The sequence below is a fragment of the Coffea arabica genome, chromosome 11e, assembly GCF_036785885.1.
Source record: "Coffea arabica cultivar ET-39 chromosome 11e, Coffea Arabica ET-39 HiFi, whole genome shotgun sequence".
Classification (NCBI taxonomy): Eukaryota; Viridiplantae; Streptophyta; class Magnoliopsida; order Gentianales; family Rubiaceae; genus Coffea; species Coffea arabica.
In genome coordinates, this window is record NC_092331.1 from 61,995,890 (window position 1) to 62,048,467 (window position 52,578).

Below are 52,578 nucleotides of genomic sequence, written 5' to 3' on the forward strand. Positions count from 1 at the left end.
TGCATCATAAACACATTTTCAACTCACTTTTTTTATATTTTCAATCACCTTTTTATCTTACATACATCACATCACATCACAAAAAGTACTACAGTAATTATTTCAAATAATACCCTATCCAAACAAACAATTGACCACTGCATCAAAGCTGCACCAGCTTATCAAAAAAATAATAACAATAATAAAATTAAATCAAATTAACTATGGAATTGAAGTGGGCGCCCCACGTGCATGAAAGAAGTGTAAGCGATGGAGAATGGGACGGCTGGAGAGCATCCAAGTAACTTGAGCCACTCCCTTTTGTTTCCTCTCCCATCCAGCCTTATTGCAGCTTTGCTTTGTTTGTTTGCTCTATTTTCTTTTTCTTTTTTTTTTTTCCCCGTTCCATCCAAACTCCAAAGTGCGCCGTCCTCCCTTCCCTTCTGAGCTCTTTAACACTACCTAAATTGCGGCACCACTGACTGCAACTCATCATCTGATCTAATATAACTATTTCACTTCTCCATTTTCAGCGGCCACTCGATCCTTCCTTCACGAACTCGCAAGTTTCCTAGTACGTCCATCTCCCTCCTGCCTGGCAAAGTGAACAAGAGATGTCAGACTGGGGTCCAATATTTGTGGCAGTGGTACTGTTCGTTCTGTTATCACCGGGGCTGCTATTTCAAATTCCCGGCCACCACAGGTGCGTGGAATTCGGCAATCTTCAGACCAGTGGCGCTGCCATAATGGTGCATTCCCTGCTCTACTTTGCTCTCATTTCTGTCTTCTTACTGGCCATCAAGCTCCATTTGTACCTGGGGTAGAGTCTCAGAGACGACTGTGAAGGCACGAATTTCTTTTCTTTTCTTCCTATTTTTTTGTTTAATTTAACCAAAAAAAAAATTTGCGCCTCCACGGTGCGCAAACATAAAACACAAATGTCAATAGTAATAATGTTATAGTAGTAGTATTTGTATCTGCTGTTTTAAATACTTGGGCTGGGACTTTTCGGTTTTCCCGGCCGGAATCTACTGCAATATGTCTAAGTCGAGGGTTGCGCCTTATCCATTCAACTGCTTGAATCTACTTCAATTGAGTTGCACTGTTCATTTTTTGTTGCTATTTGCACGAACGATCGTGCTCTAGGCGATTGCTTCATCAATTACGAAGATTAGGTGAAATTACACAGTGTATTCGTGGTGAATTGGTGGAGTGGATTTCGCTTATAGAGTGGATCGATTGTGATGTTGAACTCATTGGTTACCAATCAAATTCTAGCTTCTTCATAGATATAGATATATACCTGTGTGTGTGTGTGTGAGAGAGAGAGAGAGAGAGAGAGAGAGAATGAGATTGTTGAGAAATTGTCTGCACTTTGTACGAGTTTTAGTACTAATAATGGTACAATTCCTTGGTGCATTAGGATGTCAATTTACGATGCTAGAGTGTAGAATTAGCTTATCTCAAAATTAAAAGGGTACAAGTAAAAGACCAGAAGAAAGAAACAAAATCCGAAACGCCTTGTTCTTTGGAGTAATTTCAAACAACGAGAGGAGGAAGGTCCATGCAAAGGCATTCAATGACTTGCAAGCATTTATTCGGCCAACAATTTGCGACAATAGTCAACAAATTCATTCCAGGCAGCTATGCCAATAAATTGTGGAGTTACTGCTTAAAAAGAAATCTCTGTACCAACGCCGAATAATTCTAGGCTCGTCTCATGAATGTGGTTGTGAGGTCAAATCATGGCTTGTTTTTTCCTTTTTTCTTTTTTTTTTTTCAACCAGCCTAGGATGAAATGCTAGCTGCAATGATGGTTACAGTACAGTTTCGAGAAGGAAGTCTTTCTTTCTATCCAGACCACTCATTTAAAAGAGATGATTATAATAATAATTAGGGTTAATAACAGTACTTTGTTCCCCTGAACTTAGTGGGTATTCACACTTTGTCCCCTTCAACCTTAAAATATGTACATTTTTACCCCATGAACATTAGTCAAAGTTAGAAATACCAACAAAAGTGAGTGAAATGATATTATTGTCCTTTTATTTATGAAATTATCTATAACTTAATATTATTATTTCCTTTCATTATTAAAAAATGTACATCTTCCCTATCATATCAATAATACAACAATCTCTGGAAAAAAAAAGTTTACATTTATTTTATGTCCTTAAAATTTTTCCTATTGGGTTAATATTCACTTTTTTTAATATGTTTCTTTCAATTTATTATACTTTAAGTCAAACAAAAAAGGATAAATAATATATTGCCAAAATAAGGATAATTACCATATATCTTATTGAAAAAGAGGTAATATTAAACTTGTTTTTTGTTTTTAAAAAAAAGTAGTTTTTATTATTTCAGGTTACGCAAACTTTTAACTTAATGCCATTTTCATTTTTTGTTGGTATGCTCATAGTTTAGTATTATTGCTTTTTCTTCTTTAAAAAAAATGAAATTTGATTTTATCTCCATTTTTCTTCTTTAATTTTAAAACTAAGGCATATCAGCCATTTTTAGCGAATTTGATTAAGAATTTAATATTGGAATAATTTGATAAATGAAAATGACAATGATATTAGTATAAGAGTTTAAAATATTTAAAATAATAAGAAATACTTTAAAAATTAGTTTAGTATTATAACCTTTTTGAAATTTTGGCAATTGTATTCATTTTAGGCATTGTGTTATTGATCCATTTTGTTTGACTTAAAATCTAATAAATTGAATAAAACATATATAAATGTGAACATTAATCCAACAGAAAAATCAAAGACATAAACTAAATATTAACCATCTTTAACTTTTTTTAGTTTGATATTTCTATGCAGTTGATATGATTGAGATTATGCAAATCTTTTAGCAATGGAAGAAAATGATACTAAAACCCTGATAATGATCTACACGTACAAAGTTTCGGGTCGGGTGTTATCCAAATGCAGCATGCTACTGGTACTGGTAATATTTATCACGTCACTCGCTTTCAGGTCTACTATTTATCACGTCACTCGCTTTCAGGTCTACTATTTATCACGTCACTCGCTTTCAGGTCTACTAACCCGAAGGTAGCTTTTTTCACCTTTTAAATGGTAATAAAAGATGAGAACTTGTTTTAGTAGAGCTTCAGTTGTTCACACGTTCCGCCATTGCTAAAAGGATCGTGAATTGGTGGTTCGTCTCTTCTCAAGTGTAGGGCCCCATGCGTTTTTCATGAATCATCTACGTCTACTCACTCTCTTTCCCATCAAGAAATTGCATACAAAATATAGTAGATCAGCATTTTTATTTTACTTGCATCATACATATAAGTTTTAATTAATTTTTATCTCACATTCATTATATCTACAAAAATATTACATTAATTATTTTAAATAATAAAACCCCAAGCATCCTCTTCTGTATTTTGGTTCTTTACAGAAAATGGTATAGAAATAAAATTGCATTCTATTACGAGAAAGTGTTGGTACTTTTTTTTCGAATACGATAAATTTTATTCTATACATATACCTATTATGTACTAAGGAGAAGGGGTGGATTCAAGCGGATCAATGGAAAAGTCGGAAAGAACTGAAGCGCATTGTTACTTTAAAATTACATAAGATTTTACTAATTCTGTTTTTAATTTGCAAGAAGAACCACATACTGTCTGGAATCATTGGGTTTGTTTGGATAGAGTATTATTTGGAATAATTACTGTAGCATTTTTTTATGATGTGATGTATGTGAAATAAAAAAAATAATTAAAAATATAAAAAAATAAGTTGAAAAATATATTTATGATGTAAATCAAATATTAAACAAATCCATTATTACTTTCCCATGCAGGGGCGGGGCTGCTCTTTCAAGTAAACTTTCGGCAGCAATTTTTTTGTTTTTTATTAACTCCCCGGTAGCTTAGCTTCCCGACTGAAGCAAACTTGCCTTCGCTTTTAAAAGACCATTAACTTATTACTATTAGTAGTACTCGGTGCTTTTAAGCATGCAGCTCAAGACGAAAAATCAACCCAGTTGCTTCCCTTAGCTATGCTACTTCCGCGCGAAATTCCAGACAAACACGAAAAAAAACCAATAATAATAATAATAACACGTACTACTAACCGTCGCCTAGCAAATCGAATGCTGTGTATCTCATCACCCAAAGCTATGAAAGCCACTTAAAAAAAAATTCAGAAAAGCTATGTTTATGATATATTTTTTTTTAAGGACAAAGCTATGAAACTTGGGTAAAACAAAATACTAGTAGTACTTACTATACGGTGCAGCAACTCAAATGACTAATTAATTAATTAATTAAATAAAATGGCGTGGTGCAGCAGCAAGATCCAGATGGATAGCAGGGACAACCCGCCCAATCTTTAAGATACTGCCAGTCTGCCACGTACTAGTAAATGCTTTTGGGTCACAAGGACCGTAACCCCATCCCCATTGCCCGTTTCACTTTGTAACTTTTTTAGTATGCCCCAAATCCACACAGCTTTTCTACTACTACTACTAACTTTATGACAACGATTTTAGCTGTATCCTATTCCTCCCATTCTTGTTATTCCTTTCTTTGCTCACTCCTTCAAGAATCCGCTGCCTTTAATTTTTTCAAGCCTATAAGTAGTACGGTGTAATCAATCTTTCTTAGCTTAGCAAAACTGGTGTGTAGTGATAGTAAAAGAAAGAGGGAGATAGGGAAGGCAGGACTCAGGAGAGAAGAGATCCAGCAGCAGTAGCAAGTTGTGAGAGTAAGATGGCAGATTGGGGGCCGGTGGTAATAGCGGTGGTGCTGTTCGTGCTGTTGAGTCCAGGGCTGTTGATTCAGTTACCGGGGAGATCAAGAGTGGTGGAGTTCGGAAACATGCAGACAAGTGGGCTGTCGATACTGGTTCACACCATCATCTTCTTTGGCCTCATCACCATTTTTCTCATTGCCATTGGGGTTCATATCTACACCGGCTAGACCAAACCACACCAATCCCCCCCCCCCCAGCTAGCTTCTTCTTCTTCTATAAACGTTTTTTCCTATTGCTGTCTCTGTCTGTCCACAGATATCTTGATTTCTTAATTTCTTCTTGTTTGCTGGTGTAGTTTGACTGGGTTGAGCCCCTGAAGCTGCACGGGATTTTATCGTGTTCTCATTGGGGAGGGGGCCACTGTGTGGTTGGTCTGCTTTAATTTGCTTTCGTTCAGTAATCGGTGTTGTTTTGGGCTTTTCAAGTGCATTTCAATAGATAGTTTTTGCAATCTATATACTGCTGCCGTGCTACGTTACTAGTATCAAAAAAGCAGCTGCTACTTCAAAGTTCTTGCATCTTTTAATTGTACTTACAAATTTGTGCACGCATTCTTGCATCTTAATTGATTAATTTCTGTCTTGAAACTCGTTTCCGCAATTGGATGAGCGATTTGAGATTTGCCGTTCCCGTGACCCGACCCATCTTCAATCAATAATTTTTGGTGTTATCTGAGCCCTTTCACTAAAGTGATAGTCTAGTTGCTTAATTGCTAGAGGATTAGCCCGCACCAAAACGTAAACAATTCGTATTCATTACTACCGTTGCCTCGAGAAGACTTTAGGATGCGATTCTTCCACAAAATTCAACAAATGCATAGACGAATCCAGCGCACCAGGCTGCTTTGAATCCATGCCAACACAAGTCATCAATCCTCCTTAAGTAGGACTCGGATTTTTTTCACTTCTTGCATCTGGTGTTTTCTTTTGTCACAAGGCAAGACATCTGGGGTTTTCTTGCATCTGGTGTTGAAACCCAGACATGTCTATCCTGGTCCTTGTTTAGATTGCGATTTTTCGTCGAAAAATTACATCATTTTTCGTGATCTCGAAAAATTACATCGTTTTTCGTGATCACATTTTTTAATTATCTTTTTTCCTCATATACATCAAATCGCTGTAGTACTTTTTTCATAAAAAATCATGAAAAATGCAATCCAAACACAACCCTAATTATCGACTTGTACTTCTGATACCCAAAAAGAAATGGTACACATTCAACAGCTAACAATTCATGCCTATTACTTGCTCTCTGTTTCCAAATGAAAGGATGCGCGACAGAGAGTATATATTCAAAGGCACAAAAAGCCATATCATCGTAACATAACGTGGTGCAGAGATGTGTTAAAACTGTAGAAAGAAATTGGTTTCTCCTATTTCTTTGTTTTGACTTTTGAGTAGTAATAATAAGGCTCCCCCTGCCCTATATATGCTTCTTCGATTACTTGTACAGCGCGCCCTTTCCGGTCTTTAATGCAGAGGCCATATAAAAAATAATAGACCCAAGAGAGAGAGGTACCCAAAAGACTGGGCACTGTTCCTAAAAGTTTAAATCAAAGCCAGCTCCAAGCTTCCATATGCTAATACTACAGAGACCAGCAGCCAGCCATAAGAAAAATCACGCCGCTTAATCTTGCCGAGCATCTCCCAACTAATCTAAACTGCTTCACAAGAGCATCCAGGCTGCAGCAGAGATAGAACAGGGGAATTTTATTCAACAAGTCTTCGATGCAGTGATTTCAGACCATTTTACCATTTATTTACCAGAGAGAAAACAGAGGACAACTATCATCTCATATGACAAAGGAGAACCATAACCATATAAGAAAATGAAAAACCATCACTTCAGACGCTCGGCTTTAACTGCAGTTGTTACCCCATACTCGGCTTTAACTTTTCATGAATTAACCAATTTTTATGCCTAGACTAAATCTAACAAAAAGCCAGATCAGATCAGGAAAGCATGTGCTATGGCACAGAGTACCAGGTAAAATATGGTTTTACTCAATGGAAAAAGCCACTATTACTATTACTTCATCAAAAAAAAAAAAAAGCAATGAAAAAGGAGCAGCTTTCATGACACACTACTATCTTTCAAGTCCTAGAAAACAAATCGATATAACTCAAACAGTACTGGACTATTAGAGAATTTCCATTGCGAGTTATCTTTAACACCTCTAGAATGGCCAAGAAATGTTGGTAGAATGAAGTCAACTTGAAATTATACCACATATGGGGTCCCGACTCCCGAGTAAAATTTAGACTGCGGTTCTCCTCAAATTCACGACACAACTTAAACGTGGAACAAATGATGTCAGGGCCACTTCCACAGTGTAAATCACTCTCAAGAAAAAAAAAGTTCAAATCAGTTAAAGGAAGTAGTTATATATCGTTTTGAAAAAAAAAAAAAAGTCAAAGGAAGTAGTTATCCGGTGAATGCAAGGACCATAAAAGATCTCAAACATTTCTTTAGTAATCACATCAGTGACGTGTGGGAGAGACACAAAAGGACAGGTCTACTGCATGCACAATACTACACTTTGTAAAGCCTTCGCTAAAGTGTGACTGAAAATGAGACTGAAAGGCCACAAGATTAGAGTAATCATACATGTTAAGTAAAACACACCGAACGTCTGGGCACAAATAATTCACTGCTGTTGTTCGGTAAATACACACACACAAGCACAGAACAACAGTAAGATCTGTCCTTAATACACCCTCACCGTCCATGCAACTGCATACACCCAAAAATGTTGGCACGCATTGCATCAGTTGTAAACCAAAATTCGCTTTTGCAAGTTTTACCAGAAAGTGCCATTCCAAAGGAGGAGGAGCTTGAGAAATAATCACAATTGAGTGTGGTGGTAATTTGCATTTTACCATACAATACAACAATCTAAGATACACAGCGGCATCTTGAAGTTGGCAGGAAGAGCACATCCATTAAGATGGACAACGAATGCGAAGTCCTTACTTCACTCCAGAGATTGTGAATGGACTAACAAAATTCATAACAGGTAAAAACAAGCCGTCGCACCTATAATTAAACAACCCCAAACTCTTGTTTCTGGCAACTAATACATCACAAGGATACTTTGTTAAGAAAGTGCTAATTAGCCAATTATAACCAGAAAAAGACAATAATCTTGATAAATTAAAGACAAGAACGACATATCTGGCTAAGCAAGTTTCATTTCACAATCTACAGTGTCATTAAAATTCCACCCCCCACAACTAGCACAATCATAAGATCAGGCTTCCAGTAAGTCAGAACCACGCATCAATTTACCCAGTTAAGAAGCAGAATCGTTTACGTTTATCGTTAAAGAAAAAGAATATAATACTCTCTCCGTCCTATTGAAATGGGACGGCGCCATATTTTTCTTTAGAAAGTTTTAAAATGTTTGTTATCCTACTAAAGTTTAGAGCCAAAGTTACTTTAATCTCTTTTTCTAATATTATCCCACTTTAATATGCATTGCATACCTACTAAATTCAGATTTGGAGGACGATTTTGAAAACAAATCCACTAACCTCGCCATCAAGGTGCATGCGACAAACAATTTAATTTGGGTGGAGGGAGAACTAGTTAAGCCAAAAAAAAAAAAAAAAGCTAAAAACGTGAAGTGAAACGAAGAATCTTACAATTACAATCCTTTCTGGGAGATGGCGGGCCGGAGCTGTGACAAAGAATCGCCCGTCCCAGCATAGACAAGCTTGAAACCAACCCAACTGCATAAAAGACCATCACCAATCCGATCACCCAAGGCATCAAAAGGAACCCAATAAAGAAAGTCACCGATCCACACAGCATCAGCGCCAGAGATATCCCCAAAAGCAAAGAAGCAAACCCGGCCGGTGTAATCTGTTGCATACCCGTCTGCCTTCTCCTCACCGCCAACCCAGTTGCAGACGAGGAAGATTCATCCGACGGGACACTGTCAGACTCGTCGGAAAACTCAATCGGAGTCGGTGGAGATCGTAAAATGTTCATAATCATAGCTGACAGCTCGTAAAACACCTTCGACTGCTGATCTTGTTGTCTCCCCATCGTGTTTCTTCAATTTCCTTTTACAAATATATTTTTGAAAAATTCGTAAAATGCCAATTCCAACCCGGAACTATAAGAAAAGGAAAAGCTTGATTCCTGGAGCGATCAAATGGAAAAGAAGCCTCAAAAATTCAATTTGTGGAAATCGAGGCGAATGGATAAAGTTTTGACTGGGGATTTTAGTTACGTTTATCCGTTTAATGGATTTTAAACGTTACCATGGTTTAAACCTTATCGGAGAATGGTGCTTCCGTAATGTTAAATACTACTACTGCTAAATTAGTAGTAATTACTAGTACTGAATTTTATATCATGTTAGACTTAAAAAAGAGCTTTCAGAGGGACAAAAACTGCAAATGGCACAAAGGAATTTTATCGTGTTAGACTTGAGACAACAAAGGGGTTTTTTTTTTTTTGGAAGGAATGTGTGCTGTTTCAATGCCGTATGGTAGTGGAATGGGCTGCTAGTCCAGTATATATCTACATACGGATAATTGAGGAAATTTTATGCATTTGTGTTTATTCTACTTTGCAACCCTAAAGTTCTTTTATTGTAAATTTGCATCAGAGTTTCATTTGGATGTCTCTTCTCCCGTAAAAATTTGTACTGCAATTTGCCCTCTTTTTTTTTTTTTTGGGTAAGAAAGACTACGTTCAAAATAACATTTAACACAGGTTTACAAACCAAATTTTGCCCTCATTGTTAGTGAGTCGAGAGTCGGGAGTTATCGTATGAGTAGGATGTCAAACTAGTATCTTCTATTTGAGAAACGCCAAATTATTGAAATGCGATAGTTAATCTATCATGTAAAGTTAATTCAAATACGGATACAATATGGAATGGTCATGTCTGTTGTTAGAATTAATCGCTCAAATTATGACATAAAACATCTTTAAATTTGAGAGGATTGATACATTTTGATAAAGAAAAGTTTTAAAGTATGGTTGTCAATAATCATATAATAATTTATCCATAAATCTTTATTCCACTAGTTTTATCCTTGTTACGTATATTTTAACGTTATACTAGTATTAGCCGAGCTCAAATTCACTTAGAAATGGCTTTTTGGTGTTTAAACTCTAATTGGGATGCACATCATTTAACCTAGATTGTCAAGTCTTAGGTACAAAGTAAAATATGTCAAGCTTGAAGGGTGCAAATGAAAAGAATCCCTTTTTTGAACGATTGCATTAAAACGATGTCGCGTGTCCGAGAAAATAGCTAGAGGTGCTTTATCAGGAAGGGATGTAGTTGAGTGTGGGAGAAGATAAAAGGATCCTGTTGGATCGGTGCAACGAGGTAAGGGTGACACGTCACGTTCTATGAGCGCTTAATGTACACGCGCAATTATTGGAGTTGTTGATCTATTCTGATTGATGCGGAGTATCTGATTCGAGGTTGCATGACGTGGGGGCTCTATCTTCTTAAGACTGCGAAGGCCAGTCCACACGTTGTTTGAGTGCAGAGGTGGAGGCGCGTGCAGGGGATTGTTGACGGTGGACTAACGTGGCACGGCGGGCGTTGGTTGGAATGGAATGGTTTAGCAGTGGAGTTGACAACCACGTGCCCCTGAGTTTGGCTTTTTATTAAAATTTTTGCTGACTGAATTGGTATATCACCTTCATGTTATCCAGAATGAACGTCAAAAAGAACCATCAGTCAAAAAGCCCTTAAGGTTTGGTTGTCACATAAAAATATTGATTTGCTTTAAAAAATTCAGACAAATACGTAGTGTACTCGTTTGATTCGATAGTGATTCAGTCCCCTTCGAATTATCCCTGAATCTCTTAGATCCTCCCCTCCCCTAATATAAGATAGACTAAGATATATTACAGTTATCGTCTCAGAAAAAAAAAAAGAATAAAGGTCAAAAAGAAGAGAAGGAACAGATAGCTTTTTAATTTTCTTTCCCAATTTTTTTAAAAATTTTTTTTACCGCTGCTGCTGCTGCTATCATAACCATATAAGAGTTGAGCAAGTCTTCACATAGGATAAGCCAACAGCATCTTGGACTGGCTGGCTGGTCATCACTAACACTTTCAAATGTTTGTGGGGGTAAAAAAATAAGGGCACAATTCTTATCTTTCATTGTATACTTATCACTTAATTATGATTGTTATATTTAAATGAATTTTTTAGATAAAATTTCGTCAACGCTCTAAATTAGACTAGAATAAATTATAAAAATATTAACATTACGATTAAAAAAAAAAAGGCAGAGAAAAACTTCACATGGGATAGGGTGTAACATACTCTATGTGGCTAGACGTAGTAGCTTAGGGACTCCCATCACAATCCCGTCGACTGACCCCAAGGGTAGCATCACCAAAGCCAGAGGAGGATGGCTTGATATTTCCAGAGGAGGATGGTTTGATATTTTCTGGCCTGATTGCATGCTCTTTTTTTATTTTTATTTTTTTGAAGGAAATGATTGCACACTCTTACAAAAGCCTCAGCAACAAATAGCTCATCAGTAATCCGCACATTTATCATCATCTCATATCCAAGTCTTTATCGCATACGTATGCATGCATGAATTATGGAGGTGGGGCTTTTGTTCCCTCGGCCCCTTCTTAATCACCTGCCATGACCTAGACTTGTTTGCAGTCCATAGAAAATAGATTAGCGCCCATGGCTCTGCTGCAACCACTCTTGCTGGCTATCACCAATAGGGATGTAATCGAGCCAAGTCAAGCTCGAGTATTGCTATACTCGAGCTCGACTCGACTCATATATACCTAAGCTCGAGCTCGACTCGAGCTCGATCGAGTACAAAAAATCGATACTTGAATATTGACTCGAGGAACTCGCTTTAAACTCGAGACTTGATTCGATAAGACTCGACCTTTAGTCAAGTCTTATCAAGTCGAGCCTAATAAAGCTTTTTGACTCGACTCGACTCGACCAATCTTCCCTTTTTTAGACATTTTTTCTTTTTAGGTCTTTTTACAATTATGTTATTACTTTTTTGCCATTATGAAATTTTATTATAAAGAAAAGTTTATTGTAAATTCTGTAAAACTTATACCCATAATGGTCAATTTATAATTATAATACATATATATTATTTAAATTATAAATATATTATTTAAATACCTCTGGCTCGACGAGTAGCTTGACAAGTCTCGAGCCTCAAACTATTGGCTCGAAACTCGACTCGAATGACAATCGAGTAGCTCGAGACTCGGTTGACCGAGCTACTCGCGAGCTACTCGATTATGACTCGGCTCGCTTACATCCCTAATCACCAAGTACTAATTACCAACACTTTAGATAGAAAGCCACCGAACCAGCAAACCCCAGTGACCACTTAGAATTAGTACCGACTGTAAAATGTTTACCGAGCTGGACAATTACGGCTGAGGTTTAGTGTAATTGTGTTCAAATGTTTGGTGATCTTTTAGACAGGAAAGACGGATGCAGGAAAGGAAGCATAAATTAAAACGAATTTTATACGATCGAGTAACAAATTAATAGTTGCATAATCAACCAACACGAGCATAGGTATCAGCAGTAATCTGGTGGTTTCAGCTTTCTCTCCCATTTTAAGGCGCATACCATATTATTTTGTTCCATCTTAAATTCATTTTCGGTTTTAGTTTAGCTGTAACATCTTATTTTTCGGCTAATCCCAAGTTAACCACAAACCAAAGTCGAATAAAAAAACTTTTGAAACCATGCATGAACCCTTTACTTTGTGGTGTTCTCACTTTATTTGATCGCGACACATGATGTCGGCAGTTTCAGCCAAAATGATCATAGTTGGTTGCTAAGTCGCTCTCCGTAGAATCTTCAACGGGGAATTGAATGGACGGTTTTGGATACAAAATTATTTCAAATTCTTGGTGTGCTTAAATTGACTTTATTCGTAAAAAATTATTTTCTTGCACTACAAATAAGTTATTTAATTACCTTTTTAATTTTTTAACTATTTTTTATCACACATGCGTTATATCATAAAAAAAAAAGTATTATCATAATTATTTTAAATAATATTTTAAATAAAATTCCAGAATTTCCTGTCCTGTTTGTGTATTTTACCCACAGTCAAGCCTTTTATGCTGTTCCAAGTTACTTCCACGGTTTTCAAAGTCAAGAACTGAAGTGGGCATGTCTCGGGATGTTTTCTAAGTTGTTCTTGTCGTGACAAAGACCTCCTTAAAAATTGAGTCGGTTTATTTATCATTTTATCTCATACTTCCTTACTGCTTACGCCAATTTTCATCTTACTCAGACTTGTTGCTTGATGACTTTTCTCACCAAAAAGAAGAGGGAAAAAAAAAAAAAAACTTGTTAATGGAGCGAGACAAGATTAACAGGGTGGGAATAAAGTACACGTGAAGAAGAAGAAGAAGAAGAAATTAAGAAGAGTTGTTACCTACTACGACGAAATCAATATACACTGAAATGCTCTCTAATTTTTATTTTTTGTTTTTCGAGCAGAATGCTCTTAAAGTTTAGTCATCCCTTTTTATGTATTGCCTTTTCTCATCCGTGAATTTGAAAGTTAGCAAGCACTTGAGTAGATCCGATATATGTAAATTATGTGGTCACACCATTTCATCAACTCACGAACTCAAGGTGTAACAAAATTTAGATCACATGATATAATATCCGGTTCACCTAAATTTTTGAAGGTTAACTTGTTATTGACTAGAGATTCAAGGGATAGCTTTAGGGGGCTTTCTTGAGGTTTCTGACACCTCAGCCCCGATGAAATGATCGAATTAGCCTTAAAGCTTACAAGATATCTTATGTGGGCTTAATGAATTAGACCACTAGTTAATCGAATTAATGGAAATAAACACAATTTAGAACTGCAAAAAAAAAAAATCTAACTTGCCATGAGATTTGTGATAATGTCACTTAGCACTTTTTAATTTTGAAAAATATCACTTGATTTCCCTATTTTTAACATTTTATAATATTACCAACCAATTTCAAAATATATTGTTAACAAAATTATTGGTGGTTAGAGAATATATTTTCATTCCAATATTGTTAGTTTCTTGTAAAGCATTTTAGATTCATAACAAATCTAGTTTATCTATTATTTTTTGAAAATTTAGCCTATATGAATTTTTAATTAGGAATTACAAGGTGTTAAAAAGATTGATATACCAATTGATAATTTTCCCACCAATTTAATTAGCCTATACAAGAAATATAATAAAAATTTGATATTCTAAATAATTAGAAAACCATAAAAATTATCCGAGAATTTTACAATGAAGAAAATAAAATTTTGTGTGCTAAAAACACCTCAAATAAGTTTCTAAATATATAGTTAAGAGAGTACATATGTTTCAAGTTTTCAAGCCATAGATTTAGACAACACCTAAATCCCTAAATTCATCCACAAGCAATTTTTGAATAAAAAAAATAATTTTTGTCTTTAACAAAATCTCAAATGAGTTTGTAAACATAAACCTTTTGCCTTTTGTCCTTTTTTCTCCTAGTTTTCAAGCCATCAATTTAAACACAAAATTTTGCAATTTTTAAAAAATTCTACAAATTTTAAAAAACTCATGAAATTGATCGAAAACATTTCACAATAAAGAAATGATCTTTTCTTTTGGGCTGAAAAGACTTTGAATACATTCTTAAAACTTTTTTTTTAATGCTAAAATACCTATTGTTATATTGTGTCCACTAAAATTACACATTTGTATAGTTTGTCTTTATTTTCAATATCTTATTACATGCTTTTAATTTTGATAAAAAAAAAAAAGAAGATTAAAACAGCAAAGGGCACTTGTGAAATGAAAACATCTTGGCTATCTAAAAATGAGTTTTTAAATTATTTTAAAATAGGTTGACAATGTGATAAAAAGTTAAAAGTAGGGGAGGCAAACACATTTCTCAACCTACCTTTTTATATTCCCAATTACCTTTTTATCTCACATACATCACATCACAAAAAGTGCTACAGTAATTATTCCAAATAATATTTCAAATAATACACTATCCAAACAAACCTATAGTTTGTTTTCTGAGTTGGAGACGTTTGGAACCCAAAATGGAGACCCGAAAATGGAACATTTTATTACGTACCATAGCGCTTCGCTCATCGGGATACATAAACAGTACTAGGTTTGTTTGGATGGTGAATTATTAGAGATATTTTTATTGTGGTATTTTTTATGATGTGATGTATGTGAGATAAAAAGGTAATTGAAAGGATAAAAATATGTGTTGGATTGCGCTTCACTCAAATACTGCTAGTGTCATGATTTGTAACAAGTCATCCACGATTGCACACAGGTGGAAGTAGAGTTGTGGAGTAGCATATGGGAAAGCTGCGTTATAGCTTATAGGTTGTGGAATTTGATAGGACATCACTCCTGCAAGCAAAAGCGCTGTCTAAGTATGAACCACAAATTTAGCGGTGCAGCAGCTGCGTTTACTGAGCCAATCACAAGCACAAACAAAAGCAGGGGGGTTGATTACTCTCGTGCAGGGTACCGGATACAGATGCCACCTGTCCCTCTCTCTTTGCTTGTTTGTGGACAGTCAGTCGGGTAAGAATTATCGTTTGGAATGCTATTTTTAAGAATTTCTGTAGAAAAATATATTATATTAATTTGGCATATATAAAATAAAAATAATTAAAAGCGTAAAAGTTTTCCATCAGAAAAATAATCTCTAAGTATGTGTCTGTGTAAGTTGGGGACATGACTTGACTTGACCCGCAATTATTACCGAACTCCAAATGATTTAGGATTCATTTGAATTAACTATTTTTTTTTGATATTTTTGAACTATTTTACTGTAATAATACATATAAAAAACTTTTTAACATAAATATTTTTATGATATTTTTTGATGTGCTTTTGAAATATTTTTAAAACTTACAAATTTTGTGATTTTTTTTAAAAATTACCACTACTATCCCCTCATTTCTTCCTCCTCATCCCATTTTTTCTTCCCTTTCCCCGCCATTCCTCACAGCTCCTTTCTCCTCCAGAATCTGGTTGAGATCAGATCGAGATCTCTGATCACGACATCTAGGCCAAATCATAGTCTATGGTCGAGGCTAGATTTGGGAAGGAAGTAGAGGGGTGGGACGTGGTGAGAAAGAGGAGGGGAAGGTAGGAGGGGAGGAGGAAGAGTGAGGGAAAGGAAATAGGAGAAAAGAGGGGATGGTGGCGATGGTTAGGGATGCAAACGAGCCGAACTCGAGTCGAGCTTTGGCTAATCGAGTCGAGCTCGAGTTAATTTTGTGAAATTCGAACTCGAGCTCGAGGTCGACGAGTTCAAAATATCAAGCTTGAGCTCGAGCTTAAAAAATAAAAAAAAAAATTTATTATTTTATTTTTAAAAAATAAAAAATATTTTTTTTAAAAAAAATGAATAAAACAATAATTTTTTTAACAAATAATAAAATATTAGGGATATATATGTAATTTTACTATTAAAATAAAAAATAAAAAATAAATATATAATTGAGCTCGCGAGCCAACGAGTTTAATGTTTTTGAACTCGAGCTCGAGCTCGAGATCGACTTAATTAGCTCGAACTCGATTCGAGCTCGATATTGACGGATTCGAGTCGAGCTCGTATTCGAGCCGCTCGCGAGTCGATCGCGAGCGGCTCGATTCGCGAAACACCCCTAGCGATGGTGAATAGGGATGGCGGTGGTGAGTGACAGTGATAGACGGAAGAAGAAAATAGTGTAAATTTTATTTTTTATATATTTAGAGTTGTTTTTTATATATATTGTATAGACATATTATTAAAGTTATTTTTGATTGCATATTGGTATAACATTATATATGAGAAACATGTTTTTTAAAAAATGAAAATGGAGCCTTAAACTTTTGATAACACCCAAAAAAAAAAAGAAAAAGAAAAAGAAAAAGGAAAACGAGCCGGCTGGTGCGCCTTCTGATCTATACGTCACTTCTTTCATTTCCCAACACCTAAAACCTAAAAAAAATTGCAGTAAAGGGTACGGGTAAACACACTCACGAGAAAAAGCTGAGGGTTAAACACTCACTAACTCTTTTTGGCCTCCAAAAAAGTTTGAAAGGTGACTCTGTGCTACGTTGTCCAATGTCCACTGCCCAGCAAGCACATTACACCTATATCCGTCCTCTCTTTCTTGATTATAGTCCCTTGTACACTGCTACTATGAATATTATTTATTTTTAAAGTTAGTTTTTCTAATGCTCGAGGTCAAACTCAATCCACGGCTTTAGGCAGGCTCCTCGTATTATAAACTAGCAGCGCTGCTATAAACTACTAGTCCAAAGAAAAGCGTAAATGTGGCGCGCCACCACCAAGTCTATGGAACAATAAAGCATCAATGATCAATGGAGTCGAGAGGCAAAGGCAACCGGTTTTACCGGCCAATGGCTGCTTCCTATCTTTCTGCAGTCAAATGGCAATGGGCGGCCGGAGCGCTGTGGAACATCCAACCTCTCTCTATCCGTATATTTATTATAATTTAAAAGCTGTAAGTTTGTTCCACTGCCGCCATTTGTAACCGACTCTATCCTTTATTTGGACGCTGCCGATCGGCTTCATGTATGCGTCTAACGTAGTATTTTCCATTCCTACTCCTTTTCCTTTTTTTGCCTTTTTTTTCTGCGTGAATTTTCATCCATTTCTGTATTTTCGCTAATGTTGTAGCATTATAATCCCATCCAAAAAAAAAAAACGCAAGTATATACACTGCATAGACTTCTTCTTTTTTTTTTTTTTTTAACTTTTCTACCAACCTTGGATGATACACTTATGATTTCAATTCTTTTAAGATACTTGCAAGGTTATATATTTGCCGGGTGGTCGCCGCTTCCTCTTGTTGCCTCTGTGGCCATCCCCAGCGGTGAGGCGGAGTAAGGAACGATGCTCGACAATGCAAGATATAGGGAGAAGCAAGATAATGATCGTTATTATTTTTTTCCTTTTGTTGGCTAAGAATAAATATGATTTTACGACTTTGTCAGCATTCTTGCTCATACAAATTTTCTTTCAAGCATGCCAAACCCCCCCCCCCTCCCCCCAAAAACACCAACCAAAAAAACAAAGCCCTCATTTTGTTAGTGTCCGTGGCATTAAGTTGCAAATCCTCTGTTGCCATAGAATGGCTACGCTGCCTATTCTCAAGTCTTCCGTTTCCGGATTCGACTTGAAGAGGCTCAAGTACCTGGCTCGGCCGAAGTGGCCCTAGTCACGGTCATCAACCAAATTCACCATGCACCATATTTTAGTCTTTCCTTTTCTTCCTGTCTTTTCGCCAAATCAGAGTGTCTCCTTTGTGTCAATGATTTGCTAAATCTCAAGATATATGTTCTTCGTTGTTCCACAGCTCATATAACCTGCATATGATTCAGATTCTTTCCTTTCTGGGACGTTTACCTCTGATTCCTGTTGTACCACATAACTGAATATGTTTTCTGAGGTTCGAATTGCATAGCTGGCATTACATGGTCCACCGAAATTATGAAGATCGGTCCCTCCAATGATTTAGTTTCCTGTCTAGCATCCCATGTTCCTCCATCCTAAACCATTATGAATTCCATTCTTTTTCTGATATGATCACTCTCCCATTCCCATAACTCCTGATGCATGAAATATATATATATGTATATATATATTTTTTGGGTTTTTTTTCCTTGTGTTGGGGGGGGGGGGGGTTGTGGTTCGGTTAAAGCCGGTTTCCAGCTTGCTTGGTCCTTTCAACAGAACCCAATACTTCTATCTTCTTCAGTCCTTCCTCGACTGAACTCAGTTCAAAAGACCGCAAGAGTACTTATGTGTATATTATTTATTAGGCTGCACTTGAGTAGCAGGGCAAGCACATTACAATTGTCTCGTATGGACAATGCTGCCATAACAAATTAGAAAAACGATTAGAAAAAGAAATGGTCACCCCATTTCCTTTTACCTTCTGCTAGAACTGGTTTCTCAATAACCAGCTTCGTTCCTTGTATTGGGAGTCGTCACTTGTTAGTGATAGTCTGATACTGAGCATAGTGTTGTGCAAGAACGTACTGGCAATGTAATTACATTACCAAATTTGTCTGTATGCCATTGAGGTGGTACAAGCAGTTTTAAGTATTTTTTAGTTAGAATACTCACCAATGACCAACTTGCAGGCAACCTGCTTTGCTTTAAGATTCATTCTCTTTTGCTTAATCAGAAACCTGGGTTAGCATGTGACAGAACAATGCAAGTGGAGAACGTACCCCACTTCAATCTCATGTTATGAAGCGGAGTGATGTCAGACGCAAAACCAAGTTATAAAAAGTTGCTTATGAAGAGTTGTATAGTAGGATCACATTGCCTTAACGGGTATATTTTCCCTTGGAGCACTCAGAAAGGCACAAACTGGCTTGTCTCACTATCTTCTACTCTTAAAGTAGTTCAAGCATAGCCTGTCGCTGCCCAGAAATCATTCCAACGTGTGTAAGGTCCCCAAATTCAAGGATCAAGTCATTCCTCTTCTCATTGGATGTACCTGCAGCTACCTGTAAGTTGTTTGCAATTTGCAAATAAAGTCATGAGTAAATGTCTATAAGAGCCATTTCTTTATAGTTTTAACAAGAAAATCTGTTACCTTATTTTGCAGAAGCTTGTTTTCTTCCCTCAGCATCTTTTCCTGCAGGTAGAGATGTGGAGGTAAGTAGGTTGACTGATTTTTAATATGCTATTATAATTGCAGTCAACTGTCTGTGTCCTTGAGTCCTCCACAAATTCCGTTGTGATGAAACTAGGCTATAATGGATAAATTGATTCAAGCTACTTATATAGTTATTGTTGCAAGTCCACAGAACATTCAAATGCTAGTACTATATATAGTTGTAGAGAAGAATTTCAGTGTTGCAAGAACTTTATTTCTAAGTCTAATCATACATCAGAAGATGCGTAGCAGATATATCTGTTAGGAACCTCTATATCTAAATACACTATAAATATAATATCAACCGCAGATCCAGCCCAGTGGAAAATTTTCCTTGACATGATGTTGATTGACATATAACTGTATCGGAGAAAGATAATCTTTCTCGTTTCATAGAATTTGATGAGGATTGAGAATATGCTATCTACTTTTGAGGGCATATATTCTTCATACACAAATTTCAGTAGTAAAAATGGAAATAGGAAAAATGTTTCTAAAAAAGTGTAAGGCTGCAGATTGCTTTGACATACCACTTCACTTAGACTGGTTATTGATTCCATCAGTAATCGTGTCTGCACGAAAATATCACATGAGGTAAAGTAATAAGAAACCCGAAATCATGAAAACCAGAAGTTGTTAAGAAACAAAAGATGAGAGTTACGGAATCAACAGAAGTGTGCTTGAATAGGGGAGGAACATTGAAAATTTGTCAGTCTCCTCCCAAATGATACATGGCTTATTCATCCTCTTGCAGAACTTTCACCATCTTACTTTTCTGGGCCTCTTTCTTTTTCCCGCTCTCTGTTAGTTGTTTGTCTGCTTCTCATGTATGTTATAGTTACACCATTATATTCAAAAGTCTGATCTCATTTTAGATAACTAGTTTGTTAATTGTACAGTAAAGATAGAGGCAAGCTGATTAACAATTCATGCACTCGAAGATTCCAATCTACTGATCTCAGGAAAGATGCAAGACATGGTACTGTACCCAGATAGAGAAAATTGCTTTGTGGGCCTAATTTTTGGAAACAACAATAACCTTATAACTCTCATCAACCCACACTTGTCCAACCATCTACACATTAGCATGTCTAGTAAACCAGTTTAGGAATATTAACCTTGATGTAGCTGTCATTCTAGCTCTTTTCGCGCCATAACTATCATTAGTGTCACAACAAATATGGAACAAAGTACATTATTTTACTATGATGCGAAGAACCTTTTATTTCTTATTTGGTCATTTACCTTTTTAAGGATAAGGATGTCCCAAGACACCTTTATTCTACTAAAAGTCAAAGAAGAAATCTTTCTGCTATTAAAGTCAAAGATAGTAATTACCACATCTCATAGTGACTTTTTCTAGTTATGCAGGCTTAATCTCGAAATACTTCAATGTGCTAAATACAATTATACAAAGTAGCCATGTTAACTAATCATAAAAATTAGAGACACGGATCTATGAAATCCTTTTACTGAAACTATGTAACAGTGGAAGTGGAAACACAGATATGAAATCCTTTTACTGAAAATATCTGACAGTCGAAGTGGCAACACCAATACAAAGAATTATTCTCTCTACTGTCAGATTGCAGATTTGCACGAGTTCTTTCAACACATAGCTTACACAGTTACACCTATTTTGAGAAAACTGGAGAAAAACATACCTTCCTAGATCTTGTTTGAATGAGTGCATCTTCAAGTTGTTCTTCCAATTGCACTAGTTCACTCAGGTTAAGGTGGTCAACATCTGGCTCCTCTAGATCCCTGTTGGAAAACAGAGACAACATTAGATTCTATAGTTGTCGAAGGAGATGAGGTATTATGTCAGTGCCTTTCAACTTTTTCCAGCAGCTTTCTGATTGTCACGACATTTCTGCCTTCAGGGTTACGTTTCTGAAACAGAAATGGAAATACTAGTAAATCAACTAGCATAAAAATATGTCCACCCAAGCAGAAACTAGACTATTTGGTAACACAAAGATGGAATTATATAAAGCAATCAGCATATGATCCGGAGGCTTCTACATTCCAAAACATTATGCTAAAAACCACACTTAAGCTTGGCAAATACTTAGACTCCTGATTGACATTAGTGATTTAGTGGGCGGTTGAGTGAAACAAATCCTTACAGCTTATCTGTCCTACAATTGTAGGTAATAACTGAGATAACTGCAATGTATGTTTAGTGCTTGTAATTTCTTCTCCAATGTTATTAGGAGATTTAGATAGTGAAACATGCTCTATAAGCAGTTCAATGCTGTTTTAGATAGTGACATATGAGCCATAAGCGGTTCAATGCTAAATCCAAGTAGTCGAATGCTAAGATGTCATCATTTCATCACTTCCAATAACTCCTTTTACTTGCTCTAACCTCAATAAGCTACAAACTTACTGTTACCCTGCACCAGTGGTTGACAGGTCCAAAACAAGCCAACATTATGCTGCAAGTATTTTAAGCTCCATAAAGCACATCACAAACTTACCTCTACGCCGCTAATTCTTGCAGACCCGTCTTCTGCTTCTGCGTAGTTGCGATATCGTTGTAGGATCTTGGCCAAACTGAAAATAACAGCAACTTAGATATAGTAATTGAAGTGTTAAGAGTGTATATGAGTTTATATGAGTAGCTGTTTCTGCTCCAAAGACAACGAAGATACATGACCGAGGTACAATAGCAAGTGACTGAAGCCTAGTCCCTCATTTATAGAGAAATGCTGTTTAGTAATGCTCTATGTTGGGAAAAATAACTGTGCTTCTCCAAGTGACCTATTCCAATATGCAAATTATATCTTTTGTAGAAGGCAACAAGTACTCCATCGGCACAATCTTTAGTAAACAGATATCCACGGCTTAACATGGAGTTGTTTATTGTACCTAATCTTAAAACGTCAATGTGTTATTTATTTATATTGGAATCATGTAGGTCATCCAAACTAACATTTTAGTATTCACTACTTATTTTTTAAGAATATGTACTCAATATAGCATTTGTCTTGAGTTTGATGCAGGAGAAAGGACAGTTATTTGTCTTACTACATTCGCAAGAAATAAGACATTGTTGTGCATATAGCTTTTCTACTAGAGTAGCTAACCCAAAGAGTTCCTACATTTGAAGATTTTGTCTTCCCTTGAGCTTCTATTTCAAAGACAATTAGATAGCCCTATTCAGGAGCGCTACAGACCAAGCAAGCTAAGGAAGTTTAGTCTTATTAGGTATATGCTAGCTCAAAAGAACCTTTGGAGAGGAATATTTAAGTATGCAAAAAAATACAGTATTTTGATGTTGGCAGAAGCTTATGAAGGATGATGATCTGGATTTCTGATAAAGATTGGTTAGTGAGGAATGACCAACAAAAACCTTGCATACAGTTATGTCTAACTCAGCTAAAAGAGGCAATTCCATTTAAACACATCAACTAAACATAAACCCAAAGTAGGAAGTTATTTTATTCTACAGTTATGCCTAACCAATACCCCAATGTCCTCAACATCTGTCTTGCTTATCCTACTCCTGACTTCTGGATTATCTTTTTGAAGTCAAAAGGCAAGCTGCCCAGCTTTCTTCTGCATATTCCCCTATTAGGCTACTGTCCCCATTAGGGATTTTCTCTTTGCTCTCTACAAACTAGGAACCCATAATATTACTATTTTGCCAATGCAATTTGTTAGAAGTTTGCAAAATGGATGAAATATGAGAAGATGTGTGTAACATTAAATGACAGATTCAAGATAAAACGGTATCAGCATATCCAAGATGGAAATAAGAAAACTCTACGGAATTTAGTCAAGCAAAAGAAGATCTTGTAGATAGATAAAAATGATGGGATAGGTTGGTGTTGATGAAATCTGATTTTGCAGGGTCAAAAAGCTCAAATTACACTATTAGAAAATCTTCAGACTCCCCAAAGGAGCTCAAGGCCTAATATTTTGTATTATCAAATTTTGATGTCATTTAGCTGATTATCATCAATACCCACAAGCGAAGCAACAAAAAGAGAATTTTGATTTTCACTCTGTATCATTTGCCTAAGCATACTCCTAATCTTGTGGATTTTTCTCCTTGTTCTTATCCTAGTACCCCATTAAATTGAGTTATCATTGTTTTTCACTTCATCCTTCTTACATCTCGTGATAACACATCCAATAGTTATTGTCCTAAACTAAGTTTCTTTACATACTACACTTCTCTTTCTTTCTCATAAGGACCAGGAAGAGAATACCAGTAGATTAGTATTTACCAATGTATCTATAATACCATAACAAGACACACATATTATGTTTAACCTTTGACCTCAAGTTTCATACACTAGCCTTATTACTTTACTTGAGGTTAATTAGACTCTGCGAAAAGTTGGTAATCTCTTTAAATTTTGATTTTTGTGATCTTCATTGATGTCTAGAGGATTTTTTTATAATTCGGTTTAGCCATTTTGTAAATGAATATCATGTATTTGGTTTGCTTTAGAAAGGTTTCAATCAAATTAAGGTTTTTGAAATAAAAAATAGGGTGTGTTATAATGAATTTTAACTTATTCATATGCAATCAAAACTTGAACTGACTACATTTCCTAACATAAAATGTGTGTGTGTGTGTGTGTGTTTTTTTTAATTTATTTATTTACGAAAGCTCAACTTCCATTTAGTCCATTTGAGAAGCTACACGCACAATTTCCAATCTTAGAGATTCAATAATTATTACAATGTTAGTCAACAATGATGTTACAACTTAGTTTTATACAAGTTAACGGATAATACTTTAGTCCCAGCAGAAGTTGTGTTCTATGGTTCATCTTAAGCTTCGTGCTGCTACTTGTGTGAACTTCAAATTTAATACTTTGGCTAAGAAGGGAAAAAGAAATACTAAATCTTCATTTAGAGATTATCAGATCCAAACTAAGTTGGCTCTCGGACATGAAAAAAATCTGAACATTCTAGGAAACAAACTAGAATTTCAACCAAAAATCCTTAAATATTTTAGGGGAAAACATTTAATTTAACTATCATAAGGGTATTTATCTTAAATATTCTAAGGAAAAACATTTAATTTAACCATCACAAGAGTATTGGTTAATGCATTTTTGTACCCCATACCAAGTGCATAAAATTAGCGTATTTGTGCTTTCCCCCTTCCTCTTTCCCCTTCTTTGTATCCCGATTTTGCTTGAAGAGTATGAAAGAAGTTAATCCAATAAGCTGATTTGGTTTCAGCGACTTGTAGACTGTTAACATCAAAAGATTTTTAATAATTGATGATACTAAAAGTATCTCATTAGTTAAGTCAAAACTAAAAAATTTGAATTTGACCATTATTATATCTTCAAATGCAAGGGAAAATCATCTAGGGATAACAGATCCTACAGATTATCCAAGCATAAATGTATATGAAGATGTTCACTACATGTTGGTGAAATCCTCGTAGATCTCTCCCATTACAATATTGTATCAAAATGATTGGACAGCTCAACTTCATCAAATAAAAACGTTAGTTGTAACTTATAGATAGTTTGAGAAAAGTTCTGATGACCTTTACGGTTTAATTAATGATGATACTGATATTTTGCATTCAAGAAGCTTTGAAGCAATAACAAATACCATATGAAGACCTTTCCAGCTAAGGTAGCTTCATAATTGGAAGTCTACAACTTAGTCATGGTTCAAGTATACTCCAAATGTCAAAAGATTAGCAAGTGCAACTGCACTACAACCTTCATCATGCTCATCACCGTGACATAATCCAATGCTGTCAAAGAAATCTGATATGCCAAGTTGTAAGAAAAGAATGAACAAGGACTAAGTCAAATGCATAGTCAACCACTCCATCAAAGGCTTCCTTGGGCAACAACATCATTAACAATACAAGATTAAATTTTAATAGGTAGGCTCAAATATAAACAATTGCAGGACATATATATCTTCAGGATTCATGAATAATGCATTTCAAGATAATTGTATACCATAAGTATTGCAAAAAAAAAAATAATGTGTAAATTTAATGCCTTGCAGATAATTTGGCAGTAAGCGTAGCTACTTAGTACATTTTGTGCTGGTTAGTTCATCTCATTCCAACTACCAAATGAATATTGTGCCAAGGCACAAAAAGAGGCAAGGTCATAATTTGAGGAGGAAAAAAACCAAAACTTAAGGTGTCAAAATTGTGTTGTCTCTCACTACGTGAGCATTGTTGAGAAAAGGATATTCTACAGCCATTTGAGACCTAAACGTGTCTCTAATAAGCAAACTCATAAAAAAGTTTGTATTTCTAGACATTTTGTCAATTTCAAACATCAAGGTTGATAATAAAAAATCACGGGTTTATTTTAGCATGTTAAAAAGGAAAAGCCCTAAGTTGGGGTTCTTGACTCAACATAAATTTTTAGTTAATCATGCACATGGAAGCCTTATGACATGAGGAGCTCATTAGTAGATATTGGAGAATTTGATGTCAATTGTGCCTTGAAATAGTGAGAAACAATTAAGGAAGTGCAAAAACTTGAAATAGTTAGAAGCAATAGAGGAAGTGCAAAAACTTTGGAGAATTTTGATACTATTGATATGAATTTTCCTTGTTTTGAAGAAAATTCTAGTCCAAGGATGCGTTTGATATAATTGAAATCTGAAATCTAAAATCTGAATATGTCAAGTTATTGAATTGTTAAATACTAAATCTGATATATTTGAGTGTATATCACATTAAGTGATAAGTGAATAGTTTATTACTTATGTTGGAACAAGATTTACATAGAAATTTCAGTGCCACTTAATTAAATCAAATGTTCTTTTTTTGTCATCAATATATGTCTGAACATGTTAAGATCTGAACCCATTAAATTTAAACACTGAATTGAATTATTAAACAGTGCTCAAGATTCACATGATTTGGTTGAAAAATTGTGAATGGTGGTAGATCTACTGTTTCTTTAGTTTAGAGCTAATTGTATCTAGTGAGATTCACTTTCGAATTGAGGTGGAAGAGGGAGTCACAAGTGCTACTGTATCAAAATTTGATAGTTGAATTGTGGTGCTCAAGCACTAGAATAGGAGTTCTTGCAACCGCTAGGCATGCTTATATGAAGAAAGTGATTGAAACTCCATAGCAAAGTCTATTAAGGTTGAGGGTGCAATTAACAAAATGGTTACAAGTATACACTTTTTTGTAAGTTCATGTAATACACTTAGTAGTTGAAGGCCCCTAGTATAGAACCTTAAGTGGTCTCCAATTTGCTCTAGTTTTGTTTTATTCGAAAAATGTGTTTATTAGGACTATCAAACATATAACAGATTTTTTTCCGTATATTAAAATTAGAACACATCACAATGAATTAACTAAGAACTTGTTTATTCTTTTTTTTTTTTTATTTAAATCTCTTCACACCAATCCTCTTTTTTTTTTTTTGAAAACTTTTCATGTGTTTGTTCCTCTTAAAATAATATTAATATTATGACTAGTCCTTGTGGAGAAAACCTTCCTTGAAAGGCCCCACTAGTTCTTATAGCATAAATGTTGCTTCTTGTCATGTTTGCATCGAATCAAATCAATGAGTTTGTTTGGACAAGCCAAATTTGGTTTGTTTAATTTGTTTTCACAAATCTCAATCACCTTTTTATCTTCCCAATCACCTTTTTATCTCACATACATCACATCACAAAAAGTGCTACAGTAAATATCTCAAATAAATCATCCAAATAAACTCTTATCCAAACAAACTCAATGTATAAGTTGAGAGATATCTGATGTAATTTTTCAAATGTCCTTGTAACCCAACCTTTAGTTATAACAAAGCATCATAGATTAACACATTTATAGGTTAGTTGAACTTAACCAATACTATCACAAAATTTGCCTAATTTTGAATGAAAATTCAAATCTCAAGATTTAAAGGGATATGCCACTTGAGCAATGATTTACCTACTTTAGTTCAAAGAAGCTTTTAGCACAAGTACTTAGAAAACATCACACTTGATTTAGATGGACTTGTTGGGCTCGAACTTTTTGTTGAACCAGAGTTCCTTTTCTAAAAAGTCTGTCTTACATCTACAGTATAGGATAAGATAGATTAGATTAGGCCTCTTTAGGCACCCCTCCCTCTAGAATATGATAGATTAGGTTATAAGAATGTTATCGTTGCAAAAAAAGAAAAAAAAATATATCTGCAAGTACCTTTAGTCAAGCTCGGTCAAAACTTGACTCGAGCTTGATCAACATTGAGTTCGAGTCAAGTTTGAACCAACCAAGTCGAGCTCCAGCACAGAGAAATTCAACTCGTTAGCTCACGAGCCGCTCAATTTTATATATATATATATATATAATTTTTCATTTTAATAGTAAAAATTATATATATATTCCTAATATTTTATTATTTGTTAAGAAAAATTTATTATTTTATTTATTTTTTATAAAATAAAATAATTATTTTTATTTTTTTAAGCTCTAGTAGGCTTGAACTCGAGTTCGACTCCACTCAAATTTGTTGTCCAACTCACGCTTTAGCTTTACAATTGAGAGTGTGTTGAGGTCGAATTCGAGCTCGAGATTGGTAAAATGGAATAGAGACTCGACTCGATTAAGCCAAAATCCGATTTGATTAGGATAAATCTCGACTCAATTTGACTCTACTTAACTCGTTTGCAGTCCTATTAAAAATAAAGCAAAAACTTAACATAGAAAAGAAATATTAGGCAAATAATCTAGACTTTCATGCATAAACAGCTTAGACGGCACAAACACATCTAGTTGCATTAAATTTGGATCTTTATTTTAACTTTAGATGTAGACAAATGGTTGTGTTAACTACTTTTTGATTGCAATACCTGAAATTAAAAAATGATGTTTATAGATAACTATTTGAATTGCTATATTTATATTCGCATCTTCAAGTTTAAGAACCAACCTAAATTGTTTTATGAGTTGATTTTCTTTCCCAAAAAAAATAATTTGACTATACAAATATTACAAGACTTGTGTGATTTTTTTTATTGTCTTTAAACCTATCCAAAAAAGTACGTTAATACTCTAATAAGGTATTTATACTTTTTTGCTTACCACTAAGGAAGTGGCCCTTATGTATGGCATGATTGTCCAAGATACTTATATGCGATCAAGGTGGTATTCGTTCCCTCTACCTATTATTTCTCAAATTTTTCCTTATTTCCGAGAACCATAATAGACATGTCAAGAAAAAACGTTATTCTCTATAATAGTAGTTTTCATTTGTTTGTAAGGGCACACAATCATGTTATTCTCTATCATTATTTTATGCATATTCTTTGCTACAAAATTAGATGGATATGACTATTTAACTCATCAAATAGCCAACGTAATTAGGCATCTTTTCTTCTACAAGTGAAATGTAGCATGTCAAATATTTTATTAATGAGCAAATTGCGCAAAATGTCACTAAACTATTAAGTTGCATCGATTTTGATCACTAAACTAATTTGTTAGCCAAAAATATCACTGAACTAATAAATTTATAACATTTAGGTGATTCTGTCTAATAATATTGTTAAAGAGAGACGAAAACACACTTTTCAGGGGCAATTTCATCTGTACAGCTTTTTGTGTGTTATAAAAGGAACAATCGTGTGGAACTTCCATAAAAATGTCACCACCACCCTTTTGTGGCAAGGCGGAGGAGGAAGAAGAGGAGAAAGCTATGACTGGTGGAATTGTCTCGACTACCTACGTCCAAAACCACCTCGAATGTATCCCCTATACTTAGAATTATACCCTCCATTACCCCTCATTGAACTCTTAGGTGAAATTGTGGAGGCAGTGGCCGCTCAACCTATCACCATTGCTACCCCACCTATCACCATTGCATAAGCCTTGTATCCGTTTGCCGACTACGATTCCTTGTATGCATATTTGAACACAATTATCCTCAAATATTTGTCTACTTGTCCAAAGTAAGACCAATTAATCAGTCCAGCAACTAACTTCAAATTCTTAAGTGAATAAATCAATATCAACTTCTAGTCACAAAAGTCCCCTGCCAGAAAGGTGGAAAGCTTTAATCTTTAACTATCCCTTGAAGTCAAACTTGAAGATCAAGTTTAGAGAGTCAAAGAATCAAGTTTGAGCTAAATAGATCCGGTAGACTGGGGAATCAACAAGAGTTTAATGCAGTAGTAGCAGCCACTACCCACTATTCCTATAATAAAAAACAACCTCAAATCAAAGCTATCGCCAATAAGGCTAACAAAATACATCCCAATAGAGTAGACCAACAAGAATGAAAGATCCAACTCCCCCAAATGGTGGGTTCCATGTCGGCCATTAAGCGGAGCCCAACCAGTGGCATTTCCACTTGGGTTTAGGCTAGATTGAAATGGGTAGGAGTTAAATTCCGCAGCCGCAGTGTGGATTGTGGTGTTTGCAGTTTGGACTTCAAGGCCAAGTATGCATTTGACAATACTTGGAGGTTTACAGGAGGTGTGGAAGGAAGACTAGGTGGTGAAGGTGAGAGAGGACTAGAAATTGGTGGAAAGTTAGGGTCCTATATGGGGTTTGAGGTTAGGGAAGAAGGTAAATCCCGATGACCATCGTGGTGGTGGATCTAAGGTTTTAAGTTGTATCATCATTTGAAATTGAGAAAATTTGGTCTAAGTTTGTCAATTAAAAGTTCCACCCACCATTGTTTCTTCTATAGCACACAAAAAGCTATGTAGAAGAAATTGCCCCTAAAAAGTTTGTTTCCGTCTTTCTTAATGGAATATTTAGACAGAATAACTTAAATGTCGCAAATTTACTAGTTCAATAACATTTTTTGCTAACAAATTAGTTTAGAGATCAAAAGCGGTACAACCTAATAGTTTGGTGACATTTCGCCAATGTGCTCTTTATTAATTGAAATATACATAGGATATGTATAATGTAAGATATAGGTATGAATAATTCAATCCTTATTAGCATATGAACATCTATCTCTTGAAATTGAAAAGCCAAATACAATAATTTGGTTCAATACAAGTGGGATTATAACGTGACTCCAACTATAAAAAACAATAGAATACTATATCCTAGTTCCTAGTTTGCAATAGCATTTTGATTATTTGATTGAAGATTTCAAACAAAAACAATAACAAAAGAAAAGCACTAGAGACATCGTCTTCAATTTCAATGACATTTTTGTGTTTTTGGTCTTTAAACCTTTGTTGTACAATCGATTGCATATGGTAAAAGTTTATAAGAACCCAATGGAAACATACCATTTCCTGATCTTTCAACAAATAAAATATCCTTTTGTGCATGGCAAATTCAACCACTTGTAATAAGATTTCAAGATTCCATTCATAAATTTAGGGTGATTGACTTTGATCTAAAGTTTTCATGATGATGATTTTGAACTTCCTCTTTTGCCTTCATAAAGACAACTAATCAAATTTAAGCGTTACTAAGGCAATGCAAAGAAGTATAAGATCTCTTTTAGGAAGTTTGGAAAGGCTAATCCAATGCAAAATAAGTGCATTTTTTGGTCTCCCTAAGACAAAGGGTAAAGAATTCTCAAGGGAAGTGTGCTATGAGAAAACAAAAGAATAAAAATGCGGGTTCCCATTTACCCTTCAATGGCTTTATCTCTAGAGAAGTGGAAGGTTCCTTTCCCAAGTTTTCTTGGTCATTGATATGACTTGTTCTTCATAAAGCTGATCTAGTTCTGTGAATGCTTGCCTCTACTAGATGTGTGGATTTAACTTTTTCCATAAGATAGTTCAAAAAGTCATTTCAAGCTAAGTTGGCTAGTGAAAAAATTCACCTGTTATTGAACCATCTTACTTTTGGAAAATGACAACTATTTGAGATTGAGGTTGCTAATTACTTTGTTCTATGATGTGAAAAGTTCTTCATGTTTGCTTCATGAACCAGTGTTGCCAAGGATATCAATCAACATGGATGTAAGAGCTTTGGAAATTTTTTTCTTTTGAGGAAGCAAAGGATATGCATATCGCTAATCTACCATAAATCTCGAGACTTCTAAATTTAGTTTGATTTAGAAAGAGTGACTTAAACCAGTTCATCAACCATTGATAGGTACTTTGATCCATGTTTGAAAATCAGAATTGGAATTGGAAAGATATACAATATTTCAATATGGCTTTAGACCAATTGTATATTATTTGGTAACATTTTCACTGGAATGGGATATAAAAGATATTTTTTCTATTTTTAACTATTGTTTAGTTTCTACATTTTCTTTCTCTATTTGCTTTCTATATCATGCAATGACTAAGTCTTGGCACTGCTAAATGTAGTTTGATCAAAAGGAGCCACTTTTAAAATCATTTCTTGAACTACAGAGGGACAGTTTGATTCATGTTCAAAACTTGGAATCGCAATTGGAATCATATACAAGGTTCCATTTCGAGTTTAAACACGAGTAAAATTCCTACAAGTACTGTTTCATAAAATTTTGGTTGGGATAGGAATTAAAAGATATTTTCCTTTCTGCATTAGTTAACATGCATTCGCAATTGCACCACCACCGGTGGCATCTCAACCTTACAACCGCCACTAATTCACCTCTAAATTGAAAAATCCATATGGGAAATAACACTCAGTAACCTTCTAAAGTTAATTTGAATTCCTGAAAATCACTAGAATAACCAAAAGGGGGGTCTTTAAGGGCAAACTATCGTTATTTCTCTTTTTACTAACTCTTGAGAGCCATTAAGAAGTAGCGAATCCTCAAATCATGAATGGGCAAGGAATTACCACATAAATTCTTTCCAATGACCATGAGTTTTTTTTTTTCAATAGGTGATTTAATTGTTCCAAAATAAGGCGATAGAGAAGATGTAGGGGCTATTGGCATGGGAAGAGAGACCTGAGAAGGATGAGCTAAAGAAAGAGAAGTTCAGGGACAAAAAGGAAAGAGATGAGTACTAGGGGAAAAATAGAGAGAGAGAGAGAGAGAGAGCAATTTTATTTTTTAGTATCACTCAAAATTAAATATGATAATTAGCCAAATCCTCCCAATTGGTCAGGATTGAGGATTTCTAAATTTTAAGATATGATTTCGACACATTGGAATCCACACCATTTGACACCCAAAAACCCTCTTACCAAATGCCTCCTAAATTGTCTCCCTCTCCACCTAGGCAAATTGAGTAACTTCATTTGCTCATGCAGACAATCCATATCAAACCACTTCACATGAATCGGGATATGAAAATCACTTATGATGTTGAATTCAAAAGTCCCATTCCCCAGCTTCGTAAACTATGGATTAAGAATATGGGGTTTATGAGAATTGCTAACTATATGATTACCAAGTGTCATATTCTCCACTTTCTAAAATACAAAATACTAGGATACTCCACAAGTTGGGATAAACTTTTGTACGTTATGTGTCAGTTGATGCTGCTAAATAAGGCATTGTAACAAACAAAAGAAATCAAATGATTCAAAAGAAACATGCTATATTGGCATGCTCTCACCATGATGGCGTTATTCATTGGTGCTCAATAGTGTTAATGTGGCTAAGAAGAATTCTTAGACTGTAAATGATAACTAAGGTTCACAAATGCCTTATCCCCAGTCAAACCATCCAACAAATCAATCCATCTCACACCAGCATGCACACGAGTAATTTAGGTTCGGGTCCATTTAGCACATTCAACTGAAAATGAATTCTGCCAAAGCTCAGCATGGCAAGGTGGTAAGCATTGCGTTTGAGGAAAACTCTTTGCCATTTGGTTGTCCTATGCGAGATAGGCGAGGCTGAATGGTTAAGATGGTACATCAGGCCAAGACACATCCAAATGAGCAGTACCCCTAACTTGAAATGGGAAACACGTGACAAGTGTCACATGCGAAATCAATCCTTTTATCTTACACCAAAGCCATCCATCCGGACCACTAATGCTGTAATGCAGGATGGAACACCACGTGGGACAAGTTTGACTTGGGTTGAACATCCTATTTAATTAATGCGTAATGACAGACTGTATCGCACGCAGTGAAGCTTTATCTTTTCCCAACATAATATGAGTAATCAGGCAAGTAGTGAAACAAGATAAAGGCAGCAGCTACTTTTTGCCAACAGCCTACGCGTAAGCAGTATTCACAAGAAAGACAGCAGGCAGTTCGTGCCCCTTTCCCATTTTGTTGCCCATACCAGGAAACCAGTAGTTAACCATAAATAGAAAGCATGATGTATGCGAAAAAGAAAAAAGAAAAGACGACACGTACTCTCTTTCTGCGGCATCTCTATACCATCCCTGCACAATGATCCCCTAACCAATAAAAGAGACGCCTTTTCATAGTTTCTGGAGTTCTAATAGTGGTTTTTGTTTTTTCTTTTGCGGCTTTTTCTCTCCCCCCCCCCCCCTCTCCAACAAACAGAAATTATATCGCACATGATTTTTTTATTTTTGGTTTTAAAAATAAAAATCGTAACTAGGACCAAGTCCTCAGGTGATAACCGTAGCAATAAAACATCACGCAATAGTGATTGATTGAACTTTGAAGGAAACAAACGTTGCAATAAAATTACATTTTCAAAACCCAGGCCGACTAACACAAATTTAAAGAAAAATAAACTGCGGGAGAGAAAGCACTGGAACGAATAATAAGAGACGAAACAAGATCTGGACACAAGACAAGGAAGGTCGGTTAGGAGAAAAACATGCATATTGTGTGAGGTGGAGGGTGGAGAAAAGGGAGAGAAAGGGAACCTGTTGGTGCTGCAGAAGTCGTAGAGCTTGCCGCGACCAGAGAAGATGAGGACAGCAACATCCACGTCGCAGAGAACGGAAAGTTCCTTGGCTTTCTTCATCAGTCCGCTTCTCCGCTTGGAAAACGTGACTTGCCTGCTGTTCTTGTCCTCGATTTTCTTAATCTCCACCTTCCTCCGCCCCATCCTTAATTCCTTCGTCGGTACCCCGCTCCCCCCAAAAAGAAAAAAAAAAAGGTACGAACTGGGAGATAAGAAAAAACAGATCGTTGGTTCTGGTTTTTGCCCTAATTCTCCGAGATTCGGAATTTGAACCTGTATTCGTTTCTACCTAGCTGTGAGTGAGTGGTATATGTACAGAGGAGAAGGAATGAGAATTTCATAAAGACGGCAGTCGAAGGATTCCTACGCCAGAATTATTATTTTACTGTAGGGCCTGGGGATCCAGTTATCGCTGAGAGCCACATATCACATATCATACTACCATATTACGGTATACGCAGTTACGCACATATATATGTATCTCCTCCCCGTCTCTCCATCATATTTATGCAAACGCCGTAGCTCGGACGGTCAAATTGGTGCCCGTTATTCAATTTTTTTTTAAGTAAATTACTTTTTACCCCTCCATATTTTGATGTTTCATCGCGTATCTCTTTCTAGTTTAAAAACTTATATATAACCCCTTCATGATTTGGATTGAAATGTCACCATTAGTTTTTTTTGTTAAAATTTAACGGCTAATAGTAAAAAAGTCAAAATTAAACTAATAATTTGATAAATTCATCCTTTTACTGCCTTTTCTCTTTTTTCATTTTTCCTTTTCTTTCTCTAAATGATTTTGAAAACCTATACTTTGGTCTAAAAAATCTGAATTTTGTTCAAATAAAAAGGAGATGGAAGGGGAATTAAAAAATAAATAACAAACCAAAAAAGAGATAGAAGGAGACTACAAAACAAATAAATAAGAAACAAAAAATTCCAAATCTTTCTTGACTATTATTATCATTACAGGTTCTTAAACAAAATTTTTAATGGTATTTTTTTAGTTCTTATTTATCTATTTTTATTTCAATTTCTTCTTGTGTATATTTGGAGGGAAAAAAAGATATAATGAATGACTAAATTTGTCAATTTATTAGTTGATTTTGACTTTTTACTACTGACTATTAGTTTCAACCAAAAAAAAAGCTAGCAGTGTTATTTTAATACAAAGCACGAGAGAGTTATATATATATATATATATATATATATTTAACTCATAAGAGCGTTATGTGATGAAGTAGTATAGAGTAAAAGTTAGTTTATCCCAAAAAATAGTTACTGCTATCCTGTTACTAGTTGCTAGAGTACTATTTCCCCTCTCCCATTTTGATAGTTCTAGTTCTTTTTTCATACAGTTTAAGAAAAAGTAATTAGTTATGTTGAAAAAATAAATTTAAATTGTTATATTTCTAAAATACCCTTACATTAAATAAAGTATTACTTTATATTAATTATTCATAGAAACTTGAATTGATGGTTTATGAGAATTTCAATTGATGGTAAAGAAAGAATAAATCCTTATTTTACATTAAATGGGATAGGTTATATTCAATAATAATTTATATTAAATAAGGTAATTTATACTAATAACAATCTAAATTGAATAAGAATATTTTAGAAAAATTTAAAAATAATTATATTTTTAATTAAAAAATAGACTATAATTTAGAAAGACGAAAAAAAAAAATAGGACTGCCAAAAGCGGACGGAGGGAGTAGAACAAATACCTGTGGACTTCCTCCGAATGGGTGTTTTGCCACGTGGAGTGTGATCTGTAAACAAAGGGATGGCGGCTGTTGGTAGTGGACGAGTGCTGACGCTGCCTGGAACCGGTGTCAATCCAGTCCAACGTAGGTCACCGGTCACCATATTCCTGGACTATAACCCGTCTGTGCCCGCTCAACGATGCTGATGCTTTGTGTTTATTAATAAATCACTTCCAAATCATGGATTACGGATCTATTGCCAATCATAAGAAAACTTCCTGCCGCTCTTGTCTTCTTTTTTTTTTCCCTTTTTTGCCCTTTTTGAGTATATGTGCCTTGGAATCTGTCAATGCCCTTCCCCACCAAAAAAGTTATTTTTACTTGCTTAATTCAAGCCTGATGATCTTAATCACCACAAATTACACCACCAAAAGAGTTTGTTTAAGCCTAATGATCATAATCCCTATGAAGTACACCCCCTCTAATTGTCGGAGACAACTATACCTCATACTGGATTTATTTATTTATTTATTTTTGGTCAAGGGGAAACTCCGAGCATTAGGCAAGAACTCAATGTGGTTGGGTTTCCGTCCGATTATTTTATATGTTTAAATTTTTGTGTAAAAATATATTACAATGTAGTATTGAAAATCTATGTCAGTTTTTTTATTCATGTACAACTTTTTACTCTAAAAATAAGAATGTAATGTAATTGTATCTCAAGTAATGTAAAAAGTACAACAACTGAATAGAATTGCACAAAACCCCAACTGTATTGAGGGTGTGTTTGATAAAATTGAAATGTGAAAATTGAAATCTGAATCTGTTAAATTGTTGAATTGTTAAATATTAAATTTAATACATTTGAATGTATATCACATTAAATTATAAATGAATAGTTTATGACTTTTTAGGATTAATTTTGTCTAAGAAATTTAGTGGCACTTAATTACTTAATTAAATCAAATGTTCTACTTTTGATTATCAAACGCATCTAAACATGTTAAAATTTGAATCGACTAAATTTAAGTGTTGAATTGAATTATCAAACGAGATCTGAATCCTCTTCCTCAAGCCTTAGGAAAGAGAATGAGAAGATGGGAAGGCTCCAATGTTGAATGAGGATCTCACGTTTAGGGTTGTCATTGGAATTGAGTTATAGCCCATGCTTGACCTATTTGGTCTTTAAAAAAAAAAAAAAAAAGAGCTATTGAGCCTTATATTTAATAGGGCCAAACAAAGTTTGGACTTGAATATGTGATTCGAATTAAATATAAGTTGAATTTAAAATTTGCTTGGCTCAAGTCCAATTAAGAATCAACCCATGTGTAAGTATAATTATATAAATATCCTTATACTATATAAGAATGAGTTTGGGTCAAAGAATGGCTTTGAATTTCAACCGCAAGAGTAGGGGTATTTTGGGATTGGGAGGTTGTTTTGAGTGTAGTTATAGTATTGGGTACTACTTTAGATAGCATGTGTATTATTGTGTTTACTGAAATGTCCTTGTATTCTAAAAGATGCAGTGATGATTTGTTCAAAGGTTTGGGTAGTTTGGGAATGTGAGATTATTTGATCATCTTTTCTACAATGGGTACAACCCATAATAGCTTCTTTATTGGTGTAATTACTTAAATGTCCTTGCAGAGACATTCATTTTGGTTTGTATCAATTATTACTGTTACTTTGCTATTATAACTTGAAAAACTTCAAACGTCATTTTCATCTCAATTAAAGCAAGGACAAGGTGGTTTATTAAGGAATTTATGATTGAGCTTTAGTTTCAACTTCAATTCTTCAAATGTCTGCCCCTTCACATTCTTCCGTTATGTTCCTTTCGTCTTCCGATAAATACTTATTTGTATTGCCATTGTACTCTGGATTTCAATATGGTTCTCTGGTGAAGTTATTCTTGGTGGTTCAACTTGAGGTGAGGTTTCATTCTTTTTTTTAATGGTATGATTTGCTTTGTAAAATCGTAATTTCTATTGTTAGCTAAATGCTTTCATTCCAAAATTGGATACTCTGTTAGCGCAATTTAATGTTGATATTATTGTTTCCCCACAAAGTTGGTTGTTCTATACAATGTAAATGATGTGATTTTGTTGGAATAGGTTTAGAAATACAAAACTTCCTCTTTTGGTCTACTTACACGGTGGAGGCTTTTTGATCAAATCTGCCTTCTCTCTTACATATCACGCGCACCTTAATGTAGTAGTTACAGAAGCTGGTGTTGTAGCAGTTTCAATTAACTATCGGCTCGCCCCTAAGCATCCTTTGCCTATTGCTTATGAAGATTCTTAGATTGCAGTCAAATGGGTTGCCCCTCGTTCAAATGGCGAGGGTCCTGAGGTATGGCGTATGGATTATGCTAGCTTTGATAGGGTGTTTTTTGGTGGGGATAGTGCTGGTGGCAATTTAGCACATAACATGGCATCCAGGGTTTGGCTGGAGATACTAGACGGCTTCGATCTTGATGTGATTTTTCTCAATTGTCCTTATTTTTGGGGGAAAGATCTAATTAGTATTGAGTTAATGAAATTACAGGTAAAGGCCTATGTTAAGGGCATTTGGCATTATGTTCACCCAAAATCTACGGGGGTTGATGATCCATTGCTGAATTCTCGGATGGAACCAAACCGTTTGAGGCTAGGCTTTGTCGTTGCTAAAAAAGTTGGCTACTTTCATCAACAAGAATGTTGTGTAGATGCATTTTTAAGTGGATAATCACTTTGTTGATTGCCATTAATCATTTGGGTATTTGTTTAAAGTTCATTTAGTCTTGTTAATGAAAAGCTCATATACAAGTGTTTGTTTCAAAATATATGAACTGAGCAAAATAGTATGCATAATTTTGAACTGAACTGATGTTGGAGAATTGATTTTGCATATATGAGTTCGCTTGAACTACCGTAAAATCTTCTTTAACCACAGGCACCAAACACCCGCGCGATGCGCGGGCATTTCCCTCCTAGTAATATATAATAAGAGTAAATCTTATATACACTGACAGGGTATACACTATCACCGTTTGATTCATGACATGTGTGCAAAAAATGAATTTCAAATTCAAATTTTGCATAGTTATCATTCATCTAATGTTGATAGTGTATACAATGTTAGTGTATGAAAGATTAATCCATATAATAATATATATAATCTATAATTATAAATTATAATATAAATATTAATAATCTATATACAATTTTTTAATCATTCATAAATATTATATATAATTATGTACTTGATTTAGATTTTGGGTTCAACTCAATTTGAATCCAAAGATCATGTTAAAATGTAAATTAAGTCTGAACCTTCTAATATAGGCCTGAACTAGAAAGCTCCATTTATTTTATGAGCCAAGTTTGGATTTTGTCAAAACCATGAACACCAATTGACAACCCTGCTCATGTTTACGTGATTAATGTTCATATTAGTTAAATTGGGACTTGAAAACTCTTTTAGGTTTATTGTTCATTTTAGTATGACTTTCAATAATTTTTAATCCTCATTCATGTGTCAATATGCAAGAAGCGAGAAGAAAAATCTTATTACGATATTATTAAAATAAACTTCTTAATTTTCATTATGTAATAATGCACACGTCGGATACACTACACACGAGTTTACACTAGCCACTAGCTTTAATAATCTAAACAAAAACACCACATTCACATTAAAAAAAACCCCAAATCTATGTAACCTTCCTTTGTTAACTGGTCCAAAATTTTTTTTTTTTTTATTAACTCTGAGATTCAATTAATTTTTGAGATTCAACAAATATTAGCTTAAGCTAATATTGAAATCGGCCTTAAAAGTGGCCCAAACATTTGCATTGGAAATAAATGCATAATGCTCAATGCAGATTGTAGCCAAAACTAACGTAGTGAAAAGTGGAATTAGGAGTTCCCGCTGGAGGTATGTCCCTTCACCCATCGGTAAGAAAAACGATCCTTAATCATCGGTAAGATCTAATATTTATCTGTGTCGCTGAGCGGGCGAGTTAGTTGCGAAGTACAAGTGGCCACGGTGCTTTGGACTATGGCCTTGAGGCCGGGTGCTGAGGCAGCGAGCTGAATTTTCACCTTGGTGACTCACTGTTGCTTTTTAACTTCTGACATCTACCGTGCACTTGTCGGTCAAAAGTGTTGAGCCCAAGACATCTGTCCATATTCATTTTATCCCTCTTCAACCACGTATGTGTTTCATAAGTCATCCACGGATCATTCATGCCAATGAGAAAGAAATTAGGTAGCTTTTGTTATTTAGTCTTGCATTGCTCAAATTGAGGCACACTACTATGATGTTAAAGCATAAATGCAATATAGATTAATTTTTCCTACATTGATAGAATATATATTATTATTTTGGGTAAAAAATCTAATATACAGAAAAAACTCCCGTAGTTTCAAAATATACAACATGACACTTCGTACTTTGAACTAAATTGTAAATGTGACAGAATCCGTTAAATTTAACGAAAATGTATGAAATGACCAGAATGCCCTGATATAATTAAGCAAAAGACAGGTCAAATAAATCATTTGTTTTATTCTCTATATAGAGAGTATTGAGAGTTAAGGGGTAGAATAGGTATATTTGTTAAAAATTAGGTATAAATTTTTTTTTTAGATTCCAATAAGTCATTTCCGTTAAGTTTAACGGATTCCGTCAACTTTACAATTTAGTTCAAAGTACGAAGTGTCGTATTGTATATTTTGAAACTATAGGGGGTTTTTCTGTATATTAGGTTTACCACAGGGGATTTTTTGTAGTTTACCCTATTAGTTTTAGATAACTAATAATTATGTAAAATTTGAATTTGAAATCAAACTTATTCACATATATCATAGATATATATAAGATTTAATGCAATATTTTGTTCCGTAGTGTGATTTATACTTGCTTGGACTCCAGGGAGACTACGAGTATAGTCGACAACTCTCTAATAGTACTACTCTAAAAGGAATCGACATGAGGGATTAAGGGTGTGATACATTGTTTTTATTGATAATGTTATGATTTTAAAAAAAGGAGAAATTAGAGTTTTGATCCCTAATATTTAGTTTGTGTCTCAAACTAACCTTCAATATTTCGACAAAACAAATCTAGTCCCAAAAGTAATGGAAAATATAGTCTCAAACTAACCTTCAATATTTAGTTTGTGATTTTAGGCTCTTTTTTAGACAACTAATGGAAAATAATCATAACCAATGATCAAGATCAAATTGGCAACAGTCAAATGTATTAAATTTGCATCTCTAATCCCTAATATTTCAAATTTCGATCATTATAGTCTTTTGGGTTTTAAATAGTTACAACTAGGGCTTTTAGAATGAAATAATACATGAATTGAATTAAATATACAATAAATACGATCCTAAGTTTTTTTAAAACTTCATAAAACACTTTATATTGGTACAATATGATTGCAACCTAAATAGCATATCTTTGTTAAATAAGTTATTATTGGATGATAATATACCTATAATAAATAAAACATAAAGTAGTAGAAGAACAAAAGAATTATAGTTTTAAAGTTTAAGTTTATTATAGTTACTATTACCAAAATTGTTCCATGTCTTATGCATATGGATTTCAAATTCTTATAGTTAGTCATTGTATTTATAAAAACTAGTGAAGGTAATTATCAATGTGAAGTATTTTTACAAATTCTTAAGAAAACTATCTTCTATTTTGTTTTTGTTGTCTTTCATTTGAATTAAAATCTACGTTCCAATTTGGTAGTTTTAAAACACTTATTTTTAATATCTACGTACATTAGTTATCATTTAGTGATTCATATAATGTGTACCAATGCCAATTTCATTTCAAACTTTATTGATAACATATTAAAATGCCAAAAAAAGGACTAACATAATTTACAAAAAGTATATAGTCCGCATATTTTAAAGGGATACTTATTAAGTTTTTAAATTATTATTAGAAATAAAATAATAAAACTCATTATCAATTAATTGTTAATAGAGAGAAATAATAATATGTCGTATATACTTTTTTGGGTTTTAAATAGTTACAACTAGGGATTTTAGGATGAAATAATATATGAATTGAATTAAATATATGACAAATATAATCCTAAGTCTTTATAAAACTTCATAAAACACTTTATATTGGCACGGTATGATTGCCACATAAATAGAATATCTTTGTTAAATAAGTTATTATTTGATGATAATATATAAATAATAAATAAAACATAAAGTAGTCGAGGAACGGAAGAATTCTAGTTTTAAAGTTTAAGTTTATTATAGTTACAATTACAAAAATTGTTGCATATCTTATGCACATAGGTTTCAAATTCTTATAGTTAGTTGTTGTATTTATAAAAACTAATGAAGGTAAGTATCAATGTGAAGTAGTTTTACAAATTCTTAAGAAAACTATCTTTTATTTTCTGTTGTCTTTCCTTTGAATTAAAATCTAATGTTCCAATTTGGCAGTTTTAAAGCATTTATTTTAATATCTACGTACATTGATTATCATTTAGTGATTCATGCATATAATGTGTACCAATGCCAATTTCATTTCAAACTCAATTGATAACATATTAAAATGCCGAAAAAAAGGACCAACATAATTTTCAAAAAGTATGTAGTCTATATATTTTAAAGGGATTCTTAATTAAGTTTTTAAATTATTATTAGAAATAAAAATAATAAAACTCATTATTAATTAATTGTTAATAGAGAGAAATAATAATATGCATGTATTCTACCAAATTTGAGACTAATTGTGTTAAAGAAAAGAAACACATGATATATTATTAGCATGAAAAAATGAAAAAAATAAAAAAAGATAGAGAAATTTGATTAGAATAATTATTACCCATTTAATACTGTTTCATTCTAACTTGCATCTCAACTTAAGCTAAAATCCTTAATGTCACTATTTAAAAATTAGTGTGATATAATTATTCAAAATCAAAATATTAGGGACCAAAAGTACAAAGTCAAAATTGTTGACTAATAGCAATTTGATTTTGACAGCTAGTCATTGTTTTATTTTTGTTGATTGTCCTAAATCTCTCTAAAATTACAAAATTTGAAGACTAGATTTGTTTTGATTGAATTATTGAGTACCAATTTAGCTCAGAAGCCAAATATCGGAGGATCAAAACTACATCTCTCCTTTTAAAAAATTAAAAGAAGATGAATTTCTTATTCACTTTGATTGTTTTGATAATATATTTGACTTAATTTATCCATGATTAAGTTACAAGAATTATCATGTAGTCGTTGGTCAAAGTAAACATGTCATTCTGTTATTTTGAACGATGCAATAAGTGCATTGACATAGATACACGGGATCTATCTAACGATTAAGATAGGTGAAAAAAAATTCAGTAGTATTAAAAGGAAAAAAAGAAGTTCACAAGATCCGACAGGACGATGACCATGGAGCTTATAAAATCGTGAAGCCTCATTTTTTTTTTTGAAAATTACTAGGCAATTGAGAGGTTCTTTGATTTGATTCTTAAACTCCCCCGCTTCCCCTCTCCTCTATGAGATTTAGAATTTCCTTTAAAACAATAATCAAATAGGTATTAATCTTTTATACACCAACAATATATACACGTCATTATCATTGGATGCATGATAACAAATTGAATTTCAAAATTTGTTTATGTGTTATATATTCAATCGTGATAGTGTATATATTATCAGATATACGTAAAATTTATTCATAAAACAAAATCCAAAAAACATGACGTCGTGGAAGAAGTATATATGTTCAATTATAATTCTTTTGTACTATCACATTAGATGTATAAAATTATTTTTTTCATTGCAAACGGAAAAAAGAAAAAAAAAGAAAGAGAGATAGTACTATTATGTTTTAGTTCTGTAAATTAAAACGTACTTAATGTCTTTCTATTTACGCCTTACGCCTTACCATCATGCTCCGCTTTCCCGTAACCGAGGAACACCGGAATCCAATTCGCTGCGGACGGACAAAAGAGACGGTACGTTGGAATAAATCGAGTTACCAAATTGACAGGTTTTCGTTGGCTTATTCGAAAAGGCACTTTATTAAAATTTTGATTCCCTTTTCTCTCGTCTTACAGATACAATACAAAAAGGATAACTGCGTCGAAAGTGTAAAGTCTGCAGTACCAAAACAAATGAAAGAGCCGAAAATTCACCCCTTCGACTGATTAAAATGGCACGGAGAAAGTTAGATATTTGCTCAACAATAGATAATTGTTGCCCCATTACTCAATGTTCTTTCCCTTTCTGACCCATTTTGCCCTTGGAGTCGTTGTCACTTTTGTTTCTGGGATAAGATCGACCTATATATCTGAACTTGAATTAAACACATGATAGAACGGTAGATTAGAAAAATTGTTTTTTTTTTGGTCAATAAAAGAAGAAAAAGAAAAGTGTGAGGCAACTACGGAAAATGTTAATGAGACCCCTATTATCCTATTTTTCGTTGCAAACTTAGGGCATGTTTGGAACCCAAGTTTTTTTGCTAGTTTGTTTGCTATTAGTTTTTTAACAACTTTAGCTACAGGAATTCAAAAAAACTTATCAAATTTTTTAATCTACACACTTCAAAAATATCTAATACACAAAAAACTCTCTCTTTTCTTCTTCTTTGTCCCCTACCCCAATCCACCATACCTTCATCGCTGGCCACTACCTCCGCCGCCGCTTCCGGCGTTGGCGTTCCCTTTTTTTTTTTCCTTCCTTTCTCCCTCTCTCTCTCCTTCCCTTCCCTCTCCCCCTCTTCTCCCCCTCTCCTACCTGGACACCCTCCCCCTCCCCTCCCACGAGCAGATTGCCACCCTCCCCCTTCCCACGACCAGATCGCATCCCCTCTCCCCTCCCTAGCCACCCTCTGGTCATGCGACCAGATTGGGCAAAGGGGGAGAGGGAGATGGAGAAGAGGGGGAGAGAAAAAGCAAAAAAAAAAAAAAAAATTGAAAAGGGCTTGGGTGCTGGTTCTTTGGCTTCGGGAGGGTGAAGGGAAGTAGAGAGGGAGAGGGGAGCAGAGAGGGAGAAGAGGGGAAGAGAAAAAGGAAAAAAAAAATTGGGCGTGCAGGCTGTTGCTTCTTGTGGGAGACAGAGGTGGGCGGGGGTAGGAAGAGGGAGGGGGAAGAAAGAAGAAGAAGAAGAGAGGAAAGAAAAAGAAAAAGGAAAGAAAGAGAAAAAGAAAGAAAAGAAAAAAAATGGGTAGGGCCATGGCTGCTGGGAAAGCAAAGGTAATGGGGGAAGGAAGGGGAAGGGGAATGGGGAAGGAAGAAGAAGAAGAAGATAGGAAAGAAAAGAAAAAGGAAAGAAAGAGAAAGAGAAAAAAAAAGGAAAAAAAAGTTTTTCATTTTAAAAAATTTTTCCAAAAATTTTTTAACACTCTAGTGGTTGGACTTTTACGGCTCCAATTAAAGACCTATGTTGGACTACACTATGTTGGACTTTTACGGCTCCAATTAAAGACCTATGTTGGACTATGTTGGAATTTTACGGCTTTAATTAAAGTCTTACGTGATTAATCAAATGTTAATCAGATGTTCTACAAACTTTATTACAAAAATTCCTTTTATTTTTATATTTTTCTTGTTCTTCTAATTTTTGTTTTTCTATTGATTTTAATTCAGAGTATTTATGCCAAAGTAAATCTACTTTTGCTTGTCTTAAATTTTTTAGAAATGATGCGGGATGGTGGTGTGCTACTTTAGATAATCTAGCTTCTTCTATTTGTATATGTGCTAAACACTGGTCTGTTGTTTCAATTTCCTCTAAAATTTTGTCAAAATAATAATAGGTATCTGGTTGTCTGAGGCTTTGTAATGCTAATCTGTATGCGTTTTCTGGAGTGGATGTAAATTGGAAAGGCGGTTCAAAATTCATATAAAATATCAGGATGATTAACTGGAATTTAAGAAATTGATGACTACTAGATACTTTAAGAAAGATAACTGAGATTTTACCTTCCTTGCTTTAAATCCAAATTTTCCTTCTGATGCTGTGAAAATGGGAATTTTGTGCTTAGGAGTTGTGCCTCACCGGATCTTCCCCTTATGCCTGCTTTGCAACTGAAAGGCTTTAATGGGTACTACACCGTCTTTTGGTCTTTTAGGCTCCTAAAAACAAGGTATCTTTTTCAGAGTTTCCGGTGGTTTGGATCTAATCTAGGGTTGGCTGCCTAAATCTCTACTTTCTTATTTCTCTTTCGTCTTATGCTAGCAATATGAGAGAGCTAAAGACTTGTAAAAAACTGCTAAAGAATGTATGAAATTGGAGTTTTTATTGGATACTTTAATTTACGGGATGTAAGTGCATCGTACCCAACATTGGTTTGGGACGTATGCCTTTATAGACTTCTTGTGCAAACTGTGCGAACTTAAAATTTTTTGACTCAAAGTCCGTGGACATGACATGTTAACTTTACGGACTTAAGACCTTCTGAAATCCGTAAAAACATCAAATCAATTTTGCCTAACTATACAATGTGGCCGACAACTAATAAAAGCATTATGACCGACCTATACATAGATTCTAAATAAATTTGGCCAAACTATACAATGTGGCCTAAAAGCTTTATGACCGATCTATACATTATAGCTTTTGACAAGATGGCCGAAGAATTATCCTTCCATCATATTTTCGATGTTGCTCATTTCTTCTGGTCCCATTGTTTCCCAATAATGATCATCATTATATTCTTCATCTGCTTCGATATCCAAATGCCTTGCTCCTGTGCTCATATAATATCCTTCCAAATATTTTTCAAAGACTTCTGGATAATTGGTACTTATAGTGAAATCTTTTTCTAACTTAAACCTGTATGGGACATATATCTTTTGTATCTTATTTTCATATACTAACCTAATTCCATTTTCCCATTGATTTATGAAATGTCTGTAAGCTAATTGGATCATTTTAGCATTTATCAATTGTTCTTTTAATTCTAATGGACATTCCACTAGACTGCTGCTGATTTTCTCTAGTTCTTCTGTCGTTCTCCTTGCTGGTGGTATATTGCTGACTGTAATCATCATTCTATGTATTGCTGGTTCTATATCAAAAAGTCCTATCCATTCTGCTGGCGCGGATTTGATATGTACAGTTGCCCACTGTCCATAGTCTAACATTTTTCTGATGAAGTATCCGAGATGAGTTCCAAGACAATGAGTATCTTCTGGATTTGTAACAATAATTTTTTCCAGGAATCCGGCATCCATAAGAAACTGTGGTGTTAAAATAACTCTTTCCCCATTTACTCTTAGTATCTTTGGGGATGAATATTTTGATAAGATAATAGTGGCTCTAAGGAAAAAATTACTAAGTGTATGTATACAATGGCTATTTATTTTCTGGTGGTCACAGGCTTCTGGATTGTTTGGGCAATGTTTTTCTGGGTCGATGAAGAAAGATGGATGTAGTCTAATGGCTGCTGTATTTCTAATTGGGTCTTTTGCTATTTCATAAAAGTATTGTTGGACTGCCATTAATTTTGAATAATATTGGGCTTGGGCTTTTTGGCTAATAATTTCTTGGATATGTAAAGGGAGGAAACTAAGTAGGTGATATGGTTTAAAGGATATTCTGGGCTTAAGAAATTCAAATGGTCTTTCTGAAATGGGCTTTTCTTTTATAAAAATTGTCTGTTTTATTGGGCCGGATGAAGAACTGGCCATTTGAGATGCTGTATGAGACAGCCTTCCTTTGAGCTCCCCAATCTCAGAAATTTGTGAGAGAATAGTATCTCCTTGTGAGCCTGAGATTTTATACATTTCTTTCAGTTGTTCGGTTAAAGATTTTATCTTTTCTTTTTGAGAAAGATCTTCTTTTTCAAAATTTCTACACTTTAAATTTAAACTTCTAATAGCTTGCTCCATGCTCTTACAATGTCTACAAAATTCTATTCTATTTGTGTTATCTTTTTCTAATGCATATTGATAATTTCTACTGCTACTAGGGGCATCTGTATTTTGATATACTGGAGCCCTCATGCTGTCCATGCTAGCCTTAGGATCTACATAAAATGTTGTTCCTATATTATGCCTAGCAAATTCTAGTGCTTCATGTATGCTATGAAATGCTTTCCATAAAGGATTATGAAAATGATTTATTTGTTCTATAACGGAAATCCATTTGGAATAAATTCCAGGTATTTTTCCTTTTACCACTACATAATATGAAAAACTTTGTTTTGGAAGATTACTAAAATAAAATGCTAAGATATTAAGATTTCTAACTTTATTAGTGCTATTTCTGCTATTCCAGAGGTTATTTAAGATATCCTGCTGGATGTCTTCTAAATTACCTTCCTCTTGGCTATGGAAATGTAGACTTGTACCTTTAGGGTACTTTGTAAGTTCCCACTGGCCAATTTTGACTTTCTGGAAGTTATATGCCATCTGCTGAGAGATCAGAAGAATTGTTAAATAGTCGTGATAAAAAATCTGCTAAATTATTATCTTTACCTTTAATGTGTTCAAAAACTACTTTATATCCATTACCAATAATACTATCTACAAAATTTAACCATCTTCTAGTAGAACTTCTTTTTTCATTATGTTTATCAAAAAACTTTTTTATTGCTTCACAGTCTGTTCTAATAGTTATTTCAGACTTGTTGATTATAAAAAGTCTAAAATTATCCAAACTATATTTTACTGCTAATAATTCATTATCTATACTACTTCTATTGCCTTTTTCCTTATATTTACCACTAGCATATCTACAGATTTGTTCACTATTTTTACTACTATACTTATTTGGTTTTGCAAAAAGAACTGCTCCCCATCCGGTACTACTGCCATCACATTCTATTATCAAGTAATATGTGTCTAATGGTAATTTTAGATCATGTAAATTGCCTATTGTTTGTTTAATTTCTTGTATTAGTTTGACGTCTTCTTTATTAAAGAATTTTTGTCCTTTTAAAGAGGTTTTATTATACAATGGTGCTACTAGGTTATTTAAGTTTTTAATAAAAGGTCTTGCATAATTTAATAATCCTAAGAATTGTTGGAGTTTCTTTGTTTCTTCTATCTTATCTGGAAATTCTAAAACCTTTTTACAAATATGTGGTTGTAATTTTATTTTTCCTTGTCCTATTTCTGTTCCTAAAAATTCGATATTTTTTCTAAAAAATTGTGCTTTTTTATTACTGATTATTATTCCATGTTTAATAAATTCTGAGAAAACTAATTTTAGATGACTTACATGTTCTTCTTTGTTTTTTGAAAATACTAATATATCATCTATATATACTATGACGAAATCTTTATATTTATTAAAAATATTATCCATTTTTCTTTGAAATATGGCTGGTGCATTTTTTAACCCAAAAGGCATTACTAACCACTCATAGTGTCCTAAAGGACATGTAAAAGCTGTCCATTCTATACTTTCTTTATGCATTTTTACCTGCCAAAATCCTGACTTACAATCAAATTTACTAAAAATATATCTATATTGGATTCTATTTATTAACTCATTTTTATCTGGTATATCATAGCCATCTTCTTTAGTATTGTCATTTAATCTTTTATAATTTATTACCATTCTACTTTTTCCCCTAACTATTTCACTATGTTTTTTAACTATAAATGCTGCACTTCTGTGTGGACTAGTACTTCTTCTAATTATTTTAAACTTATTTAGATCAGTTATATGCATTTCGAATTCTTTTATATCATCATTACTAGCTTCTATTTTTGCTGTGCTAATTTTTAAATTTGGATTTAAAATATCTAACTTACATTCTGTTTTGTCATTATCCCAATGAATAGTTGGATTTTCTCCAAAAATTTCTAATTTTTCTAATTCACTTATTAGTTGGTCTATATCTCTATGTCCTGTTTCTAATAGATCATATAATTTTTCATTATTTAAAATGGTTGTTATTGTGTCATAATTTTCTATCTCTAAATATTCTTCAAATTCTTTATCTTCTAAACAGTTTTGAATTCTTTGTGACGAATATAAAGGTCTTTCTCCAGTCATCTCCATATTGTCAAAAGAATTAGTTTTCTGATTCTTCCCCCTATATTCTTGGGTTGAATCATTCTTACAGCTACCTTTTATATCACATTTACAATTATCTTTTTCTTCTAGTCTTAAGAGTCTTGTAAATTTATTATCTTTATTTATTTTAAATTTATTGCTTGTTAAAAAAGTATTATATGGTAAAAAATGTTCTCTAAGGAATGTTAATCCTGTTCTAGTAAGAATCATGCCATGATATGCCTGTAAAATAAATGATAGTCCTAATATCATTTGATAAGGAAAACTTCTAATATATATTTCTGTTACATGATATGGTTGTGTACAGTGTATGCTATCTATTTCAAAAAATAATAAAGAATTATGTAATGTTGTGTCATATGTATATGTACTTCCATCCATTTGTCTAGCTGTTCTAATATGGTATGCTTTTTCATAATATTTTTCTGGAATTAACTCTTGTTGGATTACTATATTACTAGCTCCTGTGTCTATTACTGCTAATAATTGTGTTTCAAAATCTCCTATTTTTATTCGAGTTTTTACTTCTATGGATGTTATATTTGATGTTCCTGCTTGTAATAATTCTAGATCATAATTATGTTTTATTTCTTCTATTTCTGGAAAGATTTCTAATCTATGTTTTCAATAGATACTTCGCTTTCTATTGTTTTTCCCTTATTTAATTTTTCTATTTTTTGCTCTAAATGTTCGACCTTATTTTCTAAAATTCTTATCCTTCTTTCTAAATAATGTTCTAAAGGCAGATTTTCTTCAGTTTTTTCTTTTTTAATATTTTCTATTAAAACATATTCCTGTGCAAGCTTTTCTAAACAGTATTTGCATCCTTCTATATAACATAGCTGGCATTGAAACCTTAATTCTATTGATGGATATTTATTACAGTTATAGCATGCTTTGCTATAATTTCCTTTTCTATGTTCCCATTTATGGATACACTCTACTTCAACTAGTTCTAAGTCTTCTAACATTTTAAAATCTTCTTTCATTTCTTCTAAATATATATTATCCATGATAGTTTTGTTTTCTGATTTTTCTAAAATTTCATCTATAAAACTTGTGTCTTCTTGTTCTATAAAATCTGTTAAATTTAAGTCTTCAGATACTATACTATAAATACTTTCTGTCTCTAGTATATTATCATCTATTTCTATTAAATCTTCCGAAAATAATTCTATTAAGTGGGCTTCTCTATTAAAAGAGTTATGTTTTTGTGGACAATTTGTTGCTAAATGGTTTGGTTGTTTACAGATAAAACAAGATAATCTATTTCCATAAGTTCTTTCTGGTCTATATCTTCTAACATGATGTTCTTTTTTGAGAAATGGTTTTCTAGCTTTGTTTTTCCTAAGATAATATTGTTTTTTAGGGTATCTTTTATAATTTTTATAAGGCTTTCTATATTTTCTTTTTTCTTTATCTTTTTCTCCATATTTTTGTGGTGTGTATATTTCTGAGCAAAAACTATATTCTCCTTTTAATTGTCTTTGTATTTTTATAAAAGTACATTCTTCTACTAATCTATTGATTATAAATCTTACTGCCGTACTCACATTTTTTAATGTTGGTTCCATGGGCGTTGCTTTGTATAAGGTATATATTTTCTTTCCTAAGTCGTCTGGTAATTTTGCAAATAATTTTTCTATAATTCCTTCATCATAAAAACATCCTGCTAAACAACTATAATATAAAAAGTCTTGTAAAAAAGGTTTAATATATTTCCAGTTTCTAATTGATAATTGTTCTAGTTTTCTTACCGATTCTATCTGTGTCATTACTCCTCCTCTATTTGGACTTGTTGCTAATAGAATTTCTTCTACTCGATTAACAAAATTCATTGGATTGACCCCATGTGCCTGATCTTGTTGTAACCTATCTGGGAATTTTTGTTTAAATGCTTCCCATGCTGCTCTTGCTACTCCTCCTAAAAATGTTTCTAAATATGTATACATCTCTATTACGTTATGATCGAATCCTTTTTGTATTTAATTTCTTACTACTCTAGCTTTCCAGCTTCCTATTACATCTTCTATCATTTGTGGATCGTAAGATGTTAACATTAAAGTTTTTCCTTCATCTACTGAATGCTCTTTTATTTCTAATTCTAATGGTTTTCTTTTTCCCCTAGAACTATATTTTTCCTCTGGTTCTCTATATTCATTATAGACTATTCTGGGTGGTTGTCCTGGTTCATATGTTCTAACATTTCCTGTGTGACTAGGATCAGTTTGCATATCTGTTGGTCTGTTACTACTTTCACCACTTTGTTGTTGTTGATCCATTAATTCTCTATATGACATTATGCTGGCTACTTCTAAATTATCTTCTTCAGAATTATCTTCTTCTTCTTTAACTCTAATATTTCCAACGTTATCATAGTATAATACTTCGTTTAATGCTATTTGTCCATTTGCTTCTAATTTTCTTTCTAAATCAAATAGTTCTTTCTCTGTTAAGTCAATTTTTAATTCTTTTGGATAAAGAATCCTATGATTTATTTCTATTAATTCTTCTTCTAATAAATTTATTTCTATTAGATCTGATTCTACGTCGGATTTGTCTATTTCTTCATTATCTGTTCCTAAAGCTGTTGGTTCATAATTGAAAAATCTAAGGCTTGTTCTTCCTTGACTATTTTTATATATTATACTATCCTTTGGTATTATTGGATTATTTTCTTCTACAAATTTACTAATCTCCCATTCTTCTCC

The 52,578-nt window shown here is 33.8% G+C and overlaps 4 protein-coding genes and 1 long non-coding RNA gene across 6 annotated transcripts; 3 read left to right on the plus strand and 2 right to left on the minus strand.

Moving 5' to 3' along the window:
• The first annotated feature begins 287 nt into the window (after nucleotides 1-287).
• On the plus strand, nucleotides 288-1,052 carry LOC113718842 (uncharacterized). Its single transcript, XM_027243763.2, has one exon. It carries the CDS (start codon nucleotides 594-596, stop codon nucleotides 801-803), a length of 210 nt encoding a protein of 69 aa, XP_027099564.1. The 5' UTR covers nucleotides 288-593; the 3' UTR covers nucleotides 804-1,052.
• Nucleotides 1,053-4,383: 3,331 nt separating this feature from the next.
• Nucleotides 4,384-5,278, plus strand: LOC113718841 (uncharacterized). The gene has a single exon (XM_027243762.2). It carries the CDS (start codon nucleotides 4,718-4,720, stop codon nucleotides 4,925-4,927), a length of 210 nt encoding a protein of 69 aa, XP_027099563.1. The 5' UTR covers nucleotides 4,384-4,717; the 3' UTR covers nucleotides 4,928-5,278.
• A 586-nt stretch (nucleotides 5,279-5,864) lies between these two features.
• LOC113718840 (uncharacterized) lies at nucleotides 5,865-9,270 on the minus strand. 2 transcript variants are annotated; one of them, XM_027243761.2, is made up of 2 exons: nucleotides 8,405-9,267; nucleotides 5,865-6,442 (listed from the first exon to the last, which is right to left on the minus strand). In XM_027243761.2, the coding sequence occupies exons 1-2, from the start codon at nucleotides 8,808-8,810 to the stop codon at nucleotides 6,426-6,428; spliced, it is 423 nt and encodes a 140-aa protein (XP_027099562.1). In that variant the 5' UTR covers nucleotides 8,811-9,267; the 3' UTR covers nucleotides 5,865-6,425. The 2 variants fall into 2 exon arrangements, with proteins under 2 accessions (XP_027099562.1, XP_071927779.1); XM_072071678.1 differs by lacking the exon at nucleotides 5,865-6,442 and adding an exon at nucleotides 7,182-7,833 and having other exon boundaries at nucleotides 8,405-9,270.
• Nucleotides 9,271-16,739: 7,469 nt separating this feature from the next.
• LOC140021442 (uncharacterized) lies at nucleotides 16,740-18,844 on the plus strand. The gene is made up of 2 exons (XR_011825179.1): nucleotides 16,740-17,269; nucleotides 17,571-18,844. It is a non-coding gene; the product is annotated as an uncharacterized lncRNA (long non-coding RNA).
• Nucleotides 18,845-19,056: 212 nt separating this feature from the next.
• On the minus strand, nucleotides 19,057-34,664 carry LOC113719311 (agamous-like MADS-box protein AGL27). Its single transcript, XM_027244519.2, has 7 exons — nucleotides 34,112-34,664; nucleotides 21,922-21,997; nucleotides 21,270-21,331; nucleotides 21,103-21,202; nucleotides 19,969-20,010; nucleotides 19,376-19,417; nucleotides 19,057-19,286 (listed from the first exon to the last, which is right to left on the minus strand). The coding sequence occupies exons 1-7, from the start codon at nucleotides 34,294-34,296 to the stop codon at nucleotides 19,173-19,175; spliced, it is 621 nt and encodes a 206-aa protein (XP_027100320.1). The 5' UTR covers nucleotides 34,297-34,664; the 3' UTR covers nucleotides 19,057-19,172.
• Between the last annotated feature and the right edge of the window lie 17,914 nt (nucleotides 34,665-52,578).

What these genes read in the sequence shown, in the direction of transcription:
- LOC113718841 (XM_027243762.2), top strand. Translation starts at nt 4,718, where the DNA reads ATGGCAGATTGGGGGCCGGTGGTAATAGCGGTGGTGCTGTTCGTGCTG.
- LOC113719311 (XM_027244519.2), bottom strand. Translation starts at nt 34,296, where the DNA reads ATGGGGCGGAGGAAGGTGGAGATTAAGAAAATCGAGGACAAGAACAGC. An exon ending in GACTTCTGCAGCACCAACAG is followed by an intron (nt 21,998 to 34,111) that starts GTTCCCTTTCTC and finishes TGTTATTTTCAG; the next exon opens with TTTGGCCAAGATCCTACAAC. An exon ending in TAACCAGTCTAAGTGAAGTG is followed by an intron (nt 19,418 to 19,968) that starts GTATGTCAAAGC and finishes CTCTACCTGCAG; the next exon opens with GAAAAGATGCTGAGGGAAGA.
- LOC113718842 (XM_027243763.2), top strand. Translation starts at nt 594, where the DNA reads ATGTCAGACTGGGGTCCAATATTTGTGGCAGTGGTACTGTTCGTTCTG.
- LOC113718840 (XM_072071678.1), bottom strand. Translation starts at nt 8,810, where the DNA reads ATGGGGAGACAACAAGATCAGCAGTCGAAGGTGTTTTACGAGCTGTCA. An exon ending in TCCCAGAAAGGATTGTAATT is followed by an intron (nt 7,834 to 8,404) that starts GTAAGATTCTTC and finishes GTGATGTATTAG; the next exon opens with TTGCCAGAAACAAGAGTTTG.